Below are 69,411 nucleotides of genomic sequence, written 5' to 3' on the forward strand. Positions count from 1 at the left end.
TGGACCAGCAGCGCCCTCTAGTGTCTGATCTGCAGCTTACTAGAGGAGGCCTCACCACAGGAATGTGTTCTCTTGTTCTCCAGGAGGGGGCAGACTTCTCTCAGAACGTCACACATGGACGTGAGGACTTTTCTTTAAACTTTAACAGAAGTGAGGCCGGCATGTGTTGGCTTAGTGTGGCCGGTGGGTGGTGCTGTTGCATCTTTTACCTTTATCTCTGCATTGACAATTTCACACACATACACACACACACAAACATGTACACACACACGGACACACACACACGTTGGGCTGTGGAAGTAATTCATGAACTTATGACAAATTCACAACTGTACATATGAAATGTGCCATAGAAACCAGGTGTTAAAAGGTTAACATGTGTTTAAACATGTAGTGTTCATCCTTCTCTCCTGATTGACTGGTGATGCCTGCAGGGACCGGAAGAGGGAGCTCTCGGGCCACGACGTGTCAGTGAAGTGCCCACAGAGGAAGAAGCATCATGGCCGCTCATCTCACCTGTGACAGGTACGAGATGAACTGTTCAACATGTTGTTTTGTTTAATTCATTATTATATTGTGAAGCAGCTTGAGTGCTAAACACGTTGTGTATTTAGCTCAGGTAACAGGCTTGTGTACGTTTGTGTGTTCATATTTAATGAAACAAGTGACACACACATGTTATATCATATTTTATTAAATTGAATTCAAGCTAAATAAAAATCGTCTCTGGTTTCAACTGTGATGATTTGGTGTTTGAACATCTTTAGGTTATTATTCAGAAACACAAGCAGCATCTCATTGATCCAGAATTGTCAGATTAATAGATAATGAAAATAACAACAGGGCTTTAGTTCCGAAGGAAGCTTTTAAAAGTCTATTTTCACAAGTTGTGATAAAAACTGAAGTGTCACAGAGTTTACTGAACACTCAGAAATTACATGAATATTGTTATTCTCACCAAACTTGATGCAAATTATCAAACTTTGCAATTTGCTGGAGCCTTGAACGGCTTCTCTGCTGCTCAGTGACACATAATGAAAGCCTTTCACAGTCGTCAGAGTACCTGCCCGGCTGCAGGAATAACACCCACACACCTGAACTCCAGTTGTCACAGCTGCAGCCTCGGCAGAGTCCCGGAGCGCAGTGTGTTTGAGACTGTTTTTCTTTTCACGGACACAATCACCACAGGAATTCAGCGCCGAGCCGCAGAGATCAGGACGGATTCAAAGTGAAGCTGTGAAGGGAAATAAAACAAACGAGCGTGTGTTGTGTGGATGCACCGAAAACACACTAAAGCACCAACATACACACACATGAGCATGAGGTATTATACTCACATGCATGCAGGGACAATGTGCTTTCCAAGGTAAACATGCAAGGTGTAAATATTATTTTCATTTCTTATCATATAATGCTATTTCTGAAATATGCAGAATACTGCAACATCTGTTAAACTGCTATTAAATATTAGCTGTGACCTGTTAAAGGTATCGTCAGTGATGTCTGACTCGTGAAGCAGAATCTCCTCGTCTCTTGGAAACTACTTGGCCCAGTGACATCAGCTCTGTGACTCCTGACCCACAATGCACTGCAGGGCTGCAGGATGATGTCATAGAGTGTCTGAGAGTCCTGTACGTGCAGCGACGTCAGTGGAAACACTTGGGGTGGGGGGGGGACTGCGGTCGACTGATTCAGCTCCATCTCTGCTGGGGGGGATGGGGGTCAAAGGTCGGTCTCACGGGGCCGAGGCTGGGATTCCTCAGGCAGTTACCAGGATGTGTGAATCATCGGGAAGCAGGAAACCTGTTACTCACGTCGAGCTCAGGATCACGTCTCTAACGTGAAGCGAAGAAGACGAGGCTCCACGATGAAGAGACCTCAGCTCCTTCTCTGGACCTTCACACATTCTGCTCACGACACAAACACAACTCACACTTTTCTCTGCTCCTTCCAAACCTGGAGAACTTTCAGGAAAAGTACTGAGCTCCTTTTGGCCCGAGGCCGGTTTGAACTCCCAATAGACAGAAATAGATGATCTCGCTCTAGGTCTAGCTGTGGTTCTGTTACACACTCAGTACACACTCAGTACACACTCAGTACACACTCAGTAACTGTGTGAGTAACACCTTGTCCAGGTTTGTTGTTGTAGGTTTTACACATAAAGTCCAGTTGTGTTGATCCTGGACGGACGTATTTAGCTCGTGGTCTCTAAAGACCTGACGGCTGCAAAACCTCACAAAGAAAAGCAAATTCTGAAAGCTGCAGCGTCGACAGGAAGTAAACACAACTCCAGGTGGTTTTAAAATAACGTCTTCAAAGTGGTTTTGATGGGACACAAACTCAAGAGTGAGAATGGCATGTCTGTTATTGCCACAGCGCCCCCTAGAGGCCTACACCAAGCTAAGAAGCTAAGATTGTTGACTTTATGACAGGAAAGTTAAGAGATCTCCTGAGTTATGGTTCATCCTGAGGGGACCATGAATGTCTGGACTGTTTTTATTAAGATGGACGACATGACTGCTCCCAAAAGTGAAGCCAAAACCTCTTGATCACCCCCTGGTGGCCGGCTGCACAGTACGGTTAGTGAACACACAGACTCTCTCTCCTGATTTCTCTCCGGTGCTGACGGCAGCGTTCAGACTCAGAATGTTTTGGTTTGGGCTCTGGACAGTCGGAGGAAGTGGAGACGTGTCGTCATCTCTCGGGTCTGGACACAGTGTGGTTCAGCCCAGATGTCAGCGTTTACTGTCCTGACGTCGGAATCGTTAAAGTTCCTCCTGAGTCGATCAGATCCGACTTGTTAGCGATGAAATGCTTTCAGACCTTCTCTGAGAGCATCTCCTCTTCGCTTCAGCATCAGAAAGCGATCGGGACCATCTGTGACATTTATGGAGCAGAAAGCAGCAAACTCAGCCAGCGCCTTCCTCCGCCCCCCCTCAATCTGTCCGTCCCTGACGCACAGGCCCATTACCCAACAGCCCCGACGGCTCGGCGCTGCCAAACCAGCTGTGGAGCTGGCGTCCGACTTCACCGGGCCGGGAGTCGGACACAGATGTCCCTGGAAACAGATCCAGAGCCGACTGGTTTCCACTGACACGCCACATTCCTTGAATCTGATTTAATAAACAGAATCTTGAGCCTGTTATTGTGGTGAATCACATTTTGGTTCATCTTTTATGTTTTAGTCAGCAGCCACATCTTCACTTGATCTGAACCGTCTTCTTTTCGTGTGATTCAGTGTTGGAGAATGTTGATGTGTCTGTAATTCATCATGGATCCATGTGGGCTTGATTTTTGTCCACTAATGAAAACTCTGAGAATCCAAACAAAGAAATGAGATCTGCAGTTTGTGTTTCAGGGTTTTATTGTGTGTTTCATATTTTTGATTTACAGTTTCATAGACGGCTCTGGAACGTTTGTCCGTTTTCATTATCGACCAAACCAGAGACTTCTCTTATGTGACTGGAGTTGTTGAAGTGATGACACTATAAACAACATAAAGTTGCAAACAACCAAGTGTTTCATTAATTTCTTTCTGCCTGAGACGTTCTCTCACTCTGTCGATTGTGCAGTTGTGTGAGACAGTTGTGTGGTTTGTGTTGGTCGGTCTTGTGGCTCATTGGAGCTGAGGCCGTTGTCTCTGCCAAATGTCCACATGAGTACAGCACAGACTGTCGACCTCCACTACACAATGAGCTGCGGTATCAGAGGCAAACACACAACCCTGGCAACTTCATTGTGTGTAGTTTGTTGTTTTTGTGAGGGAAACTTCAGTTGTGTTTTGAAACTGGGAATTCAGCATCAGAAGTTGTTTCCATCGATGGTTTCATCCTGTTTATCAGCTGTGACGACTGAAATGAGCGTGAAGGATTCATGCATAATTATAATTTATCACACACACACGTACACACTCGTCTTCTCTCTGTCACATAAAGGATCCGACACGTGACGTCTTCTAGAGCCTGTTAATAAACCCAGGCAGCAGCTGCACCGTGTGTTTAACTCTTTACAGGTTCCAGTGAAATGATCGATGTCAGACCACGGGTTTCATATTTCAGCATTTTTCATTCTTTGTGGCCTTATTATCATCCAAAGGAATCCAAAGTGATTCTGGGAGGAGCCTCTCACAACATGTTCTAAAGTACAAGAGAGGAGGAGGGGACCTCAGGGTCTTGGCAGGTCTCATGTTTATTATATGCTTGTTTCTGAAAGTTGAATAATATCTGATCTGAGCTCTGAGAAAACCTGATGTTCAACCAGGACGACTGATGATGAGCAGGAGCCTGTGGAAACATCGGAGAAGCAGCTGAGTCCCACCGATCAAAACCTGGAAACTCTTATAATCAGCTAATCAGGGATCTGAATAATGATGGTTCCCATGAACTGGATCAGCACTGGGACATTGAGACAAATGTAAACATCAGAGTTTTTCCACACACATGTTCAAATCTTCCGAGTTAAACATAAATATGAGTTTTAAACCAAGTAGGTCCAATAAATCAGTTTTTTCTAAAGATGCTAAGAGTTTGTTTCCATCACTGACATCTTTTGATCCAGTGAGTTAAGTATCTTCTCCAAGGACGCTTCAGCTCGCAGAAGGGTCTCAAACCTTCATGGTAGAGGACAACCCACTCTACCCCCGAGGCACAGCCAAGTCAGAGATGAAAGATTCTGATCATTTTGACGTGAATGACGTGAAAACATCCAGGAAACCACAAGAAGAAACTCAAAGACTCAGAGCACAAAGACCAGATCACCACATCTTTTATAATCTGATCCACATGAGGAGAAGAAGAGTCGACTTCTCCTCAAAGTTTGAATCCGACCGCGCCCACAAACCAATCAGAGAGCGTGACATCAGTAAAGGTCCCTCAGCACGGCAGGGAGAAGATCTGGATCCCTGCTGGTTCCTGACTTGAACTATGAAGAAGTCGTGAGAATGATCAGGAGACGTGAGATGGTTCAGAGAGCTCCTCTCCTCAGGTTCTGATCTACACCCACAATCTAAATAACTAACTGATTTTAGCATCTCTGTTTAGAAGAGAAAGAAGTAAACAAGGTTCCCTTCTCCAGTGTCATCCGTTGACGTGCAGTAAACGTGGAGGACCACCTGGATCCAGAAGCTCAAGAGATCTGGGATCCGAGCTGTTTGCACCTGAACCATTTCTCCCTCTCGTCTGGAAACATCACAGATTAAAGATCTTTCTTTGTGGCAGTCAAACAGTGAAATTGATTTAATTCTGTGGAACATTTTTGTGAGACCTCGACTCATCGTTGCTGCTGAAAGAAGAAAGACGTGTTTTATTAGTCTGAGGCCCGACAAATCTCTTTAACAGGACCTGTGGTCCAGTTCCTCTGTGGTCCTCAACGCTAGGTTCTGCCTCCCGACCTCTTTAGGTCCACGAGCATGTGAGCTCAGGAGTGTGTGTTTTCACAGGTGCGTCTGCTGGCCTGTGTGTGTGTGTGTGTGTGTGTTTGTGAATGTTACTCATTTCAAGTTTTCCTGTGGGTCAGATCTTTCTGAAGATCTCGGTGTGAGGAGGCGTCTCCTCGGCCGCCTGCAGACTTCAGAGAGGTTCTGGTGCCCGGAGTTCGTCAGAGCTGCTGGCCACAGCACGGGGGGGGGGGGGGGGGGGGGGGGGGCAAACATTCACATACTGATCCTTCCAGAGTAAACTCCAGCAGCAGATCTGCCAGGGCCTCAGGACACCGAGCAGCAAACAGGAAGTTCACTGACGCTGCTGCTTCCTGAGAGAAGTTCTGCTCCACTGGAAACGTTTCTCTACACAAAACAGACCCGCAGGACATTTCAACTGCTTCTCAGTGGTGGGGAAACATATCTATTATTAAAACATATAATTATCTGATTCTTTTACAATGCACAATAATTAATATTTATTTATAGACATTTTAAAATAAATGTACTAGTTCCACCGAGGAGGTTTTGTTTGATGTTTGAGAGATTTCAGATTTCCATGTAACTTGGTGGAAGGATGTTTCCAGTCAGGGAACAACTCGGAGACAGAAAGGCATCCTATCGATTATACTTATAAATCAACTGAATGCTTGTAAATAAAGTCCATAAATTAACAATAAAAATAAGTTTCTAATGCTGCCGGAAAGTCCCAAGTAAAATTTCAAACTTTTAATATAACATTAATCTCCTGTATTACTCCATAAAATACAGACATTTCCTCTTCTGATAAACACAGATTCCTTTAAACAAATGCAGATAAAGATCTTTATGTAGACAATTTGCTTTCATCATCATGGGACTTTTCTTTGTATCTGTTTCTCCTCTAGAATCCAGAGTTTGCATTTTTAACTCTAAAGAATTCCCGGTTCTGTCGACAACCAGCTGTGAACACTCATGTTTCTCACTGAGTGTTTTCTCCTGCTGATAAAACTGAGAGAATAATCCTACACAAGAATTCTCCTCCTCCTCCTCCTCCTCCTCCTCCTCCTCCTCCTCCTCCTCCTCCTCCTCCTCCTCCTCCTCCTCCTCCTCCGTGGGTTCTGATCTTTAATCTGCATCAGACAAAATAAACCCAGTTGGTCCGGTGAAGGTCTACAGCCTGTAGCCTCCTACATGTGAGTGTGCAGGTGCAGTGTGTGCATGAGAGGCCTGGATCCTCAGCCCACCGGCCACTTGGAGTTATTTATACCAGTAGCAGTGCATGAAGGGAATGTTATTCTAAAGCCTGACTGTGGAATGCACTGTTCAAACACCATGGACCTGCCCACACACTGTACTGTGTTCCCCTCACAGGCTGGAAACATCAGGGTGGCACCGCAATAACACTCTGTCCTGCTGCTGCCTCATGTTACCTGCACTGGTCTTTATGGAAATAACACAAATAGCAGGAAGTGGGATGTACTGGTGTGTAAATAGGAAACTTGCATTGCTGTAAATATCGATGCAGCATAATAAACGTGTGAGAGACGGATCTGCTGCAGTGAACCGGCCGCTGGCTTCTGAGAGCTGAGGAATTTATTCTTTGATTTAGAAGTGAAAACCTAAAACCAGTTCTACGCCCATGGACTCGTATTAGTTCTGCATTTCAAAACTAATTCACTCAGGTGCAATTTTATTATTATTATTATATTTCCTTGGGTTTGAATTACGTGTTACTAATCTACAGATGCACTATGGCAGACGTCCCCTCTATGGGAAGAATAAATACTAATCACAGCTTTCTGATCCTGCTGCTCTTTGACCTGTTGAACTCTTCTTATGATTTTGCCAAATATCCAGAGACATTTAAAGATAATAAATAGAATTAAGCTCGGGTCTGAAACACAGCTGGTGAAACGTAGCTCACTTGTTTATGAACTGGAAGACAACATTGTCATATATAAATCTAGTTTTAGATATGTTAGCATTTTAAATACATAATGAGGGACATGATGTTCAGGTCGAGGAGTTCCTCTGACCTCGGTCCCAACAGGAGACGCTCACTCAGCGTTTCTCTGGTTCCTGTTGAAGAGCCTCGGAGCCGCCGCCCTCTGTCAGCACCTCCCTCCCGGCTCTGAGGAGGAGGTTCTGACCTGCAGAGAAGTTCCTCCTCGTCCTCTCCCTCTCACAGGAGGAGGAAATCCTCCTCAAACAGAAGCACTCATGGTTTGGTTGTTATTCAACTCACTGGACAGACAGAGAGCGATGAGTGTTGTGTAGCTGGGACGCCTGTGCACTGTGGCGTAGTGTTGTGTTAACATTATTACATCAAATACACACTTAAAGACAAGGAGACATAAGGATTTACTTTTCATTAGCTGATGCTTCTATCCACCCTTCTCCTCAGAGGCAGAGCTGTGTATTCAGTCCTGAATGAAGCTGCGTCCGGATGTTGTTGGTTTTTATCGAAGCTTCAGAGTTAATGGAAACACACTGGGAGACTCAGGGATAACAACAAGGACTAACAGGATTAGATGAGTTAAAGTGTAATTAGTTTAATCTGTTAAACAAGCTGTTACAGGGATTTCTCCAAACAGCAACAGAATTATTGAATCAGCCTCAGGGAGATGAGACATTTCCTCTGTGATTACAGGAATCCAACCAGATTAGAGGCCTCACACATTTACAGGCTTATCAAAGACGCCTATCAAGAAGGATCCGTCCTGCTGGGATCTGATCGTCGGCTCTGGATTCTTCACTCGGCAGCGTGGCCTGATTCCACCATCATCATCCTCATCTGGGCTTCATGATGGATCTGCTATTTCCTTCAGCCTGGCGTGGAAGCTCTGCTCTGATATGCTGTGTGTGTGTGTGTGTGTGATTGTGATTGTGTGTGTGTGTGTTTGTGTGTGTCTGTGTGTGTGTGTGTGTGTGTCTGGCTGATATTCAAGGTTAACAGTGCTGCTGCTCTCCCAGCGTGCACGTCTGTAAGTCATTATCTTCCTCTGCTGCAGAATCACCAACAACAACGCCTCCTGAGCACAGACTCATTTCCAACAGTGCATTAATCCTCCCTGCTCTTTCTCATCGTATAGGAACGGACCTATAGCAGCGCCCGGTCGTCTGAACTCTGATTCTCATTGGTCTCCTGGTCTGCAGCGGTGACTCAGCGTCCTTGTGGGAATCATTGAAGTTTCAACATGTGTTAAAATCTGTAGTTTCTTCCAAAGTATCTCTGACTTATTGTGAAAGAATTAAAATTCCTCCGGCTGCTCTTTGACATGAAGCTCTGGACTGAAAACAGGATGATATTTAAAGTGATCAGACACTTGTGACTCGGGTTAGACACAAACTGAGACCCTCGTTAATCCACATCTGGAGCCTTCAGCTGGTCTCTGGTCAAATCAACTTCAAGACCTCATGACATCACTCATCTGACCACGAGTCAGCACCCGGAGAACAAAAGAAATCGATTTGATTTGCACTAAGAAACTTGAAAACACTGGGTGTCATATTATTCTTGATAGTAAGCAGCATAGTGTATTGTTGTGAGTCGGAGAGGGCAGCAATGATAACAGTCAAATCAACAGGTGAGGTGTTTTAAATATAAAATATGATGTAAAGAAGTACAATCGTAGGATGACTAATGTGTCGACCTCCAACAAATCCCTTAAATTCAACCAGGCTGCCCCCAGATTGTACCTGAGGTCCATCCGTCCTGATGGAGTCTTTAGAGTCTCTGACAGCTTTCTCTTTAATTCATCACCGTGCTGCACAGAGCAGGACACACTTCACCTGCAGGTCCCACATGTTGGGCCCATTAGCTGTGGAGCTGTGGTCCAGGTGGGGGCTGACTCAGGGTCTGTCCTCCCACACCACAGCCCCCGGTGAGGTTTCACCGCTGTGAAAGGCTTCTTCTATCGGCGTGATGAATGGACCCGGCCTCCCACTGGAACCAGTCCGATCGCTGCCGTCTGGTTGACACATGAACATAATCATCCTAATACACACCCGTTCACACCAGTGGGTTCACACACTTAGAGGCTACTTAGCTGAGCAAACTTTACTGAAGAATCCATTCACGTGTCTCAGTGGTTGTGATGTCGGCCATGATGGTTTGTTTAACTGAACGCAGAGTGATGAAGATCCAGAGCCAGAGAGCTGAGGCGTGAGTTAAATGCATTTTCTCATTATTTCCAACTCATAATTCTGATCTTCTGCATCAGTTATCATCAGAATCAGATTCTCACTGTAGAGGCTCAATCACAGACTCCACTCCCCCCCCCCCCCCCCCCCCCCCACTGAATATAAATGAAGCCAAAGCATCTCTGATACAAACGCTGCCTCCTTGTGCTGCAGGGACACATCTCGACCAATCAGGAGTCAGTGTCAGCTGTCAGTCAAGACGTCTCAGCCTGTTTTAAAATCATCAAATAACAAATTCAAACCAAACTGATCAGAACGTCAGTGAGATGAGATCCAACCTGAAATGACAGAAACATCTTTTACAAACATTTATTTAACGTCTACTTTGATTTTTGACTTGTCCTCTCTGCTGACATGGAGGAGTTCATGACCTGTACGTCCATCACTGTTTACAGTCCACGGATCAAATAATGACTTTGTACATTCAGACGTTCTTTTGTGTCATTATAATATGATAATAATCATAATAATCATGAGGATAGGAGCTGGTGTGTAACGTCTTTCTTTCGCCCTCCTCAACACAAAGAGTTGGTCTTTTCCTTCTGTTTGCACAAGGTGTGCACGTGAGATGAGGGTCTCAGCAAAATCACTTGTGGTCGGGATTAGAGGCTCCACACCCAGGACCTACAAACACACACACACACACACACACACCCACACACACATGTGCACTCACGTACCCACAAAGACACTTTGTTTTTTACATGTGAAGCCACGTTTAAGTGAAAGAAAACGAGACGGAGCTGAAATGAACAAAGGAGGAAAAGAAATGAGAGAAACAGTGAAAAGAGAAACTCTTTGTAGTTCGATCGATCTGGATCCAGACTCGTCTCCTTGCACGTTACTCAGGGAAACAGTTTCTGTGCTCCAGTCCCGCTGAGCTCCACTGAAACACGACATGTGAGAGTCATTGGGTTATTTCTGGTCGTGTGAGCGCCGCCCTTTTATTCCTCCGCTCTGTGGTGGAGGAATCTGCCTCTGAGGCTCGAGGGGAAACATCTGAATCCAAGCTGCTCTTATTTTTAGCTTTTATACATATTTTTTATGTGAGATATTTGTTCTTCTTTACACCTGACAGACGAGTTATCTTTGCTGTACATTGAGTTGATTTAATATCACTGAACTTCTGTGTTTCCATCACCTCAGCATCATGAAGAGTCGTGGACTGTTTTGTCTGCGTGCGTCCATCCGCCGTGTAAATGTGAATGTGTGCAGGTTTCCCTCTCACTGCTCTGTCGGCTGGCTGATAAAACAGGAGGAGGGCTCAGGGGTCAAGGGGAAAGGTCAGAGGTCATCGTGTTTCATGAATGCCGCCCCAGACTGGACGAGCAGCGTCAACACAGAGTCACTGGGGTCAGGACGTCACTGTGGAGTGAGACCAGTTCCACAAAGCGTCTCGTGTTTCCAGCGTCCGGTCGGTCTGAGAATCAGCTGATGAGACCTGTCACTCACAGTTTCCCTTTGATCCGTGTGTTTCTGTGACATCATGGTGACGAACCGGGGGGGGGCTGCATCTGCTGAATCCGTCTTACAGTCAGAGCTGAATCAGGCTGTCCCTCATCCACACTCCACTGACTGCTTTATGGGACCTGTGAGAATTGTCCCGACCTCTTGACCTGTAACTCAGCGGTGGACGTTTCAGACACGAGACTCGTCCCCTCAGCGTCTCTGAAGCACGTGAGACGCAGATGTCTGCAGATCTGAGTCTGACTCTAACAGGACACGGGTGGTGCAGCTCGTCCTGTAGACTCGAGCTCCATCAGGACATTTGTTAGTGAAACTGTTGTGTGTTTAATGTGCAGCGAGTTAAACTTAACAAAGAGTAAATGCTTTGTGTTTCTTCTCCCTGATCCTCCCACATGTCTCACATCTCACATCCAGTCACAAGTTCCTTTCAAATCTTTTCCAGCTGGAAGTCTCTCCATCATTTCCCTAGTGCATTGTGGGAAAAGCTCGTCCACCCAATACACTTTGATTTGTCTGTTTTCCAGCGTAAACACATTCTAATCTGAATTTGTGCAACGTGCATAACAACTGATCTGAAGTCAGTAAGTGATGGAGCACTTTGTCTTGTTGGATTGACAGAAGCTGGATGTTCAGGTCAGTGGGTCAGAATCAGCTTCACATGTGAACACCACACAACCCATGTGTTTAACGTGAAGCCTTCACGTGTGCGTCTGCTTCCCTCGTGTGCGACGGACACGGACGTGTGTATCTGCTCTGATACGACTTTACTGCCTTGTCTGACCGTGGTAAAGCTCTGTCGTAAAGAAGCATCCGCATGGACACGGTGCTGGGAAGGATTGCTCTTTCCCAGTGAAGTTAATGGTTTGAATATACAGAGGAACACATGATTGATGATTCACACCTTCTGATAGGAAACGTGCAGCGAGCAGTTCTCAGTGTGATGCTGTCGCTCAGTGATGTGACAGGAGCACAACCTCCATGTTGTTTGCAGCCTGAACCCGAACACACTGAACCCCCCCGACACTGGTCCTCCGCCCTGCAGCTGCTCTGAAGGTCTCTGCTGACACCAGGAGCACATCAGGCTCTTCTCTCATCATCGCCCAGAAGATCTCCTCAGTGGCAGTTTCAGGATCCTGTGACAGACACTTGTTTTCCACACAGCTCCAGCTCCAGGGGGAGGGAGCAAACAAACCTCTGACCTCCTCCTGCTCCTGCTGAGCTGCTGAGGAGGAGATCTCCTCCAGTGGCAGCTGATCATTTAGTTTTTAATGAAATGTATTTCAGTCAAACTGACACAGGGAGATTCAGGAGAATTCCAGCTGTGGAAATGTTTCAGCATCAGTTTACAGAAGCGGAGTCAGGAATGTTTATTGATTCCAGCTGCATCGAACCTCACTGCTGATAAATATCACGTTCAGCTTCGAGGGAGGAAGAGAAACAGAAAAATTAAAAGAAAACTGATGAAATTGCTTTGAAAATAGAAAGTTGTGGTTATTTCCTGACATGATGCATCTCACAGGCCGAGGTTAGTGGAGTTTCTTCTGTTGTGTGCGACTGTGCAGCGTCTCCAGTGAGACTGGATGTGGCTCGGCCCTCGTGGTTTATACGACTCTTTACTTATGGGCTTTAATTAGAAGCTCAACAGGGAAACTTTCTGAGAGGAAATGGAAAGAATCGTCGTTAAGGAGCTAAGATTGAGATCCTGGCATCAAACACGTAAAGACAATATTCTTTTTCTTTTAATCACTAGGCTGTAAACAGTGGGAGCAGTGAACGAGCCTCTGGGTCTAAACACACAGTTTGTAGAGCAGAATAAGGAGCAGCCCTCTGGAGGTGGAGGGGAGGTCTGCTCCACTTGGAGGAGCTGATGCTGGGATGGGACCTGGGGGTGTTTCTCTGCTGGTTTAACGGGGAACTTGACACTGGGTCTGCTTGTGGTCATTTCTCTTCCCAGTAATCTGTCCCACAGGGCGGGGGGGGCGACGTGTTTTACTTTTAGTTTCAGTGTATTTTTACGCAACCACTTAACACGTTGTGCTCCGGTGAAGCAGCCCAGCCCGCGGAGAGAGGGTTTCTGGAGGAGGGGGGGGAGCAGAGGGAACTGGCAGCCGACGGTCCCGGGGCAGGTCCTGCTGCTGCGCCGCCAAGAGTCCGGAGGCTGAGGTTTGGTCTGTGCGCACATTCCGGGAGAAGCTCCAGAGCTGCGTCCTGCCAGAGGAGAACCTGAGAGAAGAACCTGGGAGGAGAACCTGGGAGGAGAACCCGAGAGGAGAACCCGAGAAGAGAACCTGAGAGGAGTAGCTGAGAGGAGAACCTGACAAGAGAACCCGAGAGGAGAACCTGGGAGGAGAACCCGAGAGGAGGCTCGGACCCACTTCACTTTGTTGGGAACAGAAAACACTGGATGAGTTGAACTCTGAGGGGAAACGTGTATTTTCTGGAGATGTGACGTGTTGGAAAAGTTGAGGAGTTACTTCACTTTTTGGAAGCTCGTGATTTAGAGATGATCCTCTTGTTGTGGATTTAACTTTACGCACAGCAAACTTTTCTCCTTCTCTCCGTGAGTGTGACTCAAAGATCCGCCAGAGAACTGGGTTCCTCGAGCAGGAGCGAGGATCTGAAGCAGATCCTGTCACTTCCATCTATTATGTGTTTGTCCTCATCTGGAACTCATTGATTCGACCTCAGATGCGCTAAAGACGCGCACGGGTCTTCATCTGTCCCTCAGTGAGAGTTCAGCCGACTGTATCTGACACCTCGCCACGATGAGGGCTGCTGTTCTCTGTGGACTTCTCATGTCTTTGCTGACCTGGACAGGAGACGCCGACAGACAGACTCGTCCCAGGCACCGACGCGTGAGACTGGCACATGCCCCGGAGGGCCCACGGAACCAGGGTCGCCTCCTCAGACCTGTGCGTCCTGGGTTTGGCTCGGCCATCTCGGTGCACAGCCCCAAGGGGGGGGGCGATGTTCAGGCTGATGAGGGGGTTCCTGTTTTCACCAGGACGAGGACTGTGCAGGGCCGGAGAGCAGGGGGCCAGGGGCTGGGGCCACGGAGAGGGCTGGCCGCGCAGACAACCCCCCCCACTGCCCCAGACCTGCAGAGAGATGAGGCCACTCCAGGGGCCAGAACCCGGGGGAGCCGGATGCCCAGCAGCGCCGGGTCACCAAACCTTCTGGCCAGCTTTGCAGGGAAGAACCGCGTGCTGGTGATTTCTGCCCCTCATGAATCAGACGGCTACTACCGCCTGATGATGTCTCTCCTGAAACCAGACGTGTACTGCGAGCTGGCCGAGCGACATGTCCAGCAGATCGTCATTTTTCACCAGGAGGGGGAAAGGGGAGGCAAGGTGAGAAGGATCACCACGGAGGGGAAGGTGATGGAGGAGTCGCTGGACACTGCTCTGATCCCCAGACTCATGAACGTCCTCAAACTGGAGAAAGGTAAAGATGGTTCAGGTCCTCAGGGAGGTGATGACACCGTGACCGGACTTTGTGCATGTTTGAGTTTGTCTGAATGTTTTATATTCCGGTTTCACACCTCAAAGTACACTCAGCTCAATCATCTATTCACCTGACACGTGATGTGCTGACCTGCAGGGAAGTTTGGGATGGTGCTGCTGAAGAAGACCCTGCAGGTGGAGGAGAGGTACCCGTACCCCGTGAGGCTGGAGGCCATGTACGAGGTGATCGACCAGTCGCCCATGAGGAAGCTGGAGAAGCTGCGGCAGAAGGGCTTCGTCCAGAAGTGCAGAGGAGCTGGTGTGGAGGGTCAAGTGGAGGAGGGCACGCCCACAGGTGAGAGTCCTATGGTTCTAGAAACATTTCTAACTGTCACGGGAGGAGAAGCCACCTCCTTCCACCTCCTCGTTCTGTGGATCACTAAAGATGCAGTGTGTCATCTCAGACTGGTGTTGCCGGCTGAATGTTATTTAGTTTGTGGTTTTCACGGCAATAGAACATTAAATTACAAAGCACAACATCATCAATGTTCCGAGTGTGTTTTGTGTATAGTACAGGTTTGAAGAAGTCATGGATCTGATTCTGTTCATGAGAAGCACAAACACATTTATATCTGTCGGAGCAAAGATCTCAGGATCAGATGAACCGAAACAGTCACTGAAGACAAGAGAGGAAATACAATGAAAGACAGATGTTCGAAGACTGTTTTTTAATTGTGTGTGTATGTGTGTGTGTGTGTGTGTGTGTGTGTGTGTGTGTGTGTGTGTGTGTATGTGAATGTGTGTAGCCGTAGACACACCTGTAGAAAGAAAACCAGGGAAGAAGCTCCCACGGAAACCCACACAGGGGACAACAACAACAACAACCACAACTGCTGCAACCACGACCACAACACGACCAACTACCACAACTACCACCGCAACTACAACTACAACCCGGCCCCCCACCACCACCACAACCCGAGCGACAACAACAACAACAACAACCAGAGCAACAACCACCAAAGCCACCACTACCAGAAGAACCACCACGACAAAGAGACCCACCACCACCAGCACCACCCAGAGGCCGACCAGAGCTCCCACCACAGCCCCGTGGCTCCCAGCTCCCAGAACCACCGCTGACCCTTACTACGACCCCCGCAGAGAGAAAACCACGCCGGCCGGAGACAACCGCACCGACAAGGACAACAGAGATGCACAGGACCGCAGGATCCTGCCTTCCACACATAGACTCTCCAAGATCAAACCCAGCAAGAAGAAGACCGGAGCAGAGAAGGTGGTTTGAGTCGTTCAGCTGAATCCTCTTTCTCTGTGATAAACGTACATTTAACCAATGACACGTCTTTATCTGTGCAGGTGTTGACCAACGAGTATGAGGACAGGTACGTTCCCATCAAACCAACAGAGGTCGAACCCGAGGAGACGGAGTCCTTCACCAACATCAGCCCGACCAAGAAGGTCAAGGGCAAACACAACAAGCAGGACAAGAAGAAGAAGAAGAACGACAAGGCGGTGAAGAAAGCCGAGAGGAGAGCGAAGGCTTCGAAGGAGGGGAAGGTCGGGGGAAAGAAGAACGGGAAGAAGCTGGTGAAATACCCCGAGACAGACGACTACCCCAAAACTACCAAGAAGCCGACGCCTCCTCCGAAAGGATCCCTGGCCTCCTTCCTGGACTACTTCGAGAACAGGAGGCGTCTGCTGGTGAGAGCGAGACCTATCTGTGTCCTGCGCTTCCATTTAACACTCCCAATAAAAGAAAGTAAACCAGACCAGTATAAACCCACAGATCCGAGTCTGATGAAACCATTAACCATCAGAGTCATGAATCTCCGACAGAACCTACTGGTCTTGAGTTGTGAAGCTGGCGTTTCACAGGAAGTGTTGAGCAGCAGGAACAGGATGTGATCTACAGTTTATTACAAGTCCAACAGGAGGGACTTTGTTTTAGGAAACAACTGGAAAGACACTTTTAAAAGCCAAACATCTGGATTCATCATTTGCATTTTATTAATATTAACAAACCAGACGTCTGTGCCTCGAGGCAGATAATCATTCACTCGTTCCCCTTTTCGTTTCCAATCTGTCTGTTTTCATTGGTTTTATAATCATATATTGAAGTTGCTGCCATATGAGGAGACGTAAACTATGTGGAGCAGAAACCGGAGACGCTGCACAGCTGTGTGCGAACAGACTGAGTGTCTCTGAGCAGGTTCTTATCACAGCAGTGCTCTGGGCAGGCTGGGAAAATATGCCCCATCCTACGCCTGCAGGTTAATGTAAACATCACCTCTCTGAGTGTGTGTGTGTGTGTGTGTGTGCGTGTGTTTCATTGTGTACACATGACACTCTAACCTCCCTCCCTCCCTCCAGCTGGTCACGTCCCCCGGCGAGGACCACAGGATGTATGCTCAGCAGAGGGACGAGTACCTGGAGTCGGTGTGTGAGATGGCCATCAGGAAAGTGTCCATCATCACCATCTTCGGCTCCCTCACCAACTCCACCATGAAGATCGACCACTACCAGCTGGGTGAGGGGCTCTCACTCTTTATCACACTCTATAGTTCTGAAGTTTGTAACTCAGACATCCAGGAGATGATTGTCACTTCTCTCAGACGGTTTCCCAGCAGCGCTTCCATCTGGTCGGGTGAACTCCTCCTTCACAGGGCAGCTCGTGGAGCTCCACGCTGCTGAGTCACACTGAGGAGGATTGTTTATGAGGATCCAGAGTTTTCTGTGTTTTCATCTCACTGTGAACAAAAGAGGTTTATTTTAGTCTGCTCTCCTCTTGTCAGCCTGTAAAAGTCTGTATGTCATGAAGTGGCTGATGTCTGATGGATTGGGACACATCTGCTCTTCATGCTCCTGGAAAATGATCTTTTTCACAGGATAATTGATTTATTTTTTAGACTTTTCAATCCTTACATGTGAGAAATAGTCTTGAATCTTTAAAAAAGTCGAGTATAATTTCAGTTATTCTATGAAAGTTCTTAGGTTTTCTTTCTGTAAACATGTGTCCTCCCTACGTTCAACTGGACATTTCTTCTTCTCTGTCTCACTTTGTCTTCTGTTGCTTTTCACACGTTCACCATGTGAAGCCAGAGACAGGACAGTGTCTCCTGCCACGTCTCCCTCCTCTCATCCTCACAACATGTCAAACTGGAGGATTCGAGCACTGAACTCCAAGTGAAACATTCAGAATGATCAGTGACTCTGCCAAAGCCACACGTCTCTGTGCACGTCTCTGTGCACGTCTCTCGTCTCAGTGCACGTCTCACGTCTCTGTGCACGTCTCTCGTCTCTGTGCACGTCTCTGTGCACGTCTCTGTGCACGTCTCTGTGCACGTCTCTGTGCACGTCTCTCGTCTCAGTGCACGTCTCTCGTCTCTGTGCACGTCTCTCGTCTCTGTGCACGTCTCTCGTCTCTGTGCACGTCTCTCGTCTCTGTGCACGTCTCTCGTCTCTGTGCACGTCTCTCGTCTCTGTGCACGTCTCTGTGCACGTCTCTCGTCTCTGTGCACGTCTCTCGTCTCTGTGCACGTCTCTCGTCTCTGTGCACGTCTCTCGTCTCTGTGCACGTCTCTCGTCTCTGTGCACGTCTCTCGTCTCTGTGCACGTCTCTCGTCTCTGTGCACGTCTCACGTCTCTGTGCACGTCTCACGTCTCTGTGCACGTCTCTCGTCTCAGTGCACGTCTCTTGTCTCTGTGCACGTCTCTCGTCTCTGTGCACGTCTCTCGTCTCAGTGCAGGTGACGGACGCTGACCTCTGAGTCGCATCGTCTTCCTTTCTGTGCTCAAACTTCAGGAGGTGTTCACTCTCTCTCTTTACCTCCACAGAGGAAGTTATTATTCCACCTCCTCCATTTGTTGGTTTGTTTTTCTGCAGAATTATATGAAAACTACAGAACTGATTTTCTTGAAGCTCGGTGGAAGGATGTGTGGGCTGAGTCATTACACACACACAGACACAGACACACACACACACACGTACAGCTCTTTAAAATGCCCCTCCAAACCACTGCTGTTCTAATGGGAAGTGTTGTGTTGTTAATTTGTGTAGTCTGACCTTTAGAGGAGGATTTTGCAGTCGTCTCAGCTGCAGTTAGTTAACATCAAGACACTGGAACTCACTTTGTAGAACTTTACGAGTGTCACTCCACACGACAACCAGGTCGGATCCACAAGGAATTCTGGGAAATGTGGAAAAGTTACGTCACCCACCCCCCACCTCCCACCTCACCACTCGGTTACAGTTTTGTTCCATTTACCGGCCAGAGGGTGTGTGTGTGTGTGTGTGTGTGTATGTGTGAGAACTTGTGCTGTGTACAAACAACATGTTCTTTCCTCGCTGCTGAAAGAAGCAGTTGTTGAACTAAACTCAGTTCAGTCTAAATTTTTTGTTGGTTGCTCAGCAACACGGGCTGTACGACTGAGTGTGTGTGTGTGTGTGTGTGAGTGTGTGTGTGTGTGTGTGTGTGTGTGTGTGAGTGTGTGAGTGTGGTGGGTTTTTCCTGATTCGATGGCCTCATACATATTACACATCACAGCGTGGGGGAAACAACCGAGAAACACTGTTCTGTGGTCAGTGTGTGTTTGTGTGTGTCTGTCTGTGCCTGTGTGTGTTTGTTTTCGGGTATGTGTGTGTGTGTGTGTGTGTGTGTGTGTGTGGAGGGAGTGGTGATTAAAGGCTCTGGTCTGTATAAACGCCAGCTACAGTAAATATGGTGGGGCTCCGTCTCTGCCAGATCGGAGTGAATCGTCTCTTTGTGGACTCGTCCCTGATCCACTGGTTTCCACTGGTCTCTTTAAAGTCCAACACACGATTCACAGAGCTCAGCACTGGGAAACACCTTTTCTCCTCACATGTTATTATGGTTTGTTTGATGGGAAAACTCTTCGTCACAATTGTTTCCTGTAAACACGTCTCTCACTACAGATGCAGTCAAGCCTACAGATCTCACTCTCTGATTTATTTTCTCTGTCACAGAATTTCACTGTAAATTTGTGTTCAAGCTCAAAATGAAGTTTTCATGAGGAAGTCCTGACTCCCAGAATCTGTCCACTGTGTCTCCTTCGTCTCCAGAGAACGACAAGTCCATGAAGGGTCTCCGTCAGGAGGACCTGGTGAACCAGGACCTGATCACGGAGCTGAGGAAGGAGTTCAGCATGATGCACGATGACTTCTACATGGTGCTGACCGACACCGACATGAGGGTCAAGGTACTGACTGGTTTCCTGCTTCCTCTGTGCTGCTTCCTCCGAGCCGCTTCCTCCGAGCTGCTTCCTCCGAGCTGCTTCCTCTTAGCTGCTTCCTATGAGCTGTTTCCTCTGTGCTGCTTCCTCCGAGCTGCTTCCTCAGAGCTGTTTCCTCCGAGCTACTTCCTCCGAGCTGCTACCTCCGAGCTGCTTCCTATGAGCTGTTTCCTCCGAGCTGCTTCCTCCGAGCCGCTTCCTTTGAGCCGCTTCCTCCGAGCTGCTTCCTCTGAGCTGCTTCCTCCGAGCTTGCTTCCTCCGAGCTGCTTCCTCAGAGCCGCTTCTTCTGAGCTGCTTCCTCAGAGCCGCTTCTTCTGAGCCGCTTCCTCTGAGCTGCTTCCTTTGAGCTGCTTCCTCCGAGCTGCTTCCTCAGACCTGCTTCCTCCGAGCTGCTTCCTCCGAGGCGCTTCCTCCGAGCCGCTTCCTCCGAGCTGCTTCCTCCGAGCTGCTTCCTGACTGGTGTGTCCTCACAGTCTGATGCACAGCAGTGTTGTGATGATGCTTGTAAAGGCAGGAAGTTCTAGTTGACCGACTTGTCTCTAGTCATTCATGTTTCTATGTTTTGGGTAACGCCAGGTTTTAGCATATTTGATTGAAAATGCAATCGTTTGTGTCCTTGTTTATTTTGTAATAAATTAGCCAGAATAATTCAGTTTTGTTAAAGAGTTTCAGTGAGAAGTTTAATCATCAGAATCAGTGTAGAAAACACACCAAATTAATAAATCAACATTTAAATGAATATGTTAAGAGTGTAAAAGTACTTCAAGGTCCTCGAAGGCTCCAGTCCCTGAATGTGGACGGGCTGTAGAAGACGTCTCGTGATATTTTTATATTCTGAATTTGCTTTAATAATCAACCTCTAAAGTTTGACATTGAGACAGAAATAAGTTGTTTTTCTTCTTTGTTTATGAATTTTTAAATCTCTTATTTACACGCTCAGCGTCCGTCTGCCCGACACGTCGTCTCTTTCTCTCTGGAGGTGGACGGACCTGTCCCCACGCTGCCGTCACAAGGACACTGTTTTAATTCACACTACATGAAATTTGCCCGACACCTGTGTGTGTGTGTGTGTGTGTGTGTGTGTGTGTGTGTGTGTGTGTGTGTGTGTGTGTGTGTGTGTGCCAGGGTAAACCACCAGGCTGTTTGTGGACTCATCAAAGAGACCAGTGTTCATGTCTCCACTGACAGAGGCCGAGACAGGGACGTCTGTGAATGTTGGAGGATGTGGGTGTGGGCATGAGACAGAGAGGAGGAGGAGGAGGAGGAGGGTGGGAGTCAGAACAACCCAGAGGAAGGTGTGAGAGTGTTTGTGTGGTTGTGTTAAATGTCTCTGCATGTGTCAGATATTCATGAAGAGATTTCTGAGATGAAACGTGATGTGGCTCTTTCCCTCGAGTTCTTCTGGAGAACACACTCACACCTCCGCTCCATCACGTGACTGCAAACAGGTTGAACTGTGTTCTCTTCTCCTCTGTGATGTTTCCAGATGTTTGTTCTCACACGGACACATTGATGTATTTATTCTGTGGCTTCAAATCAGCCTCTGGCAGAGAATGACCGCTTCTCGTTGTTCTTTTGTCAGCAATCCTACGAGGTGCCCATCGCCATGAAGGCCGTGTTCAACTACATCGACACCTTCTCCTCCCGCATCCGAGAGATGGAGCAGCAGAAGAGGGACGGAGTCGAGTGCAAGAAGGAGGACAAGCCCCGGTCGCTGGAGAACTTCCTCTCCAGGTGAGACTGACGGATTCACTCGTTGAACTTGTTTGGTTAACTCGCTAGACCTCCATGGAAATGAGCTGGTTTCTGAAGATCAACTAGTGAAGACTCACTGTCCAACAAACACAACTCCAGGTCGACATCTGTCCTGAGTCCTTCGGCCTCTTTTAGCTCTCACTGCCGGAAGTTTCCTCCAATAATCACTCAGTTGGAGGCCTCCAGGGGGCGCTGTGGCAATGAACCACCTGCCATTCTTCCTATTATCATTTTGCATACCATTAGAATGATTTTGAAGCTTTTATTTTGAGGTTTACAAACTACTGAGTGTCGTAGTCAGTTTGTCTCTTCAGTGTTTTGACACCTGTCCTGACCTTTAACCCTGGGACTTGTCTCCATTCGGCCATGAGGTACATGAGAGCTGCTGTGAGCTCGGGTTCAGGACGGTGTCGAGGTCAAGCTCAGAAGACCACGTCTTTATGGGTTTATCCACCGGATCATTATGTTTGATGGTTTCCTGAAACTACCGCCACAGAGCCGGGGGCACATTATTGATAGTCGTGAACAAATAACATAAAACTACCAACCACTGGTTTTAAAGATGAAGACCTCGGCCTCCTTCATAACTGAAAACACTAGAAGTCCTTGAAGAGAGTTCTTCTGAGAATCTGGTGGTGGGAGTTCTCTGTGTGGTCCCAGCAGGCGGTGCCTCCTCCGTCAAACATCTGCTGCTCTGCTCAATAATCAAACCACAGTTTAACGTCTTTATAAGCAACGTTTGGCAAATGGCAGCGCAGTGTGTTCCACGGATATTAAAAGCAACACAAACCCCCGTTAGTCCCTCGAGGCCGAATCACACACGAGAGGTCGGAACCAGACAGGGTGTCTCAGCGAACAGGCTCGATGCCTCGTCTCCGTGCACTGAGCTTTCACCGCTGCGCCAACGTGCCACTTAAGTCCCGGCTGAACTTTCCTGTGATTGCAGGTTCCGATGGAGACGTCGCCTGTTCATCATCTCCGCCCCCAACGACGAGGAGTGGGCCTATCAGCAGCAGCTCTACGCCCTGAACAGCCAGGCCTGCAACCTGGGTGAGTCTCCTGAAACCAGTCAGCCTCATGGAATCTGAATGGGAGGCCAGTGGGCATAACCAGCAGAGTGTTGGGAGGGTTTCTCTGTTCGGGCTCACGACTCTCACAACTCTTTCTTTGGCTCCAACAACTTTTCTGTCGCTGCAAACAAACAAACAAACAAACAAACATAAATATCTTCACTTCCTTTGAAAGTTCGACCTGAAAGAACAAATGTTAAACCTCACGATGAATCGTCTTTGTGTTGATTCAGATCTGAGTTACAGTAGGAATATATTTGGAGGATTCTATTTTAACTTTACTTGACTTGTGTCTTGTCACGGTGTGTGTGTGTGTGTGTGTGTGTGTGTGTGTGTGTGTGTGTGTGTGTGTTTGTGTAGAGAGAAGTGGAGCCGCTCTGTTCTTCTGTCTGAAACTAACAAACTTCTTCTCCTATGACAAACGGCTGTTACTCAACTTTTCCACTGTCACTTAGATAAGTGCTAAGTGTTCGTCTCAGAGACACATGTATCTGGACTGTGTCCGTCTCCGCCCCCTGAAGAGTCGGACAGATTCATAAGACAACTTTAAATATCTCACAACCCACTTCGCTCCCCAGTAAAACCAGATGCATGCTGTCATCAGGAGTCTCCTCCCAGTTTGAGCCTCATCTTCTGGTTTTGTGTGATGTGAAGTTTTCTGACGTTTCTCTGGATCCTGAGTCTCGACTCCCTCACATGTTAGAAAACAGATAACAGATAAACAGATTAACCTCACATGACTCTGAGCTCAGTTCAGCTTCTTTTCAGATTTTACTCAATGCAGCCTATAAGCTGCTTCTGGTTTTTAAGTTGAACGTTTTGATAAAAGTCTCTATTCTGGATTCTGGATGGAAAAGAAAGACGTGAACTGACTGTGTGTTTGTAACGAGACATCAAATCAACTGAACTCCTTCAGAGGGACGAGCTGAGAGAGGAACTCAGTAAACTTTGGCTCGAGGGAGGATCCAAGAGATTTCAGTCTCTTTGAATTCACAAGATCTGAGGTTTTCACACGTGAATAATTCATGGATTTGGTTAAAAGTAAAAAGTTTGGTTAAAAGTATATTTAACTGTAACTCTGACGTCAGAATGTGTGCAGACAGTTTTTACACATGGTGGAAACTCATCTTATCAATCCCACCGACGCTGTGAGGACTTGTTTCCCCTCATGTTGTTGCTCTTGGCCGGTCGGCTGTCGGGCTGTCGGGCTGTTCCCTCCCTCCCTCCCCCCTCCCTCACTCCCTCCCTCCCTCCCTCGCTCGCCCTGGGCCCAGACAAAGGGCCGTCCTGCTGACTGCGCTGCTGAACGCCTCAGAGGTTTGATCCTGGTGTTCAGGACTTGGCGCTCACAGCGTGAAGTCAGAGCTCTCGGGTGTTTACCGTCGGCCTTCTGGCTGCAGAGGATTCTTTTAGCAGATTTCTACAGGCCATCGTCCTCCAGTTACCCAGAAAGCATTGCTCAGGACCGGTCCAATAATAAACAAGTGACCTCAGAGGATCAGGATGTCACAGACGTGTTTGAAGCTGTTACCTCTCTGACATGTTTCTCTGATGTCACACAGGTCTGAGGCACATCTCCATCCTGAAGCTGGCTGGCACGGACCTGGCAGACATGGGCGGAGTCCTGGAACTTTATCCAATCAATGGTAAGAACTTTTTTAATATAATAATCAATGAACTGGTTTGAATTTGGCGGTCAGAGGTGAAAAGTAAAGGAAACTGTGCCCTCATGAGTGTAGGAGAAGACCCTATGAACCTACTGAAGCTAGAGGAGGCATACGACCACAGGGCGGTAACTCTAGATCACAACTGTTCTCAGGGTCAGAAGAAACCAGTCAGGCTCGAGTCGTCTGAGGCTGTTGAGATTTCTTCTTGTAGCAGTAGAGCTCAGCATGTGGAGACACAGTAACTGTGAAACCTTTCCTGCTCCTCTACTTCCTGTGAAACCCTTCCTGCCCCTCTACTTCCTGTGAAAACCGTCCTGCTCCTCTACTTCCTGTGAAACCCGTCCTGCTCCTCTACTTCCTGTGAAACCCTTCCTGCTCCTCTACTTCCTGTGAAACCCGTCCTGCTCCTCTACTTCCTGTGAAACCCTTCCTGCTCCTCTACTTCCTGTGAAACCCTTCCTGCTCCTCTACTTCCTGTGAAACCCTTCCTGCTCCTCTACTTCCTGTGAAACCCGTCCTGCTCCTCTACTTCCTGTGAAACCCTTCCTGCTCCTCTACTTCCTGTGAAACCCTTCCTGCTCCTCTACTTCCTGCAGGCAGTGCCACGGTGGAGCGTGAGGGGTTGTCGGGGAGCCTGGTGAAGGACATGAGAAACTACTTCCAGATCAGCCCTGAGTACTTCTCCATGCTGCTGGTGGGGAAGGACGGGAACGTGAAGTCCTGGTACCCCTCGCCCATGTACTCCATGGCCATCATCTACGACCTGGTGGACTCCATGCAGCTGCGCAGACAGGAGATGGCCATCCAGCAGTCCCTGGGCATGCGCTGCCCCGAGGACGAGTACGGGGGGTACGGTTACCACCAACATGGATATGAACACGGGTACCAGGACGGCTATCACCAGGGCTATGGCTACTAACCGATGGGTGGGCGTGATCTGACCGAGGACGCACGAGTCAACGTGTCCTCGCAGCTGGTGCTTCTCTCTTCCTTCAGCCCCTGTGGTCCTGAATGTCTTCCAGCACTCAGTGGAAGCTGCTGCCTTCACCTCTCCACTTCTTTCACGTGTAACAGTCGGTTCCTTCTGACGCCTTCGATCTGAGCTGGTAATCCAGCCGATGGGCAGATGAGGCTCAGGGATCTGTTGAATTCTTCAGTGCTTTACACCTTGTTGCTTTAAGTTTCCTTAACTCCAGGTCCAATTCACATCGTGGTGTTTCCAGCACAGACCTTTATTTTGTAGATATCGGGCTGAAATAAGACATTTATGTATTTATTGGACATCTGCTGCATCCGAGGTGCAGTTATTGACTATTGTACGAAACTGAATCACGTTTTTTCTCCTTTGTAAAGATTCTTTGCTAAACAATGTTCTTATTTATACTCTATTGTCCTATATGAAAATAAACATTTGTTTGCTACCACTCATGTTTTTTGAATTTGCTCATAAGATTCAGTCCGAGGGAAAAGCAAGAATATTTAGAGCGATGTCGCCTCCTAGTGGCTCAACACGAAGATGACGGGTGAAGACAACACATTCCTACACATTTCAAAATGGGATGTGAAAAAACAAAAATGTTTATGATCTATTCTCGAAGTTAAACACATTCAAAACACAACTATATATTACTGCTGGTGTTCCGAACATAAAAAAACATGTTAACTTAGAAATTTATAAAAGTTTGTTCCATGACAGAAGCCCGAGTCGTTCTGCAGCTGCCGGTTTGGCTACAACATTTTTTTCTTTTGCATTTCACTCTTAAAATTAAACATAAACACCATAAAAATACAAGTGCAATGATATTTTAACACTAAATATAAAACACAGTAAAACATATAACAGAAAACTCAAAAAAAAGTGGTTGAGCCAAGAACTTTCTCTTAAACACCCCCCCCCACCCCCCCACCCCTTGTTGTCCATCCTCCATTTACATTCCGTCAGTCAGCAGCAGTGAAAAGGTGCATCTTGTGTAGTCGAGCATCTTGTGTAGTCGAGCATCTTGTGTAGTCGAGCATCTTGTGTAGTCGAGCTACAAAGACTCGTCCTCAGACTCACTGTCTGTGTTGGGCTTCGTCAGGAGCTCCAGCTCTTCACCGTCCTGCAACACAAAGAGAATCAGGATGATGATGACGAGCTGACAGAACCTCAGGCACGTGTTTCTCACAGGATTCAAACTCAAACTGATTTTTCATCAGGATCCAGTCATTATTTGGAGAAAAATCCAGAATCATAATGTTAAGGAAAATGGAAAAATACTTGTTGGATCTGCACCAAAATATAAAGAGTTATTCCTGGACTCGTACTGGATCCTTTCACAAAGTTTTGTGATAATCTGTTGAGCGTTTTTTGCTCAATCCTGCAAAATAACTCATATGAAATCATAACCTCTTTGGGGGAGACCTGCACTCGACTCATCCGTTCTAGTTCGAGTGCATGTCCATAGCTCTGCATTGTTTTCCTGTTAATATCCTACTTTTTAATATGAGATTTTACTGATTTCAAAACATGTCCTCTGTTTTTGCATTTGGTTATTTTATCTTTATCTCATCTTCTTTAGTGTTTGTCATCCGTTTCATTATTCTACCTTTATCTTTGTTTTTCCTGCCTTCGGTGTTTCCTCAGCTCCTGTTGAATGTTATTGTTTCGCGCTGTGTGTGGACTTTATGTTAAGTTTGATTGCCTGATTGATCACCAGTAATCTTTCTAAGTTGCTTTAGGATAGTGGAATTTTTTTCTGCCTTGAAAACAGTGAAGAACTTTGTGTTTAAAATCCACAGACATTAGTTTTTGTTCCTGTTTTATCACAGAGACAGAAAACAAATGTGTTATTTCACATTCAGGAGGTTTTCCTCAGCCTGAGTCGTGGAAACCACCTCGAAGTCCTGCTGCCTCCAGGACAGTGACCTCATCCGGCCCCTGTGGACACACGTCCTGTTAAATAACTTCCTCTCTTAAAATCCAATAGACTGCAATGACCTAATGAAGTTACGAGAGGTAAAGGCCCCAGTGTGAGGCCCACCGTTGTTTTCATAGCAAGGAATCAGGTTTCCTGCTGCTCTGAAGAAATCACATTATGGAGGAAGGAGAGCCAAGTTTCCTGAGGAGAAGGTGGTATGTGTGTGGGAGGAGAGGAAGGGGCTTCTCACGGGGGGGCTGGTGAGCGTGACTACTGAAGGACGGGTGGTGCTTACCCCTCTGGACCTCTCGAACACCTCTCCGTTGATGACCCGCAGCTTTTCCTGCTGCAGGGTGTACTCCAGGTCCTTGGGCCGGCTGGCGTTGTAGATAAAGATGGCCAGCAGGACCACGGGCGCCTGGAGGAAGAAGTCGAGCGAAGGGCGGAAGCCGAAGAGGAAGAGGGAGAGGGTGGTGACGAGGACGGTGGTGATCTGTCCCGTCAGCACGTGGAACATGTTGTCTCTGAATTTCAAGATGAAAGCCACAGATAAACCCAGGGCAGCTGAGAGAGAGAGAGAGAGAGAGAGAGAGAGAGAGAGAGAGAGAGATACAGAGAGAGAGAGATACAGAGAGAGAGAGAGAGAGAGAGAGAGAGAGAGAGAGAGAGAGAGAGAGAGAGAGAGAGAGAGAGAGAGAGAGAGAGAGGTTAGGGTTAACACGTTTACATTCCTCATCTCAGATGAAACTTAACAAGTTGTTGTTTATTGCTTTTAGTAACTGCAGATTTTATCTGGAGGCAGTTGTCCCATAAATATCTTCACAAAACAACAGAATGTTAATTGTTTAAAAGCTTATATTAAATTTCCCTGACAAGTGACCTTTGTAATGTCTTTGGTTTCCAGAAAAAACACATCACTGGTTGTTTGTTCATCTGGACGAGGTTATATATTCAGAAGCAAGAGCAGAAGTTACATGACTTTGATATAACACAGCAGAAAGTCTTCAGACATGAACTTCAAAGTTGTAGGAAACTAGAAGCTGAGTTTGCGTTGAGGAGTTAATCTCCTTCTCATCGTGTGTAACCACGTTTTAAAACCTGGGTATATCCTCTGGTTTCTCTGTAAACGAGGATACGATCACCTGCCTCAATGATTCCTTCCCCGTTACTCACCAGTGACCAGCACCAGACCCAGGGAGTAGAGGTTGTGTCCATGGAGGAGGCCACAGTGAGCCGTGAGGCCTCGTGCCTCACTGCCGAGCCCGAGGGTCAGAGCATTGAACACCACACCGAAGCCGTACCTACAGCAGCATGCAGGAGAGACGCAGGTTAAGAGGGAAGCACAGTCTTCAGTCCTCTGACCATGTTTCCACTGAAGTGCGTCTCACAGTTTACTGTTCTGGATGAAGATGCTCTCAGTCAGCTGGTCTCCCTCTTTGAAGATCTTCTCGTTGTAGATGTTGGCCATGGAGGAGATGATGCACTGGAGCAGCAGCAGCACGTGACCCACGCCGAAAGACTGAAGCTTCCCCACAATCCTGTTCCTCCACAGCTGGACGGACGGGGAGGACGCCCACGTGTCACTGACACTGGGACGAGAGCAAAGACATGATGGACAGAACTGAGTCGGCTGTTGATGAATCGCTTTCCATTCCTAACCCAAGTTTCACCGACTACATTCTCTGGTTCCATGTTAAACTGAAACTGACACATTCAGGATAATAAAGCTGCCGTTAGTGAACTAGTAAACAGGAAGTGAAAGCACACGAGTCACTTCACACCAGGAGAAGTCATGGTGTTATGACAGTCGTTATCATGTGTGTTGAACACTGTGGATACTCTGTCCTCACTTGTTCCTCATTTAAATCCCTGAAGTTCTTTGTTTATCAGCCGTTTATCAGCGGGGGGGAACGTTACCTGCTGTTCCTCTTCTGCTCCAGCAGCTGTGTGTACAGCAGGCAGGAGTTGGAGGGGGGGGTCAGGGGGTGGAAATGGAGGCTGTGCACGGCGACGGCGTTTTGGCTGCTTCCTGATCCCGTCGTCAGGGACACGATGGAGAAGAAGAGGACGAGTAACGCTGCCCACTGAACCCAGGACAGGCGCCTCCTGGAGGAGGAGCAGAGAAACACAACATTCTGGTTGTGTCTGTGGTAGACATGGAAATCTAAAACTTAAATTTAATAAATAATTCAAACAGAAGGCGGACATGTCCTAGCAGAGAGACAACTTACTTCAAAACTATTCTGAAGAGTACTGCTGTGGTCAGGATCACAAAGTTGGAGAACAACACTGCCATCGCCTGGAGACAAGAGGAACCACAGGAGGTGAAACAGCAGAACATGACGACTGCATCTGTAACATCTGGATTCTAAAGGCTGGTAAGAAACCAGATGGAAAAATATACTCTAACATGACGTTTTTAAAGATTTGTGAGGTTTTCATATTAAATGGAATTTATGCAACAAAATCTCCTCAAGAAGCAAAAGCATGTTTCCTGTGGTGATGCAGCGTGTTGAGTGTTAACTCACAGGCTGAAGGTAGGTCATCACAAAGAAGATGATGAGGTTGTCCAGGAAGTAGAGGAACGCAGGGATGGCCCACTTCAGGGAGCTGAGGAAGGAGGAGCTGGAGGAGCAGCCCAGATCTCTGCAGGATCGACCCTCTGAACAGACAACAGGAGCAAACACACATGAGAAAACATGTTCATCCACAGATTCAACACAAACACAACTGGGACCTGGACGTTTACCTCGAACTATGACCCTGACGGACATAATCAGACAGAAGATCAGCTTGATGAGCTCAGCCAGTAGATTGACAGACGCTGGGAGGAAATCATACTTGTTCTCTGTAAATCAAACAGACAGGTGTTATGAAGATGCTCCGAGGAATCTGTTTATAAACTGTACAACCTGTTTCTTCATCACTCACCTGCGTTGGCAGAGAATTTGAGCAGCAGGATGCGACTTGTCCCCAGAACCACGAAGCCCAGGCCGAGGGCCAGCGTGTAGGCCGAGGAGCGGGAGCACAGACTGGGGCAGGACTGGCAGCGCACCATGGCTGATACTGGGAGGTGAAGTGGTCAGACCTGCTGGTTAATAACACAACCGTGTTGGTATCAGACTGGTGCCAGTTCTGGTTTCAGAAAGAAACAGTGAGACTCCGTCCTTCAGTCATTGTGGAAAATGAACAGCTCATGATTGAAAACTTCAATCTACTAATAAAACATCAAATGTCCTGTTTTGTTTGACCAAAAGTTAAAACAGCCAAAGATATTTACTTGTTTAGTTTTCATCATTTGAGAAGAATCTGAATTATCAAAAGTTTGTTGGTACTTTAGTTAAACAGATATTACTTCTCTGTGTCTTAGTTAATCATTTAGTTGAATAATAGTTTGATTTCTAGTTCTTTCAGCTGTTATGATAACTTTGGAGGCTGACAGGTGCTTTTTTAGTTTTTCCTCCATGTTTTTTCTTTATTTTAAATCCTTTTTATTGGATTATATCAAAATCCAAGTACACAATGTCAGACACAGTAAAACCCTAATTTCTCTGAGTCAGACTCCAACAGATATATTGAATTTAAATAAAAGTGGTATATAATGTATTTGTTCCTCACTCTTGTTGAGGGTTAAAGACGAAGGATGTTGCATCTTGAAAAACCCTGTGAGGCAGATTGTGAAATATGAGCTTAACAAATAAAATAGGATTGAAAGTGATAATGTATGTTGTGCCGTCAGTTTAATTATATTTGTATATAGCCAGATCACAACACATCTCAAGACAATAAACATGAGGAGATATCACAGTACTTTAGAAAAACCCAACAGTTCCCAGATTTGGTGATAAACTGATTAAATCAAGTTACAGTCGCAGAGCAACAGGTTAAACTGGTAAACTAGTAGTTTTGCAATATATCTGTCTTATAAAATGGAGAATTAAAAATGCTAAGTAGCTTAAAAATGGATAAATACTAGTTTGCCTGAGGAGTGATTTTAAAATGTTATTGATCACTTTAAGCTCTTCACGGTCTGACACCAGTTTAAATGTCTGATCTTTGAATTCCATAATTTACCTCTGAGCAGCTTATTTTAATCTGAAGACTTTACCTGAGGTGTTAGGTTATTTATGTATCATATCTCTATTATTATTATTATTATTATTATTATTATTGACCTTACTACTACTACTATTAACTGACTGTGTATTTCAACCCTCTGTTTTCTGTCGTGTGGTATTATGTACTTTGTGTTCTCTATAAATAAGTTATTAATCATATAAACCTAGCATATAAAAACACTAACAAGTTATTAATATTAAAGTTCAGGTGTAAATAAGTTTAAAGTCTCTATGTTCACAGTGACGTAACGGAGCTGCGAGTCGGTTCAGATCGTCAGTGACGTAACGACTCAGATCATAAATGAGAGTACCTAAAGCTTTAGAAGTAATTTAATAAAACAACGTCATTAACTCGAATGGTTTAATGTGATCACATGACGTCATGTTCCTGTGTTTATTCTCAGAATTAGAGAAGCTCAGTTAGCATCGCCATGTTTCTGCACACAGACACACAACAACACACACAACACACGTCCCCTCACACACACAGACACACACTGACACACTCAGACACACACTGATCCTTCAGGTTCTGACACAACGTGAGAAAACAACACAACTCACCCACAACTTCGTCTTAATCTCTCCAACACATCCCAGCTGCATCCGACTCGCAGCACTTCCGGGTTAGTCCGCACATGCGCCATGGGTATTTTCTCGGGGTACCCCTGGCTGTGATTGGCTGAGCCTGACTCTGATCCACGAGCCTCCAACCAATAATCTCTCTCCGTGGATAAATCGACCAATCAGAGGGAGGGAATACAAAAACATGAAGCAGCGTTGACAGGTTGTTTGTGGTTGTCAAGTGTTGACGTCACACTGCACTGTGACCGGAAGAGCAGGTCACATGACTGAGTCGCGCTCACCTGGAGGAAGGTTTGCGTGAAACATGTGTTTGTGCATTTTTACTTTCATTCAGTTTGTAGTTTTTATTTTCTCACATGTGATTTACCATTAAAGTACTGAACACAACAGGGGCGGAAACAGAGGGGGCCATGGAAGGTCAAGCCCCCCCCCCGCCCCTCCATCCTTTCATAGACTTCTATAAAAACAACCAGTGAAGTCGCCCCCTGCTGGTCATTACACAGAATACAGGTTCCAGGCACATTGGCTTAACTTTGGAAACCCAGCGTTTACGTCCATTTTAATAAACAATCTATGGCTCAGAAGGACAAGATGGCTGTTTCATGTTTGGGGCATTTTGGCTTCACTTTCCTGCAGTGGGAAGAAGAAATCTTCAACTTTATTTACATTCTATAATAAAGACCTAGACCAATTAGATCTTATGCTCATTTAATGTTGATATAAATCTGTGTCTCTTTGTGGCCAACTCCGTAACGCTCATAAACAACAAGCACATATACAGATGACATAATGTGATTTGTGTTTGTTCCACAAACAGATAAACAAAGTTCAGGTCGTCTCCAGATGTTTCTCATACATGATGTCTTCATGTGTCTTCATTGGAACATGGACATTCTGAGGTCAGAGACATTGCCAGGGCTGGTGCACAAGACGATGGAAGAAGAACCTCCCTTCGGATGATTCACAGCCAAACACATGAGGTTTCAATTTCAAGAGAGAAACAACAAGAGACACAGTTCATTGCCCCGGGACATAATGTTTAAACGTGTGTGTCTGTGTGTGTCTGTGTGTGTGTGTGTCACTGACAGATAAAGCACAGAGCCGACCTCCCGGCAGATCACAGCTTCTGGACTTGCCGTTGTCTCCAGTGTCACCTGGAGGATTCACCCCAGACATGCAGCTCTGTTTCTGGGCTGGAGCTCGGTGTCTCCTGCCCGTCCTGGTCCTTCTGTCCGTCCTTCATGTCCGAGCAGCGGAGCAGCTTCCACCCAGAGAGAGACACTACTACATCGCTGCTGTGGAGATAGACTGGAAGTACTCTGACAATGACACCCACAGGTACAGTGCTGCCTTTAGGATTCAAATGAGAAGATAGATATCAAACAGGTTTTATGTTTTTTTTGTGAGATTCCAAGTTAACATTTGTGCATTTTGTTATTTGTTTTTCATTAGTATTTATTTATTCTAAATTCTGTCAGTCTAATCTTCTGCTGCTGAAGTTCTCTGTAACTTGTAATAGTTCAGTTTGTCCTAATTGCATTTCTTTATCATCCTTTTAATCAATTATAATCATCATCAAGTCGAAAACTTTAATTTCAATATTAGTAAAATGTTCACCACATGTTGTTAAATGCTGTTTCATATGAGTCTTAACTCTTTCTTGCGTGGTGACTGAAGTCTTGTGTTTTTCCAGCTATAAGAAAGTGGTGTTTCGAGAGTATGAGAAAGATTTCAGGAAGGCGAAGGCTCATCCCTCGTGGTTAGGTAAACACTGAACTCACTCTGCTTCTAATTAACAGGAAAAACATTTATCTGTCTTCAAATTCACTTTGTCACACAGATAAAAACACTTATTTCATAAATTTGATCCAGAAAGGAATGGATGTGCATGTATAGTTGCAGGTTTCTGAAATGAGCTAAAAAAAACTAAGAATAAATTCATTATACGAAACATTTGAAATAAGAGAAAAAGCTCCAGCTGCTGTTAAAGGATTTATTCTTCAGTAACATTTCAGTCTCAAGGCTGAAATGAGAAGCTTCAATATCTGCAGTTTGTCTCTTTTTTGATGATAGAACAAAAGAGGGTTTGAGGTTTATGAAATAATTATAATGATAACAATAATTTCACCCAAGGACACAACTAAACAAATGAATAATTAAAAGACACAATCCCCTTCATACAACATATGCAACAGAAGAATATAAGAATAGTCTAAAAACCTTTAGGTATATTTATTCAGGTGTATTTTAAAACCCTGGTTTCTGTTTAATAAGATTTTCAGCTGAGCAGAAAACTTCAGGATTTGTTTTATATTTGTTGTTAATTTTAGCTTGTTTTTCCCTCAATGTGTCACCTATCTGCAGTTAATGAATTATAAAAGCAGCTGTTTTATAACTAGTGTTTCACTTTCTTCTAGTGAATCATACACATGTCTAGTATCACTAATAAATCAGAACCAAACTATGTAACTGTCTCTAATAACAATAATACACTTATAGAGCCTCTATTAAAACACATATTCTTTACCAGTCCAAAACGAAAACTGGTGAATAGGAAAGAGTTAAAAAAGCTATTACAGAATTTGAAAGTAAAGATAAATAAGATAAAATAAAACTATGAGATGACTAAAATAAATGGTAAAAGCAAATACAACATTTTAATAAAACAACTCCAAAGTGCCTGGAAACAACGAGGAAGGAAAGTTAGAGATAAAAACTAAAGCTTTAGATGAATAATAAAAACGTTAATCATAATTCACTGACGTTCATTAAATGGAAAGATGGTGAAATAGTGTCTGGTTGTTAATACAGTCAGTGAATCAACAGCAATGACACAGGAAGAAGGTGATGAGTCAACATGAACTGACAGGCTCTGTTGTGTCATAATGTACATAAACACACACACACACACAGTGGATTGTGTTGAGTGCGAGTGTGTGAAGTGTGTGTTCTTCTCTGCAGGTCTGCTCGGACCCACCCTGAGGGCGGCGGAGGGCGAGACCCTCGTGGTCACTTTCAGGAACATGGCGACCACGTCACACAGCCTTCACCCCCACGGGGTCGCTTACGGGAAGCAGTCGGAGGGTGGGTGTCCGTCACATGACTGCGGTCCCCCGGAGACACAGCTGCACCTCAGTGTGTGTCTGTTAGAGTCGTGGCGGGAGCTCGTCACTCATTCCAATACTCACACAGGATTGACCAACACAACAAACAACGTTGTTTGTCTTTTTCTGAAATATTAACCAGGAAAGTCCAACAGGGCACTGTGCTGAGCCGGCAGAAACCCCCGTCTGACTTTATATGTGGAGAGAAATCTGAAAAGGACATGAGTGGAACTGGAGTTTCAGGAAATTGAGACTAAATGTTCCTTCATTTGCTGAAAGTCAAAGAGCAGGATTCAAAATGAAAGAAGCTTGAGGGAAGCTCTTCTTTTAATCTTCATTGTTTGGGGGATTTAAGCAGAATGTCACAAATGTAATGAAGAAAGTCTGAAACATCCTCAGACCCCTGCACAGTCATGAAATGTTGTGGATTCAACCCGGCTGCAGGGTTAAGGTTCACCCGGGTTCCCCCCTGTACAGTGATTAGTTCGATTCTTTGTTTGTTTGATTGATTGTAAAACAAATGAACCTATTTCCACAAAACTTGGTGGAAGGTCGTGAGGGGGGGGGGGGGGGGTGTCAGCAGAGAACTCAATCCATTTAGGTGCAGATCCAGAAACATCTTCTAAATTTACCCAATGAATAATTCCTGGATCTTGCAGCCTGATTGAATCCCAGGGACTGTCGCACCATGTTGAGGTTTGAACTCTACTGAGTGACGCTCTAGATGTTTGTTCTGGTTCAAACTTGCTTGTCATCCTGTTTGCAGGAGCCCACTACTTTGACAACACGTCCCAGAAAGAGAAAGAGGACGACGTGGTGCAGCCGAACGGGGAACACGTGTACCACTGGGAGGTGACGTCAGACGTGTCACCGCAGCCGGACGACCCCGCCTGCCTCACCTACACCTACATCTCCCACCAGAACGTGGTGGAGGACTTCAACGCCGGCCTCATCGGCGCGCTGCTCGTCTGCAAACCTAGTGAGCAGAGGAACACGCACCCAACATGTCAGCTGCTCTGAGGTCACCGGGTCAACACCTCTGCTCCCTCTCTCTTTCAGAAAGCCTGAATGAGTCGGGGCAGCAGATCCACTTCCACCAGGAGTACGTGCTCCTCTTTGGGGTTTTTGATGAGAAGGAGAGCAGGTACAAAACCATCGGCCACGCCCCCGACAACCACGTCAAATACACCATCAACGGCTTCACCAAGGGGTCACTGCCAGGTCAGTCCCTCAGAGTCACGTCTTCACTTCTGTATCCAGAGCAGCGAATTCCCTCTGACTAAGTTATGGTAAAGTTATGCTCACTGTTGCTTTGTGTCATGAACATGCACCACAAACAACAACAACACCAATACACCTACAGAAGAAGAATCCACTGAGCATGCTCATAATTCTTTATCTGACGTTTCTTCCACTGCTGCTTGTATGTACAGATGTGTAGCACATGTGTGTACATGAATTGAACACAACGATTCAAAGATGAAACCCACACGGTGACCACCAGCTTCCTGTTCTCTCTCCAGATGTGAGTGTGTGCGCTCATGCCTCCGTGAGTCTGCATCTCTTGGGCATGGCCTCGGAGCCGGAGGTCTTCTCGGTGCACATGAACGGGCAGGTGCTGCAGCAGGCCGGCCACAGAGTGTCCTCAGTGGGTCTGATCAGCGGCTCCACCGCCACTGCCAGCATGGTGGCCATCCACACAGGCCGCTGGCTGCTGTCCTCACACATCAGCAGGCACATCCAAGGTGGTTATGCTGCACTGGGATGACTGGATCCTCTGTCCACCACACATTACCAGTGGCTCTAAATGTGTACTTCCTGCTCTTGCAGCTGGCCTGCACGGGTTTGTGGATGTGAAGACGTGCGGCGGGTTCGAGGCTCCACACCGACGGCTGACTCACGCACAGAAGAAAGAAAGCAGGGAGTGGGTCTACTTCATCGCCGCTGAGGAAATTGTCTGGGACTATGCACCTAACCTGCAGCCACATGTTGATGAGTAAGGTTTTCAAACACTGATCAAACACCCTCTGTGTTTGATTCAAGGCCTCACTGCTGTATTTTCATTTATGACCTGTTATATATGAAAGAGCTGCTGATTAGTGGATCCAATCTGGACCGAACATTTCTCTGTACTTCACTCTTCTGCAGTCACACAGCTGAAGTTCTGTTTCCAAGATGAAATGAAACCTCTTGTCTCTTTGTGCAGGGACTTCAGGCTGCAGTACTTGACACAGTCATCGACACGCATAGGTCAGAAGTACAAGAAGGCCGTGTACACGCAGTACAGGAACGAGTCGTTCACAGAGAGGATTGAGAGCAAGCAAAGGAAGAACGAGCTCGGGATCCTGGGCCCAGTGATCAGAGCCCAGATCAGAGACGTTATCAAGGTGAGATCATGATGGTTTCATGTTAAAGCTGTTTTCTGATTCAAAGAATATAATTCAAAGTGGTTCACTCAAGAAAATACTTCACAAAACATAAGAGCTCAGAAAAAATCAAGAAGATTTGTTTGTAAATGTTGGTTCTGATCTAAATCCAGCGTCTTAGGGATCAGTGTTTGTGAGGAATCCACCTGAAGAGCCGGTCAGACAGTTACTCAGTCAGGGACACATTATTTGAAATGATTTAATAATGATTGTATTCTCCTTTTAAGGAATAAATTATTAAGACAGCCGACAGAATCTTTCTGCCGAGACCCAACAGGCTCATATGTTCATTTGGAGACATATATGGAAAGATAAATATAAACTGTTCCTTCTCTACTGTGTCTGTGTTTCTTCAACACCCATGAATAAAACAAGTCTGCAGCTTCTCCCCTGTTGTGGTTTTAAACACTATCTCAGATTGTTGACAGACTTTGTCCCGTCACACGTCCTCTCGTCCTTTCACAGATTGTTTTTAAGAACATGGCGTCCAGGCCTTACAGCATCTATCCACACGGTCTGACAATCCTGAAGTCAGAGGAGGGAGCCAACTACCCAGAAGGAGGTGGAGTCTCTTCTCACCATCAAACTACATGATGGAACACTCACTAGTGACGATGACCTGTATCTAATGAGGGGCTCTGTGATGCGGTTGACAGGAAACCATTCCCACGGGGTTCAGCCTGGTGAGACGCACACGTACGTCTGGAGAGTGGTGGAGGAGGACGAGCCTTTGGACGGAGACTCCCGATGTCTGACTCGGATGTACCACAGCGCAGTGGACGCACCACGAGACATCGCATCAGGACTGATCGGACCGATCCTCATCTGCAAGAGTCAGTCGCTCAACCGCAGGAACGTGCAGGTAAAACCCTGAAGGGCCGTGGACCGGTCCTCACGATGGATCCATGAACACAGCTGCTGCTATTCTGATTGACATGTAACTTACTGACTGCCTGATGACAGTCAAACAACATGTCCACAGTGTCAAAGGCCCAACTCACCGAAAGGTCAAATGTTCTATAAACGGGCCAATGAGGGTTTTGGTTTGTTTCTCCAGTTGAAAGCAGACAAGGAGCAACACGCCATGCTCGCTGTGTTCGATGAAAACCAGAGCTGGTACCTGGATCACAACATCGCTCACTACTGTGATCCAACCAGAGTCAACAAGGCCGACCCGGACTTCTACAAATCCAATGTCATGCACAGTGAGTGTTCCTGTGATCAGATGAGAGATTTAACCAAAGCTCCTTCAGCTCGTTCATGCAGCTGCATGGTCTGATGTCCACCTCCATTTCCCTGCAGCGATTAACGGTTACATGTTTGAGAGCGGCCCGCTCTTGGGCTTCTGCAACGGCGAGATAGCAACGTGGCACGTGTCGAGCGTCGGGGCTCAGGACTACATCCAGACGGCTACCTTCTACGGTCACATGTTCCAGTTGAACGAGCGGCCGGAGGACTTCCTCAGCCTCTACCCCATGACTGGAGAAACCATCAGCATGACCATGGACAACGCCGGTCAGTCACAGCTGGAGAAGGCCTTTATATTTCAAACTGTGATTTCGTAGAGGGAAAGGAGAAAGTGAAAATACTTTTATATTTGGACCTAGTGAATTAAAATGTGGTTTCATAAGGAGACTGTATGTTCTCAATCTAGTTTTGTATCTTTGTGTGTCTGTCCTCAGGTGTCTGGCTCATGGCTTCTCTGAACTCTCATGAGACGACCAAAGGGATGCGGGTGAAGTTCCAGGATGTTGAGTGTTATCGCGAGTACCAGTTCGATTCCAATGAGGAGAAGGAGGACTCCAATGAATTCAACAAGTGGAAGCTTCCGAGCATCGCAGACATCAAGAAGGAAGAGGAGCAGCCGAAGAACAAGAATGTGGTGGTGGACATTGACACAGACATGTTTGCAGCAGAGATGGGTCTCAGGTCCCGGAGAAACCAGACGACCGACTCAGACATGGAGAAGCTGGACCTCTCTAACCTCGACAGCGACCTCATGGATCTGCCCGACGGACCAGAACCAAACTCAATGAACAAGACATTGTTTTCAAATCGTGAAGAGGCCGATGGAGCGAACCTCACAGTGGTGGATTCTCTGAGTGAGAATACGACTCGTATACAGAGCACGATTGCAGCGTCAACACCTAACAGCTCATTGAAAACAGAGAACACGACCGCCTCATATAACCAATCACTGAAGAACGAGAGTATAACTTCAAGCAGCAAAGTTTCACAAAATGCTTCTAAACCTGATAATTATGCCGTGTCTGACACGGAGAACAAAACTTTCATCAACGCTACAGAATTATCAGCAGCTGGAAATGTTTCTGCAGAGATAACGAACCTGAGAGGAACCAAACCAGAAACTGCTAATCATACCGTAACAGAACAAGAAACTACAGACATTACAGCAGTAGAACAAGAAACTACAAACATTACAGCAGTAGAACAAGAAACAACCGACATTACAGCAGTAGAACAAGAAACTACAGACATTACAGCAGTAGAACAAGAAACTACAGACATTACAGCAGTAGAACAAGAAACTACAAACATTACAGCAGTAGAACAAGAAACTACAAACATTACAGCAGTAGAACAAGAAACTACAAACATTACAGCAGTAGAACAGGAAACTACCAACTTTACAGCCACAGAACAAGGAAATGTAAGTTCCCTGGTGGAGACTGAAAGTAAAGAGGAAACCCTGACTGGTGATAAATGGACGATCTTGGCTGAAGACTCAGAGGAGAGACTCACCAGAGGAGACGTGTTCTCTTACTCTGATTCTCAGTCCAACACCAACAGTTCCCTCAGTCTGCAGGAGACACAGAGGGAAGATGAGAATAACACAGCAACTGACATGTCAGCAGATGCAGCATTGTCCTCTCTGGACACTGGAGGGTTTAACAGCACAGACAGATACAACCTGAGGATCCTCGTGTCAGAGGTGGAGAACGACAGAAGCAGTGGTATCGACTCTTTGAGCTCTGGAGCAGGGCTGGAGAACAAACCTCATCCAAACATATCCAGATCAAATTCTTCAGGTTTGAGGAACAAGACATCGTCTGCAGAAAGAAACCAGACGGTGGATGGGGACTCGTCCAGATCCAGTGTTGGAGTCAGAACCGGAAGTTCTGAGGATCTCAGGGCCTCCGAGAGCAGCGAAGAAGTTCTGATCTACCTCGGACAAAACAACATGGAGGTGATTAAATCCACCTCTGTTAAAACACAGGGCCACAACTGGACTTACGAGGGAACTCACCAAACGGAGACCATAGAGATTCCCGACCACATGATTAAATATTTCCCGAGACCGACCCCTCGAACAACACCAGCTCCAAAGAGGAAGAAGAAGACGGTGCACCTCCGCCAGAGGCCTCAGAAGGGTGAGGGCATGAAAACCAAGAGGAGGAAGGAGTACAAGCCTGTGGCCAGGAGCAGTTTGCCGTTCTCTCCTCGTGGATTCAACCCAAGCATGACGCCACGCGGGGCCCGACCCAACGTGCCTGTCACCTTCTCTGATGAGGAGGAGCTCCTAAATGAGCCCGTGGTGATCGGCGTGCCGCGGCATGACTTCAGTGACTACGAGCTGTATGTTCCTGGAGATGAACCGGATCATCTCGAGATGGACGAGCCGGACGTGAAAGACAACGAGTATGAATACGTGGTCTACAAAGACCCCTACAGCAGCCACGAGGACGCCAAGAGCCAGTACCTGGACGAGACCTCCAAATACATCTTGAAAAATTCAGGCCCCAACGTCAGGATGTACTTCATCGCTGCAGAGGAGGTGACGTGGGACTACAGCGGCTACGGACAGAGGTAAGCTCCGAGAACCACATTAGATAATTGTGCATCAATAAGAAACATCAGAAAGTGAAATGAGGTCATGCTGTCGTCACAGGAGACAAGACAAAGTGCAACTGAACACCCGGAAAACCACGTTCTCCAAAGTGGTTTTCAGAAGCTACATGGACAGTAGCTTCAGCACCCCCGACGTCCGGGGAGAGATAGACGAGCATCTGGGAATCCTGGGACCGGTCATCAAGGCCGAGGTCGGACAAAGCATCATGGTAAGACTGGATCCATCAGCTGGAAATCTGTTGTTATCATTTCATCAGAGGATTTATCTGTACAGCACGTTTCTTAACAACGACACAAAGTGTTTCACAAGAGGATAAAACTCAAATACATTAGAACAATAGAGAATAAACTGAATTAAATTCACCTCAAGACGAACGGCTATCGGCTGATCTAAGATATGCAGGCTCACAGTCGAGTAAAGTGAGTAGATCCTTGTAGACAAAGGAGCTGGATTGTGTTGGCTTTACATTACAGCACAAAGTCATGTGGGTCATGTTCGGTCCATATGATGCAAACTGTGAAGACCAACACAAAAGATAGAGACACAAACTGTAGCTGTGGTTCCTCCTCTCAGGTGGTGTTCAGGAACAACGCCGACCGGCCGTACTCCGTCCATCCCAACGGGGTCACCTACACCAAGAGGACCGAGGGTCTGTCCTACGAGGACGGCTCCAAGTACTGGTTCAAGTACGACAACGAGGTTCAACCCAATTCCACCTTCACGTATCTGTGGAAGCTCCCCATCGAGGTCGGGCCAAAGCCGGGCGACACTGACTGTCGGACTTGGGCCTATTACTCAGGTGTCAACCCTGTGAGTAGTTTGTAGATGATTAATAACTCATTATATGTTAAAAAGGCTAAAACAAACTTAAACCTTTACATTTAAATAAACAAAATGTAATATTGAGAAGTCAATATGTTTGGGTTGTGCAAAGTGAACGTGTGGTTTGAAACTACAGTACTGCTGCTCTGTCTCTCAGGAGCGGGACATCCACACGGGCCTGATCGGGCCTCTGCTGGTGTGTCGGGAGGGAACCCTGAGCAGGAACCTGCCGGACCTCAGGGAGTTCATGCTGCTGTTCATGACCTTCGACGAGTCTCAGAGCTGGCTCTTCGAGAAGAACCACGAGAGGATGCAGAGGAAAAGTCGCAGGAAATACTTTGACCCTTACTTCAAGGACAAACTCAAGTTCCAATGTAAAGAATGTTGTACTTTCAACTGGTCTGGTTAAAATGATCCTGCACCCGGAAGAGATTCAGAATCTTCATGTTGTGTCCTCAGCCATCAACGGGATCATTTACAACCTGAAGGGTCTGAGGATGAGCACCCACCAGCCCGTGCACTGGCACCTCATCAACATGGGTTCTCCCAAAGACTTTCAGAGTGTCCACTTCCACGGCCAGACGTTCCTGCACCGGGGGACCAGCAGCCACAGACAGGCTGTCTACCCTCTGCTGCCCGGTGAGCACTGACGTGTCCGTCCAGGAGACTTCAGAAGAACCTGATTTAACGAGTGTTTGATGGTGTTTGATGTGAGCTTTGCAGCAGAGACGTGTGTTTCAACTCATCTTCCAAACTGCCTGCAGGGAGCTCTGCGACCCTGGAGATGTTTCCTGCCAAACCTGGTCTGTGGCAGCTGGAGACAGAAGTCGGTTCTATCCAGCAGCAGGGAATGCAGACTCTCTTCCTGATTCTAGACAACGGTACAAACACTGAAATAACTGCTGCACAATCTAAAGATGTTGTATTGTGTTTTTTTATTGTGATATTTTCTTGTGCTTATCCTGTAAGACTGTAACCGTCCACTGGGTCTGGAGTCCGGCAGCGTGACAGATGCTCAGATCACAGCAGTCAACACCAGAAGTAAACATTCCTCCTGATGTCAGAGACAGTGTGAGAGCAAAGATGTCACCAGTGTAACCACAGTGTTTCCATCTGTGCAGGAAACTGGGAGCCGCATTACGCCAGACTGAACAATCACGGTAGATACAACGCGTGGAGCACAGAGCAGAACAACAGCTGGATTCAGGTGTGTGTTAAATGTGTAATCACTATATTTGCACATGTGCACTTGCTTTCTACGTGATGACAACGTGAGTGTGTCTGTGCAGGTGGACTTCCAGAGGCCAGTCGTGATCAGTCAGGTGGCCACGCAGGGAGCCAAGCAGATGTTCAACCCCCACTTCGTGGTCAAGTACTTCATCTCCTACAGCACGGACCGCAGGAAGTGGATCTTCTACAAGGGCGACAGCACGGGCCTCAGGAAGGTGGGCGGGGTTTGACGCCCTCTTTGATAAGAGCAAATGTTGAGAAATGAATCATCATCAACGCCTAGCACCCTCCTCCTCTCCACTCGTCAGGTCTTCGTTGGGAACCAGGAAGCGTACGAGACAAAGAGAAACACCTTCTCTCCACCTCTGATTGGACGGTTCATCAGACTCCACCCCATCCACTGGAACACCAAGGCCACAGTTCGCATGGAGCTCTACGGCTGCGAGCTCGACGGTAAAGTCTGTTCCTGCTCGTGTGAGAAAGAAAAGATTCAAACACATGAAGATCTGTGTCACACATTGTTGGTTCTATCGATCTGATCCGTGATCTGCGACCTCAGGATGCTCGGTGCCTCTGGGGATCGAGAGCGGACTCATCGGGGATCATCTCATCACGGCCAGCTCCACGGCCAGCAGCTGGTACTCTGGACCCTGGAGGCCGTCCCTCGCTCGCCTCAACAAGCAGGGCACCATCAACGCCTGGCAGGCCAAGGTACTGACTCTAATATATAAGAATATGTCTTTACTTACTTCTGTTTGATGTAAATGAAGATAAAATATCTCAGGTGCTGTCGTCTGACATCGGCTGCAGCGTTTTCATTGAATAACTAAAATAAATCTTAATTAAAGGTAAACTACTGCAGCCAGCCACCAGAGGGCGATCCAGGTGATTTGGCTTCACTTTTGGGATCATTCATGTCCTCCATCTTTATCATAGACTTTACGTAAAAGAAAATTTGTACACTCCAAAACCTGTCTTCTGTGTAGTGACCAGCAGGGGGCCACTCCACAGGTGGCTTCTATTGAAAGTGACTTCTCACTTTATAACGTCAGTAAACATGTCTCAGTCATGTTCATGTCTCAGAGTTCAGAGTCTCAGTCTCTAGTTTCAATTTTTCTTCAAATAGCTGATGTTCATTTAGTGAATTATGATAATTTAGAGTCAAACAGATCATAAAGCACCGGATGGATTGGTGGCAATCCATCCGGTGCCACCTGTTAATCAGTGTGATTAACAGGCGGCACTGTCCAATGGGTGCCAATGGGCGTGTCCTTGAGCTCTCAGTCAGGCTCCACCCCCAGTCCTACATAGTTAGTTAGTTCTAAAAACCAAGATGGCGCTGAACAAACTCCCTGTTCTCCTCCTCTTCCTCAGTACAACGACATGAGCCAGTGGCTGCAGGTGGAGCTGCCGCAGGTGAAGAAGATCACAGGTATCATCACCCAGGGAGCCAAGTCAGTGGGGACAGAGATGTACGTCATGTCCTACACGCTCCAGTACAGCGCCGACGGGGTCACCTGGAACCAGTACACCGACGACGAGGAGACCCAGTACAAGGTGCAGCAGGATCACATGGGAACTGGAAACCCACGTGAACCAGAAGCAGATTCTAATGGTTGTCTTGTTTCCTTCTCATCACATCCAGACGTTCCCAGGAAATATCAACAACAACGACCACGTGAAGAACTACATCTACCCCCCCATCTTCTCACGCTTCATCCGAATCGTCCCCAGCAGCTGGATGAGCTCCATCACCATGAGGGTGGAGCTGCTGGGCTGCGACTTTGAGTAATCACACACACACACATAGAAGTCAGTTCCCTAAATATGTGAAAGAACTCCCTGTATAGAGGATAAAACAAATACAGATATATGAAATCAAAGCTTTTATAATGTAAACCCACACATGCATTTGTTACACTCATCAAAGTTTGTGGAACTGAACAGAAACATAAATCTCCTCAATATCAGTTCCTCTCTGGTCAGGATCAGGGGTTTGAACCTGACAGGATGTGAAAGTGTTGAATTATTATATTACATCTTCATGTGTTTTTAATGCTGTTATTTGTGTCATTGGTTTGTGCTTCATACTTTTCCATGTGCAGAGACATATTTAGAGAAATTCTATATAGAGATAGTGGGGTTCCCCCCCCCCCCCCCCCCCCCATTCACATAACACATATCTAATGCAAAGTCTGGTTCTATGTGATATTATTCTTCACTCTTTTGTTAATATTTCTGTGATTTTTCAAAACTCTGGCATGTGAAACTTTGTACTTTATGAAATGAATCTAGATGAATGTAAATATGTAAGTAGAGGCCTTGTAATTTATTTTACAATAAATAAGATAACATATGATGAGCCTTCTTATTTGTAGCAGCGATGAGCTGGTCCAGGAGCGTCAGGGTCTCAGGTGTGAGCTTGTGAAGCCTGGTGTCGTCCTGACGTGTCACTTTCAGCACCTCGGCTCAGACCAGGTCCTTTAGGGTCAACAGACACGTGCAGCTGCAAACACAGGGAGCGTTTATCCATCTGTTGATCGAGTGGAACTGGTCTGTGGACGTGTGAAGGTCCCAGCATGGATCCCCTGCCTGTTACTGGTGTGCTGGAGACGAATGAACCCACAGGTAGATTTATAGAAGCGTCTGGGAGAGGCGCGAAGTTTGACTGTGGGAATAATGGATGAAATCATGAGGTGACAGCTGCTTTTGGACTTGTAGGTTCCAGACATTAAACTGGGTTTTACTCTTTCACACATGGAGATCCTCCAGAAGCCAAATTAAAAAACAAAAAACTGAATATGTGAAAACCTCAGATTGAGAAACGTCTGAGAAACAAGTGACACCAGGTTCCTGTAGAGATGGTTCTGAACCTGATGAGATGCAAACCAGCTCATTCAAGTTCTCCAGATGCAGAGACTGGTGATCTGGTGGAAAGCCCCTGAACAGACGAGTAGGTAAGAAAGTCAGTGAACTTTGAGATGAGATTGTTCACAACTTGGAAGCTAAATGGAAAAACCCCTCCACTGTGAATCTGAGCCTCCAAACACCAGCTGCATCTCTGGGCTCTCACCACCAGGTGTCGCTGCAGCTTCACTTTAACCAGAGGTCAGACTCAGGCACAACATCCTCACGTGAGATAAAGTTGTGTTTGATCTGTCTGATGAGATCGAAGGAGCAGATGTGGCAGAAACCAGCATCTGTCTGAGAAACAACAACATGGAAACAGGTGACGTCTGCGTTTCTAAAGTCAAACACACAAAAATACATCGACTCACTTCAACCTCATGACTTTACTCTCACACCCTGATGGACACGACTTGATGAGCTGTTTTCATTCTATACCGAGAAGTCACCTCATTTTACTTTGTGTGAATCACTTCCAGGGGAATTATATCTGGGAAGTGTCAACTAATAATGAAATGATGTAATCACCACTCACAGGGGAAATCTGAAGTTTTATGGGATATTTATTCTTTTGTTGTTGGGATGAAACTATTTTCCTCCTTTTCAGTAACTCTGCCTGGTGTTGTTATGTTCCTGTTGGTGGATTGTGTACTTTTGTTTTATTACCTCTAGAGATCAACCAAGTTTATCCTCTCCTATTTCTTGTATCCTATATCCTATACCGTATTTCCTTTCCTAGTTTATACTATACTATAGATTTATAATATATATTCTATTAAGATTATTTGTATTACTGTTGTTGTTGTTTTTATATTTGCTGTTGTTGTAAAAGTTACACAACGAATAGAATAAATAAACTGCAATCAACTTGTGACAAGTTATAATAATAATAAGTGAACTTTAGTAAACTTTCCACTTCAACATATTGAATCTGCGACATCACTGAGAGACATTAATAACTCAGTGTGTGTGTGTGTCTGTGTGTGTGTTTGTCGGTGTGTGTGTGTGTGTGTCTGTGTGTGTTCGAATCTGCCCGGTGATAATAATAAAATGTGAAGAAGCTGGGGGGGGGGGGGGGGGGGGGGTCACAAGTATAAATATCTGTGTTACTCCTCCTGTGACGTCACACGAGCTGTTTACAAACACACACTTTTATGAGAGAGAGAGGGAGAGGAGGGGGGGGGGGGGTAACTTCAACCCGGGGAACTTCTATTGGTCACTGCACTCACACACACTCACACACACACGTACACACCCTCACTCTCACGCCCTCACGCGCACGCACCGCCCACAGACAGGCTCTATAAAGCTGCGGCTCTCGGGCTTCGGGCTCAGTTCGAGCTGCGGGATTCGAACAGTGGACCTTTATCACTGAGGAACTTTCACGTTCACTTCTGAACATCTGAGACTTTCTGGACTTTTCAGGATAAAAACACTGGAATCATGAAATCTCCCAAACTCAAAGCCCAAGGTGAGTTCACGCTCTATTTATTAATTATTAATAAATCATAACTTTGCTTTAATTGTCACTGTAGGTTCAGTCATGTTGTATAATCATATTTTAGTTCACTATGAGCCTTCTTCTTTCACAGTTAGCTCATTATGAATCTGATGACTGACATCACGTGTTGTGTGTCTGTTGTGTCTGTCGTCCCGCAGCGGACCTGGTGCACGAGCAGGACCTGAGCGACGTCCTGTGCGAGTTCGACGCGGTGATGGAGGACTTCACGTCGCCGGTGGAGAAGCGTCACTTCCGGTACGACGAGCACCTGAAGACCGCGAAGAGGAGGAGCAGCGCGAGCGTCAGCGACAGCGGCATCAGCGACTCCGACAGTGAGACCATTTAATCTGTAGGATCAGTACTAACAAGCTGCTCTGGGATCAGTTACAGGACCACTAAACTCCTCCGTCTTCATCTGAGGAGGCTCCAGAACTTTAGACTGCACATTATGAAATATTACACTTCTGCACAGTGGGACTCCAGAACGGAGATCAGGTCTTGTAATCAGATCTGCCTCTTGTTGCTTATACACAGTGTGAGTCTTCTTATCTGAGGCTCATGGACCTTAAGCCTCATTAATGCTCCCTCATGGAGTCATATCTCCTCCTCCTCCTGCTCCTCCTCCTCCTCCTCCTCCTCCTCCTCCTGCTCCTCCTCCTCCTGTGCAGTATCTTATTGTGCAGTTGCACATGCATGAAAACACAATTACACAAAAGAGCAAGAGAAGTGCTCCAGAGATTTTGGGGTGAGATTAAGCTCCTGCTGCATACTTCTGCCAGACCCCCCCCCCCAACCTCTGTGTCTCAGTTACTGAATTACTCAACCATGCGGTGGCTTTAAGAGCCCCCCCCCCCCCCCCCCCCCATAGCTGCAGAGTCGTCGTCCCCCCCCCTCCATCGAGGACAGCTTCTGACACACTGAGGAAAATATGTCTCCACGTGTAGAGAAACTGCAGCTTCCCACATGTGTGAGTGGGCTGGGATCTCTGGGATCTCTGGGATCTCTGGGATCTCTGGGGTCGGAGGAGGAAGGATCTTCATGGTGGTTCAGATCTCTGGAAAGTTGATCAGTGGACGTGTGAGAAGAGAGAGAGACTTCAACCGTCCTCAAACTGAGAGTCAGAGCTTTTTAAAGTGCAAATGATAAAGATCTGATGTGTCCTGGTGGTTTTGTGATTCCATCATCAGCAGCGTCAGGCGGGGGGGGGGGCAGGTGTTTGAACCTGTGGCTCTAATGAGCTTGTTGATTTGCTCCAGGGATCAGATTCCTGCCTGAGCTCCGTCTTCTCCATGGCGCTCTCGTGAAGAGGAGCTGTCCCTCTATTGTGCTGCAGCCTGATGGACGACACCAGATTAATGACCTGAGCTGAGATCCATCCCAGAGAGGAAGTGGAGGAATCAGGGAGCGGCGCCCCTTTGTGTGTCTGGGGGGGGGGTCTCACGCTGTGTGTTCAGTGCTGAGTGGTTCAGGTCAGGGAGGAGGGGGGGAGTTAATGGGGTCTTCAGCCTTTTTATCACATGCACACAACTTCTCAATCCCACATCAGAAGGGAACACTGTGACGCTCTGTAACTCTATAGATCTGCAGCTCTATAGATCTGTAGCTCTGTAGATCTGAGTCGTACAGATCAGCTGCAGCTCATCAAGTAGCTGCTCTGCTCCTCTTCCTCGAGTCCAGAGGAGCCGAGCAGAAACTTCTGCTGCTACAGACGCAGAGAAGAAGGTCTCGTGTCCAGAGATGGTTTAAGCTCGTGGGTCTCAGTTTGTTTATCCAAGTGTGTGTGTTTGTGTGTTTGTGTGTTTGTGTGTGAATACAAGCACATGCATGTGTGTGACAGGCCCCAGAGGAAAGCTGTGATTACAGGAGAATGTTCTGATTACACACTGAAGCTGCTCCACTGACACACATCAGACTTCTGTGTGTGTGTGTGTGTGTGTGTTTGTGTTAGTGTGTGTGTGAGCTCGTTTTAATCCGTGTCCTCTCTCTCTTGGTGACAGGTGCAGAGTCACTGAACAGAAACAGCTTCAGCTTCAGTGACGAGCGGCTGAATTCTCTCAGCGTGTTCTCGCCCTCGGCCACGTCGCCGCCGCTGACGTCACCGAAACGTGAGTGAACACAGGACAACAGACTGAGAGAGAGACGGTCTGTACTGAACCGTCTGTGATTCAAGATGCTCACGTCTGAGTCTCAATCTCTGCTTCTTCTCCTCTGCAGCCAGACTCGGGGACACCAAGGAGCTGGAGGACTTCATCGCCGACCTGGACAAGACATTAGAGAGTAAGTGCTCAGCTGTCAGAACCTCCTCACACTCAGACCTGTCCCTGTCTTCTGCTGTCAGTTGTTTAATCAGTCAGTTGTTTTACATAAAGAAACTGATCTGTGACATCTATCAGCTCCAACGTGATAACTCTGATTGTCCTGAAGGAAACTGAGACGCCAGAGAACTGGAAGAAACACAGCGGCATAGAAACTCTAACACCCCCGCACAATGTGAATGCTCAGTGCGGCGTGTGCCCCCCCCCCCCCCCCCCCTCAGGGTTCTGAGAAGCCGTGACGTGTCCGGACGGTGACACAGACCTGGGCCCCGTCACGTGGCCCTCGAGGCCTCTGGGGTTTCACAGGAGAGAGAATCACTTTTCACTCTGTCACTCACTGACCTGTGGAGAAAGAAAGAAAACCACCGACAACTTGAAATCTGCTGCGCACACGACTCATAGACGTTTCTATTTCTATGTCTTCACGTCACTTCAGAGACTCATCAGGTGGTTTTCAGATCAGCTCCAGTCCACGGAGACACACAGTGGATCTGAGAGGAGCCTGTAAGTGTTGGAACTTGCATCCGAGCGAGAGGAATGTGTTCAGGGCTGAAATTCCAACTGTAGCAGTCGGGAGGGGAACGAGGAGCTGGAACTCTCTCCCTTCTGTTTCCCCTCCACCGCCTCTGTTCTGTGTTCCAGTCTCTGAGTGAGCTGAGGTCCGGTGAGACGCCCCCTGTTAGCGGGGGGAGAGCGGCGTGTTTATTAGGGCCACCGGTGTCGCTCTCAGAATAGAGCCGGCGCCCTCTGAGCCAAGGAGCCCTGTTCTAATCAGATCTGTCCGTCTCTCCTCAGGCATGTGACACGGAGGCTGGCAGGCGTCCTGGAGTGAAGCCACGAGAGAGGGGGGGGTGGACGTCTCCCCCTGAACATGCACCTGCCTCCCCCCCACCCCCTCTGACAACCACCCAACAGGATACAGCTGGACGGCAACTGGTGACGCCGCCGCGGCGTCCGGTCGAGCCTCCGTGAGTCAGAGCTCGGCCATTGGCCACCAGGACACCATCATGATGAGGAGACAAGGAGACAAGGAGACAAGGAGACGAGGACGAGGAGACGAGGAGATGAGGACGAGGACACTTGTTGTTGTTGTTGTTACGGAATATTTTCACTGGAACATTTGTCAGAATCACAAACCAACACCCCCCCCCCCCCCCCCTCATCTGAAACCTGAGCTGGAAGAGTATTTAAAAAAAAACCTTTTTATAGTAGAAATATATTTGTAATTTTATAGAGCTTCCTATTGTCTTTTTTTTGGTGAAATATACTATTTTTGTAACTTGTGTAAATAATAATGGTTCTAAAAGTCTATTTGATATTAACAGTCGGATTAAGATGTGACTGGAATAAAAAGGTTCCGTGTTTAAATGAGAACTGGAAATGAATCCGCTAGGGAGAGAAAAACTGGAAAGTAAATATATGTATTTAATACAGCTACTGTCTGCCAGATATTAAAGTCTGAGATATTGTTCTTTTAGTAACACGTCTCTTTGCTTTATTTCTATAACATGTTTTGCTTGAATCTGGTTTCACTCCGGTTCAGATCTGATTTCAGCTGTTTCCCCTCATAACAGCCTGATTGTTTTTATATTCTGCTTCATAACCGCTCTCATGGTAAAAGCACTTAAATAAATATTATTTAAATACGTTTAATTTGGTTTTGATTGACATAGATCTTGAATTTAATTTATTATGGTTTTAAAAACTCGTAAATCTAAAAGTCAGAGTTGATGGTGGTCTGAATCTGAGCAGTGACACAGAGGAGATCTGTGAAGTTCATTGCAGCACCAGAACCAGCTCCTTGTCCCCTTGTCCCCTTGTCTCCTTGTCCCCTTGTCTCCTTGTCCCCTTGTCCCCTTGTCCCCTTGTCTCCGTGTCCCCTTGTTTCTGATCAGCTGACCCGTTGATCTCCTCCACCGCTCTTTCCAGGACCGAGGCCAACACAGCGTACCGTACACCAGCGGGCGAACCATCGAGAGCCACGTTAAAGTGCCAGATTTATCCAGGACCCACTCATGTCGACAACAACACACAGACACACTAAATATATATATATAGATGTTACGAGCCTCCAACCGTCTGTGCTCATTAATCAACGGCTCCAGAAAGAGGCGACTTATGTAACTTCTGTAGCAACAGGGTCTATTTCCAGAGGTGGAGGGAGACGGGGGGGTGCCAGCCCCTTCCAGCCCCGGCAACAGGTGGGGCTGGTGTGGGAGGCCCCCCCCCAGTCTGGTGACCAGCAGGGGTCACAGGTCACTGGCTGTGGGCAGATATACATGTTGGTTGTGTAGCAGTGCTGCAGGTGCAGAGGAGCCACCGTCCAATCACTGAGCTCCATGGAGTTAAAGGGACAGAGCAACCATTTAGGATGAAGTCTGGTTCGAATGCAAGAAGAATGTTACTGTAAAGAAACTGGGTCACATGATCAATCCTCTCGTCTGGCAGAGTTTCCAGTTTGTAACCGAGTGTTTGTGCAGATTGTGTGCAGATTGTGTGCAGATTGTGTGTAGATTGTGTGTAGATTGTGTGAAGCAGTGGAGGTGACGTCATGACCTCAAAGTCGTTTCTCCGCCTCAGCAACACAACACATTACACAACAGGCTGGTGGTGACTCCCATTTAACCACTGAACTGGTTTTCATGGCCCAGTAAACTCATGTGCCCACACTCGGCTGGTTACTGCAGCCCCCCCCCCCCCCCCCCCTTCACTGATTCTGCTGCTTTGATTTTATCTCGTGTTTTGAAGTGTTGAGGCTTAGAGCCGAGAGGCCGCTCGCAGTCTGTGGATCGGTCCAGTGCGCTCCCAGTGCGATCCCAGTGCGCTCCCAGTGCGATCCCAGTGCGCTCCCAGTGCGCTCCCAGTGCGATCCCAGTGCGCTCCCAGTGTGCTCCCAGTGTGATCCCAGTGCGCTCCCAGCATGCCAGTCTGCTAATCTGATGGCAGGAAGCTGGCATGGATGCCCTGTCTCCATGTTGTTTGTTGACTACAGTTGGCAGAGGGACGCTGTGGGCACTGTCCCACTGTGAGTCCACCTATCAGCTCCGTGGGTCTGGTGTGTGCAGGGCTCCAGCGTGTTGACACAACACATGATCCCGAGCACGGGGGATCAAACCCCCGCCCCTCTCTGGCAGCAGTGGGCATCTTTTTGGCAGCGAGGGTCAGTTCTGCAGAAGTGTTGGGCTTGGCAGAGAAACGTCTGTGTGGACACGGGGCTGGAAGTGTGGGAACGAGTCGGGCTGGCAGAGGGAGGGACGAGGGGGGGGACGAGGGGGGACGAGGGGGGACGAGGGGGGGACGAGGGGGGACGAGGGGGGGGACGAGGGAGGGACAAGGGGGGGACACAGGACGAACAGGGACGAGGGTTCAGGCAGGAAGCCGAGGTGAAGCGAGGATGGAAAAACAAATCTTGCGACCACGTGTCAGTTGTTACGTCCGGATGGATTCCTCCTGGAGGCCCCTGAAGGCCCCTGGCCCCTGGATTCCTCCTGAGGGCCCCTGGAGGCCCTGAATGCCCCTGAGGGCCCCTGGAGGGTGGTGGGTCTATGAATAGTGGGCAGAGACGCACAGATGTGTGTCCACACCGCAAAGAGGACAGAAATACACAGAACCAAAAATCGCTGGTGTCCAGATGTGACGGCAGAGCGACACCGCCTGTGGTCTCGTGGTAGAAACTTGGACTCTGGGCAGAGAAGGTCTCTGGTTCGACTCCACGGAGAGACAACAAAAGACGAACCTGGATTGATCTGTCCAAAAAATCCAAGAGTCTCCCTACCCTGTCTAGTGCCCCTGAGCAAGGCACCTTACTCCCCCAACATCTGCTCCCCGAGCGCCGTACATGGTCGCTCACTGCTCTGTGTGTCCTTCACCAGATGGGTCAAAAGCAGAGGACAAACTTCCCTACCTGCATGAGTGTGTCTGTGTTTGGGACGAATAAATGCATCTTAATCTGCATCTGCATCTTAGACAAGAGGGGGACGTGTGTGTTTTCATGTTGGACGCTACATGTGTGTGTTCTGTAGTTGTGCACATGTATGTTCTCTCTTTAACCTTCATCTGCCTCAGATGAAGCTTTCTCAGTGAAGTGGTTGAAACCCAGAGAGTTCAGAAGAATCTCAACAATTTGTCCGATTCTTGATGTTCAGTCAGTGTTTTGAAGATGAAAAGATGAGAAGATGATTTCTGAGGCGTTTGATCATGTGAGGGTTTCGCCTGCGGTGCAGCGAGGTCACAGTTCATCTGAAGTGTGACCTCACGACCTCTGACCTCATACTTCACCTTGACAAGCTTTCACCATCGAGACAGAGTCCAGACTCCCTGAGGCGAGGACCAAGGTCACTGCTGCCTGACGCTGACACATCCATCAGCAGCTCCATCAGCAGCTCCATCACAGTGACTCCTCTGCTGAGGACGACCATGCAGCTGAACACAAAGCTCAGGTGCTCGCCCCCTGGGGAAAAACATGATGCTTCACTTTTCAGTTTGTTTTTAACTGAGACACAAATTTATTCCTCATTTCACTCCCCTGTCCAGTAGCTGACAAAAGTTTAAACCTGAGAAATAAGTGAAGGACAAATTGTGGATTTCTAATCTTTTGGATTGACTCCACGTGGAGTTCTTCTCTGCAGCTCTGCAGGTTTTCCTCGTGGCAGAGCTGTGGGACTTGAGATGTGGAGTGTTGGGTCGATGTGGAGCGATAATAACTCCGGGCTCTGGGCCCGATGAGTCTCAGCCAGTGTTTGGACGCAGCTGCCTCAGTTGGCTGCTCCTCAGTCTGCACGTCCTGAGTCAGACGAGCTCAGACCAGGAGGAACTGGGACGGTTGGACTGGTTCGCACGAGCAGGAAACAGCTGAAGAGAAGACCTGGGTTCCTTTGTCACAGATTACAACGTAAAGACTGTTTCACTGTTTACATTTTGCCTTTGGGACGATGAACACAAATACATCTGTTAATCAAAAGCAGATGAAAAGCAGACGTGACTCACGCTGGACGTCCACGTGGCCGAGCGACCGGTTCCCTGATCTGAGTCAGAGGAAACACCGTGAGCCTGAAGTCAGAGTGAGCCTCTGTTTCCAAAGTGATGAGTCATGTTAGAGGAGAAATGTGCTGATTCATCTGATACGTGACATTAGAAACAGAAGAATAAGAAACATGGAGACGGGAGAGAAAGTGAGAGAAGGACTCTGATTAGATACAGAGAGCTGGAGTGAGTGTGGCCTGAGGACACAATCATCTGTCTGGGTGTGTGTGTCTGTGTGTGTCTTTGTGTGTCTGTGTGTGTCTGTGTGTGTGTGGTCCCAGATGGTCCTGTGCTGTCGTGGCCCTCCTTCCTCTTGTCAGTGTCTGGGTTCCATCTGTCTCTCTCTCCACCTCCTCCCATTTCTCCTTCTGTCTCATCTCAAGCTCAGTGATATAAGAAGCCTCAGGTTCTCTCTCTCTTCCTTTCATCTCCTCCTCCTAAAGAAGGAGTGAGCGGGTCGTCCACTCAGACATGGTTCGATCCCCGTGCAGCGGAGAAGACCATCCTGTGTTTTTATCTCAAAAAGAGAAAAGAAGAGACGAGGATGTTAAATATTATAAATGAGTATAAACACTGAGCCACAGTCCAACGGAGGAGGACGTCAGTGTCTTTACAGCTTTGAAGCTTTGTAAACTGAAACTATGGTTTTATAACAATATGATAGAATAATTTAATTCATGTAGTCATTTTTGAGTTTTATTTGTGTATATGTAAATATGTAAATAAATATGTGTTGAAGAAAACTCAAGAGAAACTTTAATTAGATAATTGAAAAATAACAATAAACACAGTGTGTAATAAAGTGAGGAGACGTTATTGTAACAGACAAAGGACAGAGTTAATAATTAAGTTAACCTTCAGTCCTCCTCCTCCCCTCCTCCGCCCTGCAGGTCTCCTCCCCTTCTCCTCCTCTTCTCCTCCCTCTTTCTTTATCTGCATGGCTCCTCACAGCTTATTGTCTTTGTACCTTTCACTATCTTTACAGTCTTCACTTTTCTCCGTCAGCACCTTTGGCGTTGAAGTAGATTTACTTCTCCTGCGTCTCTTTGCTCTGTGATGGTGCCCCCCCCCCCCCGCCCCTGGGCCAGGTGACGGAGGTGGGTCGGGGTTAATCTCCGGGCCACAAACAGGACCCTGTCATTAAGGTGGAGTTCACACGTGACCAGAGCTTCATGGGAACTGGACCCTGAGGCAGGAAACCTCTGGAGCTGAGTGAGGCACGGACCGTTTAACTACAGACTCATCAACTGACCGTGTTCAGCTCGTGTTTGGGATCAAGCAGAGATAAATCTGACAGTTACAAATAACCTCTGACACATGAGAGACGCTCAAGAGTTTAGAAAACTCTGGAAACAGGAGAAATACAGAAATGAACTCATTCTAGCGTAGCAGACACACTGTGCACGTGGTTTTTTAAATAAAGTTATTACAATAATCTCTCATTTAGATCCTGATAAATTCTGCAAACTGAAACTTGAACCTACACCCCCCCCCCCCCTCGTCTGGATCTGAACATGAGTTCATACAGAAGTTCTCACTGACTCTTCAGACCCTGATCCTGAACGACAGCTTCTCAAGTCACCATCATTTTTAGAAATGTGTAAAAACATCAAACACTGTGAACATTAGAACCGTCACACAGAGAAGATTTGGTTCAGACTTTATCAGATTCAGATTTTATCAGATTCAGATTATATCAGATTCAGATTATATCAGATTCAGATTATATCAGATTCAGATTATATCAGATTCAGATTATATCAGATTCAGATTGTTCCTAATCATCATGTGATCGACTCGTTGACGGTTCAGAGATCAAACAGTCGATTCTTCACTTTGTTCAAGTTTCTTCTGGAAACTGAACCAGAAAGTTCTTTAAAAACAGTTTAAATGTATTTGTCAGAGTTGAGTTCAGATGAGTGATGAACCTTCTTGTGACGTGGCTCAGAGCGACAGCCTGATTCCAGCTGATCGCTCTGTACAGAGCTCTCGTGTCAACACGTAGAGTTTCTGCTTCAGCTCCCCCCCGAGGCCGAAGTCTCATCTGAGGCCGAGCGACAGGAGGTGAGAGAGTCTGTTTCATGAGGAGCCCAGAGGGCGTCGGGCAAACCAGCACCACTGCACTTACTGGTCCACACAGAGGGAACACTGTCCTCCAGTGTGTGTGTGTGTGTGTGTGTGTGTGTGTGTGTGTGTGTGTGTGTGTGTGTGTGTGTGTGTGTGTGTGTGTGTGTGTGTGTGTGTGTGTGTGTGTGTGTGTGTGTGTGTGTGTTCTACAGAAAATAAGAAACAGGGAAGAATCCAGTTTCCTCTCCCAGATTTACGTTAGTTGAACATTTCCGGTGTCATTTTCTCAGACATTAAGTTTGACAGATATTTTTCCAAAGAGCTTGAACCTGTGATTAAAGCTGTAAATCTCAGGTGTGTTCGACCGAGTGTTTCTCATCATTCATAAATCACTGATTCCATTAGTTTCCAGGACTTTTCCATGAATCTACCAGATGATAATAAATAACTGTCAGATTATAAATACGTTCTCAGCTCGTCCTGTTGGAGCTGAGAATCAGATCTGTCCACTCGTCCTCCCTCAGGAAGACACAGAGACAGATCCTGAACAAGACGCTGCCCCCCCCCCGACTCAACAGATCTGACAGTGATGTGGAGTTTAAGTGAGAAAGTTGTAACTGTAAGTGGACGTCACGAATTCCAACAGAACAACTCCTGAAGTGATTTATGAGTTTGATTTGGAAAGTACGGAGACGTCTTTATGATCTGGTCCACGTGAGATAAATAACTTGTGAGAACAGGTTCTGTCATGTAACATATTATCTGCATAGTAAAGCTATAAATGTTTAACTTTCACCTTTCGAAGTTTGTTGTATAATCTTAAAAATAAACCAGCTTCTTTTGCTCAAACGTGAAACAGGGAGGAGACGAGGAGGAGACGAGGAGGAGACGAGGAGGAGACGAGGAGGGGACGAGGAGGAGACGAGGAGGAGACGAGGAGGAGACGAGGAGGAGACGAGGAGGAGACGAGGAGGAGACGAGGCAGCAGAGAAAAACATCTCCTCCTCGGGCCTGTGGTGCACCTCCATCAGGAGGCAAAGGTCAGGAGACAGAGAAACACTCCTCTGCTGTGACTGTTTTCATGGAGCCTACAGGGTGTGTGTGTGTGTGTGTGTGTGTGTGTGTGTGTGTGTGTGTGTGTGTGTTCTAGGATAAAGGATCAATTATATACTGATTTGGTTTTTGTCGCTCACACAAAGTGAACAAGTTGCTCCTCCACCTGTCAACCCCCCCCCCCCCCCAGGCTGTTGTTGGTCAGAAGCTCTGGTTCAGTCGGTGTCTGCTCCTGGGGAGAGAGAGACAGGAAGATGAAACACAAACACAATTAGTGACACAAGATGTTTCTGCTCCTTCATCATTAATCAGGACAGAGAGGAGGGGACGTTCACTTCCTGTGGTCGGAATGAGCAGAATCATCAGAATCATCAGAATCATCGGAATCATCAGAATCATCAGAATCATCAGAATCTTCAGAATCTTCAGAATCATCGGAATCATCAAAATCATCAGAATCATCAGAATCATCAGAATCTTCAGAATCATCAGAATCATCGGAATCATCAAAATCATCAGAATCATCAGAATCATCGGAATCATCAAAATCATCAGAATCATCAGAATCATCGGAATCATCAAAATCATCAGAATCATCAGAATCATCAGAATCATCAGAATCTTCAGAATCTTCAGAATCATCGGAATCATCAAAATCATCAGAATCATCAGAATCATCAGAATCATCAGAATCATCAGATGCTGACGTGTTCTGAAACGCAGCCGGAGAAGAGATGGAGGCAGTTTGAGGTGATGTGTGAGAGGAGGAGGAGGCAGGAAAGAGTGAGAGAGGAGGAGACGAGGAGGAGATGAGGAGGAGATGAGGAGGAGAGGAGAAGGAGACGAGGAGGAGGCAGGAAGGAAAGAGTGAGAGAGGAGGAGACGAGGAAGAGATAAGGAGGAGAGGAGAAGGAGAGGAGCAGGAGGCAGGAAGGAAAGGGTGAGAGAGGAGGAGACGAGGAGGAGATGAGGAGGAGATGAGGAGGAGAGGAGAAGGAGACGAGGAGGAGGCAGGAAGGAAAGAGTGAGAGAGGAGGAGACGAGGAGGAGACGAGGGAAACAGAGGAGAGAAATGTGCAAAACCCATCAGTGCAACATCTGCTGAACTTACACCCTCACACACACAGACACACACACACACACACACACACACACACACACACACACACACACACACACACACACACACACACACACACAGGGAGTGTGACGAGCGGAACAACTGACAAAGAGCAACAAAACCTTCTGCTGTCCGTCACCGCCTGTAGCAGTGACATCACGTCTCTGGCCAGATGTGCACAGTCAGCGAGTGGAACATGAGATCATGTGACCATGAGATCATGTGACCATGTGACCATGAGATCATGTGACCATGTGACCATGAGATCATGTGACAATGAGCTGGTCTGTTGGCTTCACCTCTGTCTCTGGAAAGTGAAGCACAAAAAAAGAAAACTACACCATTTCAAAACAGACGATCTCAAGTTGACTCAGAAACTGATTTCCAGGGGGCGAGGCTGGAGACAGAGAGGAGGTCAGGAGGTCAGGAGGTCAGAGAACCTGTCAGAGCCTTGAAGCCCCAGACGTGACCCATAAATCCACATGTGTGAAGAGATACACACACAAACGCACACGCACACACCCATAGGCGTGTTGAAGGGGAGCACATGCTACACAAATCAACAACTGAAAAACCTTTAGTGAGGTTCTCAAGAAAAAGAGAAATACTCTCCAACGCATTAAGAAATGTGTGTTTATCAGTCGTCACGGACAACTACAGTAACACAAGTGAGGTGACACATGAACACACAGCCAGACCCACATCCTCTGATGATGTCATCACACACACACACACACACACACAGGAACCGAGTGTCTGAGCGTTTCTGTCTGATCCAGAAATGTTGATCAAGTTTGTCGTTTGTTCCAGTGACTGAGTTTCTGAGGCAGAGGTGAGGAGAGTGGAAACACACACACACACACACACACACACACACACAGACACACACTTATCTGAGCTCTTATGGTGGTGAATGTTCCACTCTGTCCTCACTTCACTAACCTCAGTAACTCAACAGACAGACTCAAGTTTCCCGTCGGTTAACGAGTTGAAACTTTAACAGAAACAAACTCTGGACGTGTTTCCTGACAACCCAGATGTTCCACACACGTTCACACACGTTCCCCTTCAGCCTCCTGGTGAAACTTCACAGTGAGGACACAGAAGGAGAAGCTCTGGAAGCTTCTCAGAGAGCGAGTGGACGGGAGGATGAGGTTTCTCACACGTGACCCACGAGAAACTGGAAGAACACAAAGATCTCAACTGAATCAAGTTATCAAACAAGTTAGTTTAGCTTTCAGAAATAAAACAAACATTTATTTCCCACAAGTCTGATTTCAGTTGGTGTCTCCAGGCCTGATGGGATGTGTGGTTCCCAGTTGTCTTCAGGGACAGCAGCTCCCACACGAGACTCTGGTTCTGACTCTAAACTCCAGATGTTTCCGGATCCCGTCCTGGAGATTAAACCCACAGACGGAGAAACGGAAACTTGGAGCTGAAGACGGTCGGAGCTTCAGCAACTTGTTAATATGAAGCTTCGTCTCTAATCTGTGTCTCGGTGTCTCAGTGTCTCGTTCTGAGTGAAGACAGATCGGTGCTCATATAATAAAATGTCCAGAGCCAGTAAAAATATACTGGGATCAAACTAAAAAAGTTTTTTTACTATAGAGACAAAACTAATGATATTTTATTCATTAATTTGATTAAATAACAGTGAAGTGTGGAGGAGGTAAATCAGATCCATGCTGTTGATGAACCTCCAGCCTCAAGAGTTTGGATCCTGGAGCTCAGCACCACATCATCACTGGGACTTGAACTCGACCGATGTGATGAAGCACGGCCGTGTAATCCGTCTGCTCACAGCACTTTGTGTCTCATCACTCTGCTGGAGCGTCTGCGTGTCAGCTCTGCCTGACGACTCTGGATCTGTCAGCTGCTCTGCCTGACGACTCTGGATCTGTCAGCAGCTCCAGACCAATGAACAAGTCTATTAGAAACCTGACACACACACACACACACAAACACACACACACACACACACACACAGTGCACTCTTGACTCTGGGCTGTGATTTTACCACCCAATCAATCCACCATGAGGCGTTGGGACTCCTGCCAGATGTTTGTACCACAGGGGACTCGAACCCACGTGTTTTTGTGTGTTTCTTTTTAAAGTGGAACAGAAATGGACATGTTAAATCTAAGAGGCGTGTGATTGACATGTGGCTTCAACCAGCAGCTTCAGCTCCTGTGGAACAATCATCTGTCCTCAGGGATCTGAGCCCGTGTCCCTCTGGGGTCGGGATCTATCACGCTGCAGTTTAGCTCCGATCAACGCACAAGTTGGTCACACATATTGACTGGGTGTGTCTGTGTGGGTCTGTGTGTGTGTGTGTGTGTGTCACAGACAGAAACATGATGACATCAGCCAAGACCGAACCCAAAATAGGCCTGAACTGAATCATCAGCTGGACGTTCTGAAGCTTTTCTCCAGAAACGAGTCTCACATCAGCTCTGACTCAAGCAGCTCTATGTGGTCTAGACCTCTTATCTCTGTGTTGTCATCACACTGGGCTCTTTAGGGTGTGTGTGAGGTGTGTGTGAGGTTTGAGTCAGTGTGTGTGTGAGGTTTGTGTGAGTGTTCCTAAGCCCGTTCTCAGACTGTGTAACTCCAGTGTGTGGTTCAGGAAGCAGAGGAAAGAGGAACCATCCAACATGAGGTGTTTGATGATCCCAGTATTCACATTCAAATGCATCTGATCAGCTTGTGACTGAAGAACCCTGAGGAATCTCAGCAGCAGGAAAGTGAAGGAAGAAGTCGTGAAGCCGCAGATTCACAGACGATCACTAATATGAAAACAAATACTGATAAAACCTTCAGGGACTTTGAGAGAGCCGATAAAGACGCAGCAGCTTTAATTCAACGTGTTATTACTGAGGAATGTGGATATTTCATCTGGACGAGCTGGTGACGACAGAGAACTGTGTGTGTGTGTGTGTGTGTGAGTGTGTGTGTTTGTGTGTGTTGGGTGGTGGTGGCTCAGCTGTGGTCCAGTGACGGATCAGTGCAACACTTGGAAAAAGTGACTGAAGGAAATGAGGAGGAAGCCGAGCGCTGAGATTCTGAGAAGTTCCAGTGTTTTCTATGAATTAAGAACTTCGGCTCTGCTGCAGACAAATATGCAACCCCCACCCCCCCCCCTCGAAACCAGCAAGTCCCCCAAGTTCTGTAGTAAAAGTGTGTTTTCATGATTTCAGCTTTTATTGTAGCAGAAAATTACAGGATTCAGTTTCAGCTTCGTGGAAACACAACGACATAAAATCTGACGTCAGCCAAAACTCTGTTTATCACTTATTAGCATCTAATGGAATTTAATAACACAGAATAAGGTAGTTTGAATGCAGATACATTCATAAAGCTATTTCAATATAATTATTATAATATATAATCAAATTTTGTTTACATTTTATTGAATTATTTGCTTTGTTAATGAACGTCCTGTCAAAATAAAAGATTAAACACGATTATTTTTCTTTCTGCTCCTTTTCATCCCAGATGTGAGATTGTGTGTTTGAATTTAAATGGTTTTGTTTGGTCAAAGAATAAAAAGAAAATATAAACAGTATATTTACATGGATCTGCAGAAATGTTTTCAACGTATGATCTTGTAATAATCTGGAAACTGTGGTTTGTGTATAATAAAAGAAGAAAAAGCTAAAAGACAAAGTGAGTGATTAAATGATTTATTAAAAGTTTGTACATTAGGTTTCCAATTTATTTCACATACATTAATAACAACGTACAATTAAATAAAACAATATTATGTTAAATCCCTCAACGTGAAGTCTGAGTGACTTTCATTCCTCTGGTGACTCAGCAGGGGGTTGAAAGTAGGTTATTAAAATCGAGGACGGATCAATAGACTGATGATTTGTTATTGATCCGCTCAGTCAGACAGGAAGTATCAGTGTGAGGATCAGAGGAAGAACTCATGTGTTACTGGGAACACTGGGAACATGTGGCACAGACACAGAGTTTAATCTGACTCACAGCAGGAGGTCTGAGCAGGAAGGAGCTGAGACTCTACTCGCCTGGAAACCTTCCCAACATGTTCCCTTTTCAATCAGCTGGGATTTTACCAGTTTGTTGATCTGAGAATATTTTTACGTCTTTGAAGTTTTTGCCTCATGTTGGTTGAACTGGTGATTTTCAGCAGTTACACACATTTTCCCCACTTCCACCAACAACACCAGTTGTTCTTATTTTGAATTAATTGTTCCAGATAAGAAGTAACCGTTGTCATTCGTCTTTGTAGTAAAGTGAAGAGGTTCTGATTTCACCTCTCGTGGTTTGTGTTTCCTGCATTACACAAAAAACACTTTCCATGAAACTTCTTCACATAGTTTCACTGGAAATATCACAATTATTATAATAACAGCTTCAAATAAATCTAAATAAATCTGACAAACACGACATCTGTTAAAGAAAGGTGATCTGAGATGAGAGTGTGAACCGAACACGTAACACACACAGCTACAGTAAGTACACACTCTAGATTCTGCTGCTAGTTTGTGTGTGTCTGTGTGTGTGTTTAGGAGGTCTGGCAAAGAAAGGCGATCTGAGATATAAGAACTTACACACAGACACACACAGACACACACAGACACACACAGACACACACACACTCTGTGGGGTTGTGCAATGCTGCCTTTAAAGAGCGTGTGCAGTCAGGTGGGAAATTCCCTGGTCACAGTCCCGACATTCCTCAGGAGCCAAGTTGTTGTCCGCGTCCGAGTGTCAGTCTGGTGTGCGACTGTTTCTCTTCCTGAGCGACCGACGAGCAGGAAGTCCAGACTTAGAGAGGCCACCTCAAGTTCACCCCCCCGAGCAAGGACAAAGACGGACGCGCGTGTGCGTCACTGTAACACAATGAAACACAACAGTAGCTGAGGCTGCGTGTTTGATCCCCGCATGAGGCCTGAGGGCGGCTCCAGACTCTCGTGACGTCACTCAGTCTTCTGTCAGGAGCGACAATCGCACTCTGAGGCGACAAAGTAGCTACACACTCCTCAGCTGTCACACTCACACATCATCCTTTACACACCCGACGGCTTCTGTGAAATAATAAACACAACCCGCGCTAAGGACACATCGTGAAAAAAGCTTTTTATAATAAAATGTAGAGTCTGAGATGTGGGTCTCCTCAGATCAGTGAGTGTGTGTTGGTCTCAGGCGCTGGACAACATGGTGGAGGTGAAGATCTGCTGCAGGATCTGTGGGATCTGCTTCGTGTCCATGGCCACGAAGGATCTCCCGGCAGGAAGCGTCTTCTGGAGTCTGACACAAAGACGAGAAGGAAGAACAGATGCTTGAACTCCAGCAACGCTCTCATTTCCCAAAGTAAAAAGACAGACAAGCACTTGTTTGGACACTCAGAGGACATTTCTACAGAGGGACACGGGGACAGAGACATGATGGTTGTGTGAAGCAGCTGCAGCTTCACTCTTCTACTCCATCTTTGCTCTGAGTCAACAGGTAGTTTGTCGTTCAAATGTGAAAACACACAAGTGTCTTTCACACCTTGTTCAGATCTTCAGATTGATCAACTTCCTGTTCCGAGCAGGAGGTTGAACACCAGAGCTGAGGGATGGAGCTTAGCACGTCTGTGTGAATCCACCTGTGGTCTCTAAATATCGTCTTTTAATGTCATTCACAATAAGAGTTAAAAGAAAACAAACAGAAAACCTGTTCCAGTCGGCTCAGTTCTCTCTCTGGTCTCAGGTTCCACTTCTTCATTGTTTCCACGACTTGTGAATAATCTTTTTATCTCATTCTGACTTGAACCTTTTCTCGAGTTCATTTCTACCCGAGTTAAAGAGTCACTGCTCCTTTCATGGATCAGGTCTTTTCTTGTCTCTCTCTACTTTCTGGAATTCTCCAGAGGGTCACGAGCAGCGAGCAGCTCAGGTCACTGCCGCTCTACATTCTGACCCTGAAGCAGAAGCTCTTGAATGGCTCAGGACCAGTGAAGCTCAGATGAGAGGATGTTAATCATTTATCTGCAGAAGGAGCCTGAGGAGCAGGAGAGGATTGAACTCCTTCACGATTCCCTCTAACCTTAAAGTGCAGTTGTTGTTTAGTTTGACAGAATTCCTTCTACCTCAACTTTCTCCTCTTATTTCAAACCTCAACTTGACCCCCCCCTCCTCACCTTTCAGCCTGATCCCCGAGGGACCCGATGAAGATGGCGAAGGCGTTGACCTGCGGGTCAGAGGTCAGGACCTGGGCGAAGCGCTCGGGCCGGATGCCGTAGCGCTCCAGGTTGGCGTCGCTCAGCACGACCACGAAGCGCTCGTCGGCCTCCTCCCTCGCCAGCTGCTTGATGCTGGCGTCCGCGCCCTCCAGCGTGTGGTCGCCGCTCATACAGAACTGAGCGTGGGCGTGCATGGTCTGTGAGACGTGCACGAGGAATCAGGGATTACAACAACCTCATCAGGTGAACTCGATCAATATGATACAAACTAGAAAAACAATAAGTTCATATGTAAGTTTTGAAATAAAGAAATGAGAACTTAGAGGACATGTCAGAGAAGCTCAGAACATGGTGGACCTGTGTCTTCACCTTGAGGACCTGGAGTCTCTGCTTGTTGTCCTTCGGGACCTTGTCCACTGGGACCAGCTCGATGTCGTAGCCGTCGCCCGAGTGTCCCACGATGTCGTACTGCAGAGACGACAACGTGTCAATCATCACACAACTCATCACTCTGACATGCACACACTACACATGTCTACCCCCCCCCCCCCCCGCATGTTACAGGAGGTCGGCCGGGCTCTGTGGGCCTCAGCTGCTGCTCAGGTATCACACGTATGTTCCTCATGAGGACAGTGACGAAGGTTTGTGTCTCGTCTTCGTCGCGGCTGCTGGGGGATATTAATATCAAGCTCCTCTCGTCGAATCAGAATCTGTCATTTTGCACAAACCCATTTTAATTTCCACTTTTCAGAAACCAACCATCCTGAAATTTAATCAAAAATATTAATGTTCACACACAAAAACATAATGTGTAGCGCAGACACACAAGTGAAGGTGTGTGTTCTCAGATGCACTGTTATGTAAGAAGAGTTACGCAAACTACGAGTCGACACTGACATGTGAGGAGGACCAGGTGTGTGTGTGTGTGTCTGTGTGTGGTTGTGTGTGTGTGAGACACTGATATAGGATCAGTATTAGTTGGGTTGAGTGTCACTAGGGGGCCAGATGTCTGTCTCCTCTCTCTTCTCCCTGTCCCTCTCTATGTGTCCTGAGTCTTCCATGTCTCCTGATCCTGTGAGGACGGAGGGACACAGACTGACAGTGTGGGGGGGGGGGGGGGTCGAGCAGTGAACCTTCCTCAGAAACACACGTCTCACCTTGAACTTGTGCTCGTAGCTCTCCAGCGCCTCCATGACCATGCACACGGCCTCCATGGAGCGCTCCAGCCGGCCGTCCACGCCGTTGAAGCGGTACATGCTGCCGGACACGTCGGCCAACACCCGCAGGCGCTTGGGCTTCTGCTGAGGACTGCCCAGCTTCAGACACACGGGGGGGGGGGGGGATCAGAACCGTTAAATGAAAGAAAACACTGAACCTCAGAATAACGTTCTTCACAAGGTCACGATTTCAAAACTGGCTGCAATCATTTCAGAGTGGAACCTCGGGCCAAACCAAAAGTATGCAACACTTGGAGCTAAATAAGGTAGAAAAACATGGTATGCATATTATGGTTAGTGTGTGTTTGTATGATGAGTATGGGAACTATCTCAGAGCCGTGTGTGTGTGTGTGTGTGTCTGTGTGCACGTATGTGAGCTCCAGCAGAAACGCAGGCTGTAATAATAATCTCACACACACCACTGGAATGTGCCGTCTGACAGATAAAGGTCAAAATTATGTGTGTGAGTCTGGGAGTGTGTGTGTGTGTGTTTGGAGATGTGGCAATATTTCAGCATGGTTTAAATGTATGCAGCAGCAACACACATTCACACACCAACACACAGACACACACACACACACACCTCTGGTTCCAGCTCTCCTCTGCGTTTATAGATGGACTTCTCTCCAGTGAGTCCATCGATGATTTTAGCATCGTCCAGTTCACCCAGTGCCTGGTTCTTCAGCCACTGTCGCTCCTTCCCTTTAGCCTGAAAAACACACACACACACACACACACACAGACACACACACAGTTAAGTCAATAATAACAGAACACCCATTTCAAAATGTGTCTGAGGAAGAAGATTTCATCTTGGTTTGATATTCAGATTCTGCAGATTGTGAAACAAGGCAAAGCAAAGCAATCCAGACAGTTGCATTGTTCTCTCTCACACACACACACAGACACACACTCACAGACACACACACACTCATCACTGACACATCACAGACTTATTAAACCGTCTACAACCGGAGTCTTTATGTCATCCCCAGAGAAAACCTCCTGATCTCTCCTCAATGCAGAAGAAGTGTGGGGAACTCTCAAGGTTCGCAGGTTGAAAAGCGGGAATCGAACATGTGACGCTGTCTGGGCCGTGGTCCTCCTCAGAGGACGATGCTCGGTCAACACGGGGCCCGGTGTTTATCTCCGGCACGCCAGGCCATTGTTGAGAGACTAATTCAGAGGGGTTTCCCAAAGGGGAGATGGTGGAAACAATGTGTTATCAGCTTACTGAACGCCTGCCAGTGTGTGTCTGTGTGTGTGTCTGTGTGTGTGAGTCTGTGTGTGTGTGTGTGTGTGTCTTAAATCACTCTTCAGGTATGATAAAGACAACATGACTTCACGGCGTCACGCCCGCAGGGATCATTATAATCTCCATCGTCTTCACAGAGGGAAAAAGCCCCGAGGCCACGAGCAGCAACACAAACAATAACCAATGTTCAGGCTCAAAGTCAGAGGAGGCAGCAAACACCTGGATGCAGACAACACGCACACACATGTACACAAAAACACACAAACACCCACCCACTACAGTGTATACAAACAGAGCTTCACACCTGGACAGGAGAATAATAGAGCAAGGCTCAGTGTCGTCGCTCTGTAATCATGTCTGCATGCTGCATGATTTTCCTCTCGTCACACACACACACACACACACACAATCTTGCACACAACCCCCCCCCCACACACACACACACACTGAGCCTCACTTGAGTGCACTGTTCCCCTGAGACGCTCAAACAAAAGCAGGAAAGTCTAAATCAAAATAATGAAACAGAGACAATATCACATCCTGGATGTTTGACCCCCCCCCCCCCCCCCCCCTCACCCATTCAGCCAATCAGATGGCTCGAGGGGGACAGCGCCCCGGCCTTCCTGCCCTGACATCACGTGTGAGGCTGTGTCAGGTCAACAACTTTACGACTACACAACTTCAGCTGACTGCAGTCCTCACTGTACAGAGAGCAGGAGCTGATTCATATACAATGACAGTTTAATGTATTTATGCTTGGAAGTATGACACACTGAATATATATATTTATCTGCTATAGTATTATAGACATACTGTATATATATATATACACATGTATCATACTGGCACTAGACTGAATCAGTTTGAGTGACAGCCTGGGTTGTTTGACGTGGTGAACTCAGGGGTTTATGATCCTCTGACCTTCATCTGAGCAGCAGACACTAGATCAGATGGTTGTGCACTCATGTGATCAGAGGCGAGGAGGAAGAGTTTGTTGGAATCTGACCTGCAGACTGTCCAGGACGATCCTCAGGGACTGGACCTGCCTCATGACGGCGCTGGAGAAGCGCTTGTAGGTGGAGGCGTCGTATTCGCTCATGTTGATCTCCTTCAGCCTGACGTGGGAGGACACACACACACACAGACACACATTTGTTTTTTTAGTTATTTGATGATATGAAAAAGGGCTGAGACGTCATGATTGACAGATGACACTGGACAGGTGATTGGTCAAGCTTGTGTATGGGTGGGAACTTGACATCCAGGTACAAGCTACACGCGATGTCATCGGCAGCATCGTATCTGAGATGTTTTGGCTTCTTCTCTGGATACTCGTAGTGAGTGGAGACGCTTCAGCCATCTTGATTGATCATCTGGAACAGGGTCAGTGTTGTTAGACTGTGTGTGTCTGTGTGTGTGTGTCTGTGTGCTCCT

General features: G+C 46.9%; 5 protein-coding genes across 10 annotated transcripts in view; 3 read left to right on the forward strand and 2 right to left on the reverse strand.

Annotated features, from left to right (window-relative positions):
• Positions 1-13,216: 13,216 nt before the first annotated feature.
• On the forward strand, positions 13,217-25,695 carry ccdc80 (coiled-coil domain containing 80). 2 transcript variants are annotated; one of them, XR_009924011.1, is made up of 11 exons: positions 13,217-14,512; positions 14,669-14,866; positions 15,318-15,808; positions 15,889-16,233; positions 16,903-17,059; positions 19,613-19,749; positions 21,365-21,516; positions 22,484-22,587; positions 24,170-24,253; positions 24,871-25,278; positions 25,310-25,695. XR_009924011.1 is itself a non-coding variant. In XM_062402198.1 (10 exons), the coding sequence occupies exons 1-10, from the start codon at positions 13,834-13,836 to the stop codon at positions 25,191-25,193; spliced, it is 2,670 nt and encodes an 889-aa protein (XP_062258182.1). In that variant the 5' UTR covers positions 13,217-13,833; the 3' UTR covers positions 25,194-25,695. The 2 variants fall into 2 exon arrangements, 1 of the variants encoding a protein (XP_062258182.1); XM_062402198.1 differs by having other exon boundaries at positions 24,871-25,695.
• Positions 25,696-26,221: 526 nt separating this feature from the next.
• slc35a5 (solute carrier family 35 member A5) lies at positions 26,222-31,970 on the reverse strand. Of its 3 annotated transcripts, none has more exons than XM_062402242.1 (10): positions 31,854-31,970; positions 30,103-30,306; positions 29,921-30,019; positions 29,700-29,833; positions 29,403-29,470; positions 29,089-29,277; positions 28,560-28,760; positions 28,345-28,472; positions 27,467-27,735; positions 26,222-26,373 (listed from the first exon to the last, which is right to left on the reverse strand). In XM_062402242.1, exons 2-10 carry the CDS (start codon positions 30,227-30,229, stop codon positions 26,305-26,307), a joined length of 1,284 nt encoding a protein of 427 aa, XP_062258226.1. In that variant the 5' UTR covers positions 30,230-30,306; positions 31,854-31,970; the 3' UTR covers positions 26,222-26,304. The 3 variants fall into 3 exon arrangements, with proteins under 3 accessions (XP_062258226.1, XP_062258225.1, XP_062258224.1); XM_062402241.1 differs by having other exon boundaries at positions 30,103-30,262; positions 31,854-31,969; XM_062402240.1 differs by having other exon boundaries at positions 30,103-30,259; positions 31,854-31,968.
• A 983-nt stretch (positions 31,971-32,953) lies between these two features.
• f5 (coagulation factor V) lies at positions 32,954-45,684 on the forward strand. Of its 2 annotated transcripts, XR_009924010.1 has the most exons (26): positions 32,954-33,212; positions 33,568-33,638; positions 34,836-34,958; positions 35,745-35,957; positions 36,038-36,199; positions 36,502-36,723; positions 36,809-36,974; positions 37,185-37,365; positions 37,870-37,966; positions 38,061-38,266; positions 38,462-38,609; positions 38,707-38,919; positions 39,087-41,232; positions 41,315-41,483; positions 41,849-42,085; positions 42,255-42,471; positions 42,557-42,736; positions 42,862-42,978; positions 43,067-43,138; positions 43,219-43,304; positions 43,387-43,542; positions 43,636-43,780; positions 43,887-44,038; positions 44,702-44,884; positions 44,973-45,180; positions 45,247-45,684. XR_009924010.1 is itself a non-coding variant. In XM_062402171.1 (25 exons), the coding sequence occupies exons 1-25, from the start codon at positions 33,049-33,051 to the stop codon at positions 45,117-45,119; spliced, it is 5,973 nt and encodes a 1,990-aa protein (XP_062258155.1). In that variant the 5' UTR covers positions 32,954-33,048; the 3' UTR covers positions 45,120-45,684. The 2 variants fall into 2 exon arrangements, 1 of the variants encoding a protein (XP_062258155.1); XM_062402171.1 differs by having other exon boundaries at positions 44,973-45,684.
• Positions 45,685-47,546: 1,862 nt separating this feature from the next.
• rgcc (regulator of cell cycle) lies at positions 47,547-51,527 on the forward strand. Its single transcript, XM_062402268.1, has 5 exons — positions 47,547-47,705; positions 47,894-48,067; positions 49,733-49,840; positions 49,950-50,012; positions 50,846-51,527. Exons 1-5 carry the CDS (start codon positions 47,678-47,680, stop codon positions 50,851-50,853), a joined length of 381 nt encoding a protein of 126 aa, XP_062258252.1. The 5' UTR covers positions 47,547-47,677; the 3' UTR covers positions 50,854-51,527.
• Positions 51,528-62,979: 11,452 nt separating this feature from the next.
• Positions 62,980-69,411, reverse strand: part of vwa8 (von Willebrand factor A domain containing 8) — a 46,453-nt gene continuing 40,021 nt past the window's right edge. For both annotated transcript variants that reach the window (XM_062402172.1, XM_062402173.1), the window contains 6 exons: positions 68,984-69,092; positions 67,306-67,431; positions 66,663-66,821; positions 65,875-65,973; positions 65,464-65,702; positions 62,980-64,589 (listed from right to left, as the gene is read on the reverse strand). In XM_062402172.1, the coding sequence (XP_062258156.1) occupies positions 64,481-64,589; positions 65,464-65,702; positions 65,875-65,973; positions 66,663-66,821; positions 67,306-67,431; positions 68,984-69,092 (841 nt within the window). In that variant the 3' untranslated portion in view covers positions 62,980-64,480. The remainder of the gene's footprint in view (positions 64,590-65,463; positions 65,703-65,874; positions 65,974-66,662; positions 66,822-67,305; positions 67,432-68,983; positions 69,093-69,411) is intronic.

This window comes from Platichthys flesus, chromosome 13 (genome assembly GCF_949316205.1).
Source record: "Platichthys flesus chromosome 13, fPlaFle2.1, whole genome shotgun sequence".
NCBI lineage: Eukaryota > Metazoa > Chordata > Actinopteri > Pleuronectiformes > Pleuronectidae > Platichthys > Platichthys flesus.

Bases quoted from the DNA above. Each gene is read 5' to 3' on its own strand.
- ccdc80 (XM_062402198.1), top strand. From the start codon at position 13,834: ATGAGGGCTGCTGTTCTCTGTGGACTTCTCATGTCTTTGCTGACCTGG. The intron at 14,513-14,668 runs GTAAAGATGGTT...GCTGACCTGCAG, and splicing joins CGTCCTCAAACTGGAGAAAG to GGAAGTTTGGGATGGTGCTG. The intron at 22,588-24,169 runs GTGAGTCTCCTG...GATGTCACACAG, and splicing joins CAGCCAGGCCTGCAACCTGG to GTCTGAGGCACATCTCCATC.
- slc35a5 (XM_062402242.1), bottom strand. From the start codon at position 30,229: ATGGTGCGCTGCCAGTCCTGCCCCAGTCTGTGCTCCCGCTCCTCGGCC. The intron at 29,471-29,699 runs GTGAGTTAACAC...TCTTGTCTCCAG, and splicing joins TGATGACCTACCTTCAGCCT to GCGATGGCAGTGTTGTTCTC. The intron at 27,736-28,344 runs GTGAGTAACGGG...TCTCTCTCTCAG, and splicing joins GGGTCTGGTGCTGGTCACTG to CTGCCCTGGGTTTATCTGTG.
- f5 (XM_062402171.1), top strand. From the start codon at position 33,049: ATGCAGCTCTGTTTCTGGGCTGGAGCTCGGTGTCTCCTGCCCGTCCTG. The intron at 37,366-37,869 runs GTGAGATCATGA...GTCCTTTCACAG, and splicing joins AGATCAGAGACGTTATCAAG to ATTGTTTTTAAGAACATGGC. The intron at 42,737-42,861 runs GTGAGCACTGAC...AACTGCCTGCAG, and splicing joins TGTCTACCCTCTGCTGCCCG to GGAGCTCTGCGACCCTGGAG.
- rgcc (XM_062402268.1), top strand. From the start codon at position 47,678: ATGAAATCTCCCAAACTCAAAGCCCAAG. The intron at 47,706-47,893 runs GTGAGTTCACGC...GTCGTCCCGCAG, and splicing joins TCCCAAACTCAAAGCCCAAG to CGGACCTGGTGCACGAGCAG. The intron at 49,841-49,949 runs GTGAGTGAACAC...TCTCCTCTGCAG, and splicing joins GCCGCTGACGTCACCGAAAC to CCAGACTCGGGGACACCAAG.